This window comes from Theropithecus gelada, unplaced genomic scaffold (assembly GCF_003255815.1).
Source record: "Theropithecus gelada isolate Dixy unplaced genomic scaffold, Tgel_1.0 HiC_scaffold_15966, whole genome shotgun sequence".
NCBI lineage: Eukaryota > Metazoa > Chordata > Mammalia > Primates > Cercopithecidae > Theropithecus > Theropithecus gelada.
Window position 1 is genome coordinate 1 of NW_020257731.1, and position 63,180 is coordinate 63,180.

The window sequence follows — 63,180 nt, forward strand, 5'->3', positions numbered from 1 at the left end:
TATCATTTGTTTCAAGAAAATTTTCAATTTCCTTCTTAATTTCTTTACTAACCAACTGGTCATTCAGGAGCATATTTTTTAATTTCTATGTTTGTAGAATTTCCAAAATTCCTTTTACTACTGATTTCTAGTTTTTTTCCAATGTGGTCAGAAAAGATACATGATATTGTTTCCATTTTTAAAAATGTTTTCAGACTTATTTTGTGGCCTGTCCTTGTTTTGTGGTCTATCCTTGAGGAATGATCCATGTGCTGAGGAGAAGGATGTGTATTCTGTAGCTGTTGGATGAAATGTTCTGTAAGTATCTATTAGGTCCTTTTGATCTATAGTGCAGATTAAGTTTAGTGTTTCTTCATTGATTTTCTGTCTAGATGACCTGTCCACTGCTGAAGGTGGGGTGTTGAAGTGTCAGGCTATTATTGTATTTGGATCTGTCTCTCTCTTTTGCTCTGATAATATTTGCTTTATGTATCTGGGTGCTCCAGTATTGGGTGTATATATATTTATAACTGTTATATACTCTTGCTGAATTAACCCCTTTATCATTATATAATGACCTTCTTTGTCTCTTTTTATAGTTTTTGTCTTGTAATCTATTGTGTCTGATATGACTATTCTTGTTCTTCTATGGTTTCCATTGGCATGGAATATAATTTTCCATCCCTTTGTTTTCAGTCTATATTTGCCTTTACAAGTAAAGTGTGTTTCTTGTAGGTGAAACAGATTCTTAGGGTTTTGTTTTCTTATTCAGTCACTCTTTGTCTTTTGATTGGAGAGTTTAGTCCATTTACATTCAGTGTTATTATTGATACGGACTTACCCCTGCCATTTCGTTATTTGTTTTCTCATCGTTTTGTGGTCTTCTCTTCTTTCCTCTTTGTCTTTCATTGAAGGTGATTTTCTCTGGTGGTGTGTTTTAACTTATTGCTTTTTATTTTTTGCATATCCATTGTATGTTTTTAAACTTGAGTTTACCATGATACTTGCAAATAATATCTTATAAACCATTATTTTAAACTGATGACAACACTGATTGCATAAACAAATAAGCCAAAGGAAAGCTAATAAAAATTCTAAACTTTAACTTCATCTCCCTACTTTTTACCTTTTTGTTATTTCTATTTATATCTTATTGTACTGTCTGTCTCTTCAAAAGTTGTTGTAGTTATTTTTTATTGGTTCATCTTTTTGTCTTCCTACTTATCCTATAAGTAGTTTATATACCATAATTACACTGCTATAATATTCTGTGTTTTTCTGTGTACGTACTATTACCAGTGAATTTTGTACCTTCCAATTCTTTCTTCCTTATTAATGTCCTTTTCTTTCAGATTGAAGAATTTCCTTTAGCATTTATTGTAGGATAGGTCTGGTGTTGATCAAATTTCACAGCTTTTGTTTGTCTGGGAAAGTCTTCTCCTTTAGGTTTGAAGGACATTTTCTCTGGATACACTACTCTCGGGTAAAAGGTTTTTTCCTTCACTTTAAGTGTGTCATGACATGCTCTCCTGGCCTGTTAAGGTTTCAACTGAAAACTCTGCTGCCAGATGTATTAGAGCTCCATTGTATGTTTTTTGTTTCTTTTCTCTTGCTGCTTTTAGGATCCTTTCTTTATCCTTGAACTTTGGGAGTTTGATATTAAATGACTTGAGTTAGCCTTGGGTTAAATCTGCTTGATGTTCTAGAACCTTCTTGTGCTTGAATATTGATATTTTCTCTAGCTTTGAGAGGTTCTCTGTTATACTTTTGAATAAACTTCCTACTGCTATCTCTCTCTCTAACTCCTTGTCTTCAAGCTCACTAATTCTTTCTTCTGCTTGATCAGTTCTGCTATTAAGAGACGGATGCATTCTTCAGTATGTCAGTTGCAGTTTTCAGCTCCAGAATTTCTGCTTGATTCTTTTTAATTATTTCAGTTTATTTGTTAACTTTATCTGATAGGATTACCAATTCGTTTTCTGTGTTATCTTGAATTTCTTTGAGTTTCCTCAGCACAGCTATTTTGAATTATCTGTCTGAAAGGCCACATATCTCTGTCTCTCCAGGATTGGCCCCCTAGTGCCTTATTTAGTTTGTTTGGTGAGGTCATGTTTTCCTGGATGGTCTTGATGCTTGTGGATGTTTGTCAGTGTCTGGGCATTGAAGAGTTAGGTATTTATTGTAGTTTTTGCAGTCCGGGCTTGTTTGTACCCATCCTTCTTGGAAAGGCTTTCCAGGTATTCAAAGGGACTTCAGTGTTGTGATCTAAGTTTCTGGTCACTGCAGCTGTATCTGCACTAGGAGGCACCCCATGCCCAGTAATGCTGAAGCTATTGCAGACTTTTAGAGGTACTACCTTGGTGGTCTTGGATAAAATCCAGAATTCTCAGGATTAGCAGGCAGAAGCTCTTGTTCTCTTCCCTTACTCTCTCCCATATGGAGTCTCTCTCTCTCTCTTTCTCTCTATGTGCTAAGCTGCCTGGAGCTAGGAGTGGGGTGATATAAACACCTCTGTGGCCACCACTACTGGGAATGTGTTGGGTCAGACTTGCAGCTAGCACAGCACTGGGTCTTGCCCAAGGCTCATTGTAACTACTGCCTGGCTACCACCTATGTTTGCTCAAGGTGTAGGGCTCTACAGTCGGCAGGTGGCAAAGCAAACCAGACTTTGGTGACCTTCCCTTCAGGGTGGCAAGATCCCCCAGGTCATAGTCAGGTCCAGAGATGCTGCTGTCCAAGAGCCAGGGCCTGGACTCAGATGCCTTAGAAATCTACCTGATGCTCTATTCTACTGCAGCTGAGCTGGTGCTGAAACTACCAAAGTCCTTCCCACCCTTCCTTCCCCTTTCCCCAGGCAGAGGGGTCTCTCTCCATTTCCACCACTACCACAGGCCCATGGGAGGTACTGCCTGGCTACCGCCAACATCCACTTAAGGCCCAAGAACCCTTCAGTCAGCTTGTGGTGAGTGCTGCCAGGCCTGGGACTCACCCTTCGGGACAACGGGCTCTCTTCCAGCCCATGGCAGGTCCAGAAATGCCATCCAAGAGCCCTGGAATCGGGGACCACAAGAGCCTGCTTGGTGCTCCTCCCCACTGCGGCCACGCTGGTACCTAAGCTGACCTTTGATTCTTATGAAGATGCTTTTTGTGTAGATCCTTATCAAATTTGGTGTTCCTGAAGGGAGGATGAACAGTGGAGGCTTCTGTTTGGTTATCATGCTCTACCTCCTCTCCAACATACAGTTTTTTACAGTAGATCTGAATAATATGTCTTGTCTTTATTACTGATTTTATTGTGCTGATTAAAAATGATAATAATCTTCACAATTATATAATTGTTTTTTATATAAAAGTACCAAGAAGTAAGCATTTGGTCTTCTGGTGTTTCAAGAGATGAAATGGGCCGGGCGCGGTGGCTCACGCCTGTAATCCCAGCACTTTGGGAGGCCGAGACGGGCGGATCACAAGGTCAGGAGATCAAGACCATCCTGGCTAACACGGTGAAACCCCGTCTCTACTAAAAAAATACAAAAAAACTAGCCGGGCGTGGTGGCGGGCGCCTGTAGTCCCGGCTACACGGGAGGCTGAGGCAGGAGAATGGCGTGAACCCCGGGGGCGGAGCTTACAGTGAGTGGAAATCGCGCCACTGCACTCCAGCCTGGGCGACAGAGCGAGACTCTGTCTCAAAAAAGAAAAAAAAAAAAGAGATGAAATGGAAGCCAGATAGTAGATTTTGCTGTATCTCTAGTTATGACCAAATTTATACATGTTATTACTCCAAAAAGTACTAGCAGCAAGTAATGAAATGATTTCATGGCATGTATAAATGGTGTCAAGTCAAATGATAACTCTGAGAACTTAATTAAAGATGATCTGAGGGAAGAAAACAATGCTTTTCTTTTTTTATGGCACATCCACAGGACCACAGTTCACAAGCCACAAAAGTCATTTGAAAAAATGTCTCATGAGACTTGCCCTTCATAGCAGCCTCTCAGTTCCTGGCATTCCACATTATTGGAACAGATACGACATTTTACATTCTTTTTGTTTCATGTGTGTCGGTAGTCCTGCTGTTTGCGTGGTGCTCTAGCATAGCAGGAAGCTTTAGTGAAGCAGCTAAGAGGGCAGGCTCTGGAACTTCTTAGCTGTGCAGTCTTGGGCAAGTCATTTAACTTGGCTCTGTCTCTTCATCATCTATAAGAGCAGTCCCCAGCCTTTTTGGCACCAGGGACTGGTTTCATGGAAGACCATTTTTTCCACAGAACTGGGGGATATGGGGTGGTTTCTGGATGAAATTGTTCTACCTCAGATCATCAGGCATTAGATTCTAATGAGTGCACAACCCAGACCCCTCACATGCTCAGTTTGTAGATTCTACAAAGTAAGAACAGAGGATCCACCTCTTAGAATTGTGCAAATTAAGTTATTTAATTCTTATTAAAATATAGAGCACAGTTTCTAGCACCAAGATAGCATTTAACAAAAGTCAGCTATTATTATAGTAGACAATGAATAACTATTGAGTCAATAAAAAGAATGAGGTCCCTGGTCATGTAAATTGGCATCATCCTTCTTAATCTGGGTTCACATATTAGAGGTAAGTTTAACTTCTGATTTTCTTTAAAACATTTCATTGAAGAATATAGCCTTTTTTTTTTCCAGGTGCTGTCTTCGCAGGTGCCATGACTACAATGGCAAGTGTCAAGCTGTCTACACTTCATCCCATTGTGAATCATCCACTTTACGAAGATGCAGACTTGAGGTTGGCAGCCGATGAGTATTTCACCAAGACTCACTTGGTGACTCCCAATTCTTAGGAATTTGGAACATTTTTATACACACACACACACACACACACACACAAACTCATCCTTATTTTCATGCTGGAAGTTTAAAAAAAATGACAATAACCAGTCCAGAAATGACAATACATACCTGTTGCCTCTGGAGCAAGCAGACCTCTGAAAACTGAAAAATGCAAAAGCCAGTTTTTCCCAAAGTGACAAACGTGTCACATATTTATGATGTGTGTGTGTATTCCAGTAAAACTACTAGGTAGTTGGAACAGGAGATAGGATGGATTTTACTCACAGCCATGGTTTGCCAACCCCTGCTCTACACCACAAGTCCCACTCTGATTTAAGAAATGATTTCTAAATCTTACTGGTGGCTAATGACTAGCCTTTTGTGACAGTTAGAAAAAGTACATGAAAGTTGCTACTATATGTTACCTGCTTTCATGAAAATTTAGAGTATTTTTGTTAGCTGATTATAAGAACTCTAGTTTCCATTGATGTCAAAGTTTTGCTTTCCTTAAATGGCTGGTTTAAAAATTTATTTTGGTTATTCTAGTAGTTGTCAGGGTAATCTTTTTTTAAAGCGATTTTTGGCCTATTGTTAGAGGCAAATGTTTAAATTATTTAAAAGTTTTAGGTCTGCTGTCTAGGAGCCAGGGCTTGGAGTCAGACACCTTAGAAATGCACCTGATGCTCTCTGTTCTACTGTGGTGAACTGGCATGGAAACCACTGTGGTGACTAAGCATATGCTTGAAATTCTAAGCAACATCCAATGCATAAGTGATTGTCAGGATTTTGTAAGAACTCCCACTATGGTCAAATCACCTATTGTACCGTATTTTGGTGACCATCCCCATTTCTCAAGGTTCTGTGGGCCGGGCACGGTGGCTCACGACTGTAATTCCAGCACTTTGGGAGGCCGAGGTGGGTGGATCAGGAGGTCAGGAGATCGAGCTCATCCTGGCTAACACGGTGAAACCCTATCTCTACTAAAAATACAAAAAATGAGCCGGGCGTGGTGTCGGGCGCCTGTAGTTCCAGCTACTCGGAAGGCTAAGGCAGGAGAATGGCGTAACCCGGGAGGCGGAGCTTGCTGTGAGCCAAGATTGTGCCACTGCACTCCAACCTGGGCGACAGAGTGAGACTCTGTCTCAAAAAAAAAAAAAGATTCTGTGAAGGTGCTTTTCCCACCTGTTCTGACACCCTGGATGCCCATTGTCTAAGTGTTCTACTTGATACACTCAATTTCAATTCATGTGTTTGTCAGAGCTTCTTTAGATGAAATTAAGCATTGAAAGATAGGTTTTCACTGCATTCTGTCTCTGTCAGAATATATTCTCTGAAAACTTTGTGAATTATGAGAAGAAAATTTTATATCCTAAGCTGCTCTCTGCTACCCAGTACAACTTCAGACTATTTTATACACTAATGAGCAGTATATGCAAAATTAAATTGCTGTAAGTTTTATTACATTCAAAATATAAGTAGGAATGTAGAAACTGCCATCCCCAAAATAATTGATGCTGTTTTGAGTCATGTATATCAGTGTTCCGTCTAGTAAGTACTGAGATTTCAATTTGCCGGTAAGATTTTTTTAGTCTATTCTATTATTTATTTTAAAATCTTTTAAACTATTGTTTAAATTTAAAGGGCCCGGACAAAAATAGTTTATTCTACATATAGTCGAAAATCTGCCAAAGAAGTAAGAGATAAATTGTTGGAGTTACATGTGAATTATTGTGTTTTAGAAGAGGCATGGTGTGTTGTGAGAACTAAGTGAGTATTAACCCTATGCTATCTGATATGGTATATTTTTAAGCAACAGATGTTTCAGTTTATTACAGTAGTCCTGATTCTTTAAGAATTTTTATTTTAAATTTATTAAAATATCCTGGTATTTCAGTTTAAATTATTTCATCTAGAGAAGTAAAACTATGCTATCAATGAAGAAGAATTTAATTCCAAACATTATAGTATACTTTAATATCCTGATTTTTCAATTTAACATCTTCAACTTAGCTTTTTTCATAATTTTTGAAATATTTATGAAAATTTTTATTAGATATCTGAAATATGGATTTGAATTCACAACAAAGTGAGATATTGGCATTCTGTACTATATAGCTGAATTATATTGGATTTGTAAGACTTAAAAGAAAAGTGACAAAACCCAAAATGACATAAGAAAAACATTCCCAATTAAAATGTTTTAATTTCTGAATTTTGAATCTCTAAAAATCATAAAATTCTAAGATGTGTAATTGATCTTTTGAGGCCTTTGTTTAGGCTCCTAAGCAGAGATATTAGCTCCTGCACATGACAGGAAATTTAGGCACATTAATTGTCTCCTAGAACAGCACATTAGCAATCAGAAGAACAAAACGGGTTCTACAGTCACTTCAATATATCATTTGCAATGTGCAAAAGGTTTCAGAGGTGCAAACTAAAATGAGAGAGTATGACCAATACTCTGAAAAAAGTTAATAGAAACCGATCCAAGTAGGTCCAGATGTTGAATTTAGCAGCCAAAGATTGCAAAGCCACTATTACAAATACATTCAAAGGCTTAAGAAAAATATATTCAACGAATTAAAAGAAAACATGGTATACATGAGTGAAGAGATGTGGAATCTCAGCAGAGAAATAGAAATACTCCAGCCCCCATGGGAATTCTAGAGCTGAAAAGTATAATAAATGAAATGAAAATTATTTAAATGTACTCAACAATTTTGAGATGAAAACAGAACATTTGAACAGAAAATTCAGTGAATTTGAAGATAGATCAAGACAGAATAGTTAATCAAAAGAACAGAACCAAAAATATTGAAAAATAACCAACGTCACAGACCTGTGTAACATTAAGTAGTTCAACACATGCATAATTTTAGCATTAGATATAATGAAAAAAAGAACATGAAGGAAAAAATATTGAAGAAATGTTGGCCAAAAATTTCTCAAGTTTGATGAAAGCTACTAACTTAAAGATCTGCTAAGCTCAACAAATCCAACTGGGTTAAGCCCAAAGAAAACCAAAGCAAGGCACATTATAGTCAAAGTGGTAAAATCAAAGATTAAGAGAAAATCTTAAAGAGAAAAAATGATATGCTATATAAACATCTGACTTATCAACATAAATGGTGGAAATTAACAGACACTGGAATGATAATTCAAAGTGCTGAAGAAGGAAAATCAAGAATTCTATATTTAATGAAAGTATCTTTTTAAAATGGAGGCCAAAAGTACATTTTTCCGATCAACAAAATCTAAGATGATTTGTTGGTAACAGATTTATACTTCAAGATGGACAAGAAGTTCTATCAGCTGATGAGAAATGATGCCAGATGGTAACTCAGATATACAAGAAATACCGAAATACGCTGGAAATGGTAAATATGTGGATATTAATCACTACACATTTTCTTCTCTGAAAATCTTTAGAAGATATTATTTAAGGCAAAGGTGATACCATTATATTTTTTAGTTTATGACAGAAATTAAATATACATGACAGCAGCACAAAAATTGAGTAAATGGAAATGTATGATTTACTAGAAATAACCCAATTTAAATGATAAGTAAATCATGATATGTTGGCCAGGCGCAGTGGCTCATGCCTGTAATCCCAGCACTTTGGGAGTCTGAGGCAGACAGACCACGAGGTCAAGAGATTGAGACCATCCTGGCTAACACGGTGAACCCTGTCTCTACTAAAAATACAAAAAATTAGCCGGGCATGGTAGCGGATGCTTGTAGTCCCAGCTACTTGGGAGGCTGAGGCAGTAGAATGGCGTGAACCCAGGGGGCAAAGCTTGCAGTGAGCCGAGATTGCGCCACTGCACTCCAGCCTGGGCAACACAGCAAGACTCCGTCTCAAAAACAAACAAACAAACAAACAAGTTAAAGATGCTTGTTGTCATCCCTAACAGAAACCACTAAAAAAATAAATAAAACTGGGGGGGGGGGTGGCGGGGAAGATCATAATGGCAAGCCTAGACATGGATGAACCTGGATGCATTAAGTGAAATAAGTCAGCTACAGAAAGATGAATAGTGCATATTTTCACTCATGTGGAAGCTAAAAGAAGTAGCTCATAGAAGTAGAGTAGAATTGTGGTAATTAGAGGCTAGGTGGGAAGGGTAAGGAGGAGGAGAAGATAAGGAGAGGGTGGTTAAGAGATACAAAATTAGAGATAAATAGAAGGAATAAGTTCTAGTGTTCTCTGGCACTGTAGAGTGAATATTAGTTAACAGTAATTTATCGTATATGTCAAGTAAGCCAGAACAGAGGATTCTGAATGTTCCCAGCACAAACAGGTGGTAAATATTTGAGGTGATGGATATCCTAATTACCCTGATTTGATCATTACCCATTGTAATTATGCACTGAAATATCACTCTATACTCCATAAATATGTACAAGTATTACTTGTCAACTAAAAGTAAAAGGGGAAAAAACATAAACATATAACCAACTTAAGACCCAGCAACTGTACTGGGCATTTTTTTGCAGACAGGTGAAAAGTTGTGTTCATACAAAATTCTGTAGAAAAATGTCTATAGCAGCTTTGTTTGTAATAGCCTAAACCTGAAACAACCCAGGTGTTTTTCACAAGATGAATGGTTAAATAATAGTGATCTATTCATACCATGGAATACCGCTCAGCAATAGGATCAGACTATTGATACACTCAAGATCCTGGATGGATCTCCAGAGAATTGTTTGAATGCAGAAAAGACAATACCCAAAGGTTACATACTGTATGATTCCATTTATGTAACTGTCTTCAAATGACAAAATTATAAATGTGGATAATGATTTGTGGTTGCGAGGGGTTAGGGTGGGGTGGGAATGTGGGGGAAGTATAGTATGTGTGGCTATACAAGCGATCTCCAGGGTGATGGAAATGCTCTCTGTCGCCATTCTATCAATGTGAATTATCTGGCTGTGATATTATACAAATGTTCAAGATGTTACCATGGCGGGGGACACTGTCTAAAGACTGTACAAGAGCTACTTGTATTATCTCTCACTTAATGTGGATCTCCAAATGTCTTGAAATAAAGTTTTTTTTTAAAAAAACAAAAGAGCACAATAGCAAGCCTATATCAAACCATATCAGTAATTTCAAAGTGAAAGAGGACTAAATTCTTCCAAACAAAAGGCGGAGATTGGCAAACTGAATATAAGAGCAAAACCTATCTATGGGCTACCTGCAAGAGGTGCATTTTAAATGCAAATATGTATATTGGCTGAAGGAAAAAGAATGGAAAAGATATCATGTGAGTAAACATTAGAAAGCTGAAGTGAAAAATGTATAAATATCAGATAAGATAGATGTTAAGACAAAGAATATTATGGAAATGACTATGTTTTATAATGCAGAATAGTTCAGTACAGGAGAAAGATGTAATAATTTGAGTGCATATGAACTTAAAAGAGAATTTCAAAATATATGAAGCAAAAATTGACAGAACCCAAAAGGCAACAAACAAGATTAAAATGGAATTATAAAAATCACTCAATCCAAAATAAGACAGAAGAAGTGGAAAAGGGAGACAAAGATGGAACAAAGAGAAAACACCGAGATGATAGACTTAAATCTAACCATATCAATTATCACATTAAGTGTAAATGGACTTGTGGTAGGCTGAATAATGAGCCCCCCACGATGGCCATGTCCTAACTCCCAGAAATTGTGAATTACCTTACTCACATGGAAAAAGGAAATTTGCAAATGTGATTAAATTAATGCTCATGAGATGTGGAGATTATCCTTATTATCCAGGTAGGACAGATGTAATCACAAAGTCTTTATAAGGAGGAGGCAAAAGAGTAAGAGATCAAAAAGGTGATGTGATGGTAGAAGCAGAAGTTGGAGTGATATAAGGCCACGAGCCAAGGAATGAGGCCAGCTTCTAGGAGCTGGAAAAGGCAAGGAAGTGGATTTTCTTCTCGAACCTCCTGAAGGATTGGAGTCCTGCCAATACCATGATTTTAGAATTATGAGCTCCAAAATTTGAAAGAGAATAAATACATGTTGCTTTAAGCAACTGTTTATGGTACTTTGCTATAGCAGCAATAGGAAACTAATATAGCTCTAAACACCACAAATGAAAAGCAAGAATTGTCAGATTGCATAGCAAAGCAAGACCCTACTATAGGCTACTTTCAAAAAATTTATTTAAATATAAAGAAACGAAGACGTTAAAAGTTAACAGATAGGAAAGGGACATGTGATGCTACTACTAGTCAGTGAAAGCTGGAGTGGCTGTAATAACATCAAAGTACATTTGAATGTTAAGAATATTATCAAGGTTAAACAAGGATTTTTAAATGAAGGGATTTATATTTCAAGAGGATGTAGCAACCCTGAACATTTATGTACTCAGATAACAGAGCTTCAAATATATGAAGCACAATTGATAGAACTTTAGGAAAAAATAGACACATCTACAGTATAGTTAGAAATTTTAATAGCCGTCTCTAAATAATTTGTAGAATAAAAAGAAATCCAGCAAGAATACAGAAGACTTGAATAACGCCATCAACCATTATGACCTAATTGACATTTATAGTACACACCACCCTAGAACAGCAAAGTAGACATTCAAGCACACACAGACTATTTATCAAAAAAGATCAGTTTCTAGGCCACAAAACAAGTATTGACACATTTAAAATACTTTAGGTCGTGTAAAGTACAATCTCTGACTACAATGAAATTAAATTAGAAATCAGTAACAGAATTCTATATGGAAATTCCCTCAAATGTTTAGAAACTAAGTAATACACTTCCAGATAATCCATGGTCAAGAAGGAACAAAAGGAGGGTGAGTTTCAACGTATTTTGACCTAAGGGAAAATGAGAACACCATCCCGCTATTTGTGGGATGCAGATACAGCAGTAGAGAGATTTGTTTTTATGTTGAATGCCTATAATAGAAAAAGAAGAAAGGCCTCATATCAGTCATTCGGCTTCACCTTAAGGAACTAGAAAAAAAGAACAAGTAAACTCCAAAGTAAGGAGAAGAAAAGAAAGCATAAAGATTAGAATCAAAATCAGTGTGAATTTCCCCCAAAAACAGGGAAAAGTCAATAAAACCAAATACTGATTCTTGAGATTAATAAAATTGATAAATTTTGCCCAAACGAAAAGATTGAAGACAGAAATTACTAATATCAGGAATAAGAAAGATTTTATCACTACAGGCTCTGAAGAATGAAAAGGATAATGAGGGAGTTTTAGGAACAACTTTACTCCACTAAGTAGGACAAAATAGATAAAATGGAGAAGTTCCTTGAAAGATGCAAAACCAAAGCTCACTTAAGACATAGAAAATCTTATATCTATTACCTTATTATGAATGACCTTATATCTATTAATAAAATTATATTTGTAATAAAAAGAATTGTCACAAAACTTTAAGACAGATACCTTCACTGGAAATAATTCCAATTCTACTAACTATTCCAGAAAATTCAAAAGGAGGGATTACTTCCCAGCTGGTTCTGTGTGGTCAGCATTATCCTGAAACCAACATGAGAGAAACATTACAATAAAAGGAAACCAATAAAAATGTATCATGAACATGTATGTGAAATTTGTAAGTACAACTGTAACAAATGGATCCAGCAATATATTAAAGAAAGACAATACATAATGTACCAGTGGAGTTTATCCCAGGAATGCAGAGTTGTCTCACTATTTGAAAACCAATCAAGTGAATTCACCATAGTAACAAACTGAAAAAGAAAGACCGCATCATCCTCTCAGTGCATTCAGGAAAAAGTATTTGACACAATTCAGTATCCATAACTGATTAAAAACTCTCAGGAAACTAGGAGTAGAAGGTAACTTGCTACTAAGAATCTAAGAATATAAAATTTCTAGAAGAAAATATGGAAGAAAATTATTGTAACCTTGGATTAGGCTAAGATTTCTCAGATACAGTAACATCATGATATACAAGAGAACATATTGATAAATAGGATTTCATTAAAACTGTAAACCTCTGCTTTTTTATAAACAGTGTTAAGAATTAAAAGATAAGCCACAGTCTGGGAGAAAATATTTTCAAAGCCTATGTTTGATAAAGGACTTTCTCTAGATGTATAAAGAACTCTCAAAACCCAATAATAAGAAAACAACCCAATTAAAAATGGACAAAATAGGCTGAGCGCAGTGGGTGGCTCATGCCTGTAATCCCAGAATTTTGGGAGGCTCACCTGAGGTCAGGAGTTCGAGATCTGCCAGGCCAACATGACGAAACCCCATCTCTACTAAAAATACAAAAAGCCAGGTGTGATGGTGGGTGCATATAATCCCAGCTACTCGGGAGGCTGAAGCAGGATAATCGCCTGAACCCAGAAGGCAGAGGTTGCAGTGAGCCGAGATTGTGCCATTGCACTCCACTGGGCAACAGAGCAAGATCTTGTGGGGAAAAAAAAAAAAAAGGACGAAAGGACAGATGGAAAATAATCACACACAAAGATGCTTGATGTTACAAGTGATTTGTGAAATGCAAATGCAAATTACAGTGAGATATCGCTAAACACTTAATAAAATAGCTATAATTGAAAAAAAAAAAAAAAAGAAAACCTGATGATGCCAAGTGTTGCTGACACTATGGAGGACTTAGAACTCTCATATACCAGTGGTGCAAAAGTAATACGGTACACCCACTCTGCAAGACAGTTTAGCAATTTTATTAAAAGTTAAACATACAACTACTGTATGTATTAAGATAAAAGAAAGCATATATCCATCCCAGTAATTGTACACAAATGTTCATAGCACCTTATTTTCTGTAATAGCCCCGAACTGGAAACAATCCACTTATTTATCAACAGATGAACGTATAAACACACTACTAGAATATCCAAACAATGTAAATACTACTCACTAATAAAAATGAGCAACATATTGATACAGCAATATGGATGGATCTCAAAATAATTCTACTGAGGACAAGAAGCCAGTCAAAAAAGAAAGCATGCAATAATTAGGATTACAAAAGAGCAGAAGTAAACTTTTGGGAGAGATGGATATGTTCATGATTTTTATTGTGGCTGCTGTTTTACAGGTGTATACACATGTTAATATGTATCCAAGTGGATACTAAATATGTGCAGCTTATTGGGTAATTATTGAGCAATTACACCTTAATACATCTGCTAAAAAAATCTGGCAGATGTTTACCCAGAATATACAAAGAACTCTCACAGTTCAATAAGAAACAACACAAAATTTGGCAAGATATTTGAATAGACATTCTACCTAAGAAGATATTCTGAATCATCCATAACCATACTATAATGATTAAAATTACAAAAACTGATACAACTTAAACTCTCATGCATTTTTGGTGGAAATGGAAAATGGTGCATCTACTCTGGAAAACAGTTTTGAACTTGCTTATAAAGATAAATCCGCACTTAATCATACATAACCATGCAACCCAGCAATTCCACTCCTAAGTGTTTCCCTAAGAGAAATGATAACACATGTCCACAAAAAGCCTTGTCCATGAATGCTTATGGCGGCATTGTGCATGGTCACCAAAAACTCAAAACATCTCAAATGTTCATTAACTTGCAAATGGATAAACAAATTGTGTTCTCTGTATACAATGAAATATTATTTAGCAACAAAAAGGAAGGAACTACTGAACCTCAACAGAAGTTGTAGGAACTACAGCTCAGATATGAATATCAAAAACATGCTATGGTAAAAAAGCCAAAAGTGAAAAGACTAATAATATATTTATATGAAATCCTAGAAAAAGCAAAACTATAGTGCAGAAAGCACAGTAGTTGCCTGAGGCCATGTTTGGGGAAGGAGGTAGATTGCAAAAGGGCACAGGGAACTTGTGGGGGTGATGGAAATTTTCTGTATTATGATTGTGGTAGTGCTCGCACATCTATACATATTTGTCCATACCTGCCAAACTTTACCCATAAAGTAGGTGAATTTTATTGTGTATAACTTATACTTCAATATAGATGTTAAAAAATTAGACATCAGTTTTGCCTGACTCCTTCCCTTTAATGGCTGCCATGCAGGGTTACTCTCCGGGGAGGAACAGTGTCTCGTGTAGCCCAGTCATACAGCCGCCCAAAGTGGGAAAGCACTGAAGAAAACAAATTGCCACGAGAGTCTCCTGTCCCTGCCTTGGATGATTTCATGCTAATCCAAGACAGTTTATGCTAAAAAATATGAAATTCATCAGGAATTCGATTAGGTTTTAAGTTGTCTTATTTTACTACAAATGGGCCTTATGTTTAGATGGTGATGGCACTTGGAGAGTATATTTATGTTTGTTTCATCTTGAAAGTGAGCTTTTAAATGTATATTTATGAATGTATATTGAAGGTTTATTATTAGGATATGTCTTTCATTTGGTAAGATGAGATGTGAAAATGCAACGTACTTAATTTCTATTTTTTAAATTTCTAAACATTGAAATTATGTTTTTTGAAATGACGCTTTAAAATATTTAACTTATTAAATAAATCTGTCTCTGAAAATCTGGATGTTGTGTTATGTATCTATTTTTTCTAGACAGGAATACATTTCTAATATGGATATATATGTCTATCTTTTCTCAGGCCTGGTTGCAGTATGCTTGAAATCTGGGATGTGGAAGACCCTTCCAATGCAGCGAACCCTCCCTTATGTAGCGTCCTGCTCGAAGATGCAAGGCCTTACTTCACCACAGTATTTCAGAATAGTGTGTACAGAGTATTGAAGGTTAACTGAGAAGGAAACTACCCATTACACTATGGTACAATGCCATGTGTCAAAAACAATCACCCTTTGGCTTGTTTACATTAATAAAAATCACAAGCTTTAATAACAGACACTTAAAAATAAGATAAAAATGGATTGAAAGTTTTTCTGATTACTAAAAGGTAAATTACTTTTCTGTTCATTGAATGTCAGCCTTATTAAGCTTGTCATATAAATTATGAAATCATTCATGTCATACTGCATAAACGTTCATTTCAGAGTTTTAAAGTGAAATGTATATAAAAGAACAATGAATTTTAATAAATCAAGGGTACGTAAGTCCTTTTTCATCCAACTAGGTGAATTGCTTCAGATTTTCCCTAGTACCAGAGTGTACCCGCTCAAGCTCTTTGAACCACTTAGGGCAGAAGAATCAAGCTCTGAAACGACATCCTTACGATGCTGATGCTGGTCACAACCTCTTTACCTCTGTGAGGAAATTGTAACAGTGTGTCTTTTAAGGTGTTTTTATTTTACCAGCACTTAAGAAAAATCTTTAATACCTTTTAATGCTTTTTTTTTTATAATTTCAAGTTGAAGTATTTTTAAAAACACCTTGTTTTGTAATGGTTTGACTCTCTTCAGATGTATTTACTCTACTAGATACATATTTGCCACTGGCTAGTTCTCCATCTGAGCTCAAGAGGTTATTCATCTCTCTTTAGATTCCAGTGGTTTTTCTTTTAACATCTAGGTAAAATAGAAATTGCTACAGTATACAGCCAAATTTTGGAGTTAAACATAATCAGAAAAGAAAATCCAGTTAAATTTATCAAGTGAGATTTTCAGATCCTAGATCTTGAATAAAGCAAAGATCTTTTCATCTTGATGGCCCCAAAGCTTGTTGGTCATTGTCTTTATTTCTGGCCACTGTCTTCTTAAAGTAGTATATTTTAAGCCCTCATTTGTTTTTGGTTTTGGATGAGGAAAGTCATGTTCTCTAAGTCCTCTCCCCTAATAAAACCTACCCAACAATAGTGCTCTGAAAAGTGGTAAATAGTTATCTTGAAGATACTCTTGCCAAATGCAAAGATAAACATTCTTTTTGTCTGCTTTATAAATATGAAATATGCCAGATCTATAGTATTTCAATGTGCATCTACTTTAAATGAGTCATCTTGGGGTTTTTATAATTCCCTTATATTCTTGCCCCTCTGTACTTGAAATAACAAAATGCCTTAATTGTATAGATGAGTTCTCTTACAGTAGACAGGCAGTTATATGCAGCAAAACCAATAAAGTTATTTTTCAACTTTCACAGTTGTAAAATATTTTATAACAGGATACAAAACAGCTAAGAAAACATGCCACATTTTATTTATTTTAGCATTTTCAAATAATTTGTTTTTGATGTAAGCACAGGATAAAAAAGAAAGCATCAAAGAGAAGAGACATAACACCTAACATTCATAAAAAATAACAAAGTACATTTTGGATGATGTTTTTACAGGAAATATTTTAAATAAGTTGGTAGAATTTTTAAAATGGTACTCTATTAGCTAATAAAATATTCAGTACAAATATATGTTTGGATTTATGCATTAAAAAACTAATACAATTATTTTCAACTTTTGTATTTGTAAATTATTTTGGTACAGGAGACAAAGCATCTAAGAAAGCATGCCACACATTTTACTTATTTTAGCATTTTCAAATAATTTGTTTCAGTGATGTGTGGGGCAAAAAAGGAAAAGAGACATAACACCTAACATTCATAAAATTAACACATTTCAGATGATGTTACAGTAGCAGAGACTTGGAACTAACCCAAATACCCATCAATGATAGGCTGGATAAAGAAAATGTGTCACATACACACCGTGGAATACTATGCAGCCATAAAAAAGGATGAGTTCATGTTCTTTGCAGGGACATGGACAAAGCCGGAAGTCACTGTTCTCAGCAAACTAACACAAGAGCAGAAAACCAAACACCACATGTTCTCACTCATAAGTGGGAGTTGAACAATGAGAACACATGGACACAGGGGAATATCACACACTAGGGCCTGTTGGTGGTGGGTGTGAGTGGGGGGCAAGGGGAAGGAGAGCATTAGGACAAATACATAATACATGTGGGACTTAAGCCCTAAATGACGGGTTGATAGGTGCAGCAAACCACCATGGCACATGTATACCTATGTAACAAACCTGCATGTTCTGCCCATGTATCCCAGAACTTAAAAGTAAAATAAATTTTAAAAAGTCAGTAGAACTCAACAATAAATGGATGAGCTGTATTAATAAAATGTTCCATACACATAAAATGTTTTCATATATATTTGTTATTTTCATGTACTATCTGTGTTAAGTAACTGTAAAGCCCTTGAAGATCCTGTTTTCTGTCTTTTCTCATCCTTCACAATGCATACATTTTGAAATTGAAATTGTTCTGATATAAAGGGAGAAATCACAGGTTGCTGGGCTTACTAGCTGTGTTTACATTGGCAGTGCTGTTTCTTAGGCATTTAAAAATGATTCTGTGTAGTCTTACACAGAAGGCAATACACTATGATGGAAATAGTGTGAGCTATGCAATGAGACGGATCTAAGTATGAATACTGGTTCCTCCACTAGTTAGGTATATTGCCTACCATCTATTCAAAAGATATTTATTGAGCACTTACTGTATTTCAGGCACCGTGCTAAGGTTGGGTCATGTTGCTTAACTCCATGAGCTTTCTTCACCTGTAAAGCAGAACTCACAGTACCTACTTAGCAGGGTCATTATGAGGATTAGTGAAACAATGTTTTGAAGTACCTGGCACATAAAGGCACTCAACAAACACTAGTTTCTTCTGCACCACCCCCTACAGCTCACTAATAACCATTTCAGTAATATCAAGTTACAGAGTGAGGTTAGCTCATTTCAGAATTCCAAATAGTCTCACCTTTATTTGATGTCATCAAATAGGAGAACTGGGCTGCAGCTCGTTCTTATACAAATTGTTCTACTGAATTCTTGCCTGTATATATTTTTTTATTCTTTTTAAACAGAAGATGTTCACTTAATGCAATGAAGCTTTTTCCATAGTTTCTAGGATCCTATTTTTGCACACTAATCTGAAACTATGGCCAGAAGTGAGGTGCACACAAGCTGCAACAATTCCTTCCATCATCCAGTTGTCAGAAGCTAATGCACAGCTTGACAAATAGTATGTGTCCTACCACTTTGCTGCTGACAGGCACCAAAAATCTGAGTACTTTAATAACAAAATGATGTTTATATTTTTATACATTACATGTGTCTATTATATATGAAGGACAAAATCATAGAAAAATTAGTTTTGAATAAAGCAACATTTTAAAGAAGGGGACAATTATATATATACACACACAGCAAAAATGGCAATAGCTCAAAAGTGGTTAAGATATACAGACAGACACTGCGATGAACATCTTAGCTCATACTTTATGATTTTAAAGTTATAGATTTCATTAAGTTAAATTTCCTTTAAAAAATGGTGGACACCCTTAAAGCCTTCAATGCAGTTAGCCTCAAATTACCTTTGAAAAGGTATGTATAAACCTTTTGGATTGTATGCACCATCAACAGTTAGTGTGTATAACAATGCTTGTTTTACAACACTCTCACTGGGATTAATTAGCCTTGTTAAGAATATATTTTGCTAATTTGTGAGGCCCAACATAGTAGTTGTTATTATTTTCATTTGTATTTAGTCTATGTTCAGAAAAACTCACCATATTCTTTAGAAAGTGTACATCTCTGAAGCTCTATATGGGTTCATATTCTTTAATTCATTGAGTCTCTTCATAAAGGATGGGGATTGAGATAAGGGGAAAGAAAAATCTTTGAAAATTCTTAATATGAGAAATATAAGGAAATTTTCCAAAGGACAGGTATATATATAATTTCGTGTACAAAAGTCAAATTTAAATGGGTCAAGGACTTAAATGAAAGCAAAACTTTTAAAGTCTTAGAAGAAAATAGGGAAATACAGATGAAAACTACATGGTAACATTCACATGTTGGATAAGAATTGGTGAGGACAGGGTGCCACAAGAACTCTCATGAAATTATAGTAGCAGTGTAAATTAGAAAATAAGTTTTTATTACCTAATAGGTTTTAAGGTATGTAGTCTCTGCAATTTATACTTTCACCCTAAAGAAATGTTGGTACAAATATACCAAGGAAACCAATTACAAGAATCTTCATGGAAGCATTATTTGTACCTGAGAAAAAAGGCTGAAAATAACTCAAAGGCCCACCAGCAGAATGGACAAAATGAATACTTCCATACAAAGTAATATTGTAAAAGAGTGAATGTGATCTACAGTCACAAGCATCAGCAGGAACCAATGTCAAATAGACTGTTAAAGATTAAAAACTAAGTCATCAAAGGGGATGTGTGTGCATGTCAATATATACGCCATTTACATATGGCCTAAAAGCAAACAAGACAATATTATAGAAGATACAGTGTGGCAAAATAGCGAAAGCATAGGCATAATTCAAAACAGGCTGGTGATCACTTCTAGGAAAGAATGCAATACAGGAGAAGCCCTGGGTGCTTCAATGTTAATACTCAATTTCTTGGTGTTAAGTATACAAGTGTTCATTTTATACTTCTTTAAAATGTGTGTGTGTATATATATGTATATACTGCTTAATATATATTTATACTCTTTAAAGTAGGGCTTTGATTCCTCATGAGTGGTTCTTAAACCTCATGTTCTCTTTAGGTTGCTCTGGGTGCTTAAATAAGCATCAAGAGTTGTTCTGATGACATGTCCAGCTATTCAAATAAATGTTCAAATTGTAGATTTTATTGTTTCCATTTGTGCAATGTATTTTTTTCCTTCCAACTTCTATTTTAGGTTCAGGAGTACATTTGCAGGTTTGTTATATAGGTAAATTGCATATCATGGGGGTTTGGTGTACAGATTATTTTGTCACCCAGGTAATAAGCATAGTACCTGATAGGCATTTTCTCAGTCCTCCCTCTCCTCCCACCCTCCACCCTCAAGTAGGCCCTGGTGCCTATTATTCCCTTCTTTTTGCCCATGTATGCTCAATGTTTAGCTCCCACTTATAAGGAGTACATACAGTATTTGGTTTTCTGTTCTGTGTTAGTTCACTTAGGATACTGGCCTCCAGCTCCATCCGTGTTGCTGCAGAGGACATGATCTCATTCTTTTTATATGGCTGTATAGTATTCCATGGTATATATGTACCACGTTTTCTTTATCCATTCTGCCATTGATGGGCATTTAGGTTGATTCCATGTCTTTGCTATTGTGAATAATGCTGCAATCAACATATGTGTCTATGTGTTTTTATGGTAGAACAATTTATATTGCTTTGAGTATATATCCAGTAATGGGATTGCTGGGTTGAATGATAGCTCTGTTTTAAATTCTTTGAAAAATCTCCAAACTGCTTTCCACAGTGGCCAAACTTGTTTACATTTCCACCAGCAGTGTATAAGTGTTCTCTTTTCTCCAGAACTTCACCAGCATCTTATTATTATTATTATTATTTTTTACTTTTTCATCATAGCCATTCTGACTGGTGTGAGATGGTATCTTACTACGGTTTTGATTTTCTTTTCTCTAATGATTAGTGATGGTGAACAGTTTTTCATATGCTTGTTGCCTACATGCATGTCTTCTTTTGAGAAGTGTCTGTTCACATCTTTTGCCCATTTTTAATGAGGTTGTTTGTTTTTGCTTGTTGATTTAAGTTCCTTACAGGTGCTGGATATTAGACCTTTGTCAGATGCATAGTTTGCAGGTGTTCTTCCCCCATTCTGTAGGTTGTATGTTTACTCTGTTGATAGTTTCTTTTACTGTGCAGAAGCTCTTTAGTTTTATCGGATCTCATTTTTCAATTTTTGTTTTTGCTGCAATTGCTTTTGGCATCTTCATCATAAAGTCTTTGCCAAGGCCTATGTCCATGGCCTTTCCTGTTTTCTTCTAGGGTTTTTATAGTTTTAAGTTTTACATTCAAGTCTTTCATCCATCTTGAGTTGATTTTTGTATATGGTGTAAGGAAGGAATGGTATAGCGTCTTAAAAATTACCGGATTGTGTTTCATAGGATTCTGAAAAAAAGATGTCATTCATAGAAATTGCATTAAAATTCACATCTCTCAGGATGTGTTTCTTCATCTGTACATAGGTGGTAATACCTACCTCATAGAATTATGAGGATTAAGCAAGGTGTTCCAAGTCAATGTGCATGATTAAGGGCTACACGTGTGATCCATTTTAATACCACCAGACAATAGGCCAACTTTGAATTGGATGTCAATAAAAAAGCTATGATGTATTCATAATCCAAAAGAGCAATAAGATTATTTATATTTGACTTTGAATAATTATTTGAGGAGCTTTTGCAGCTACTGACTTCCTTAGTATGCTTGCCTGAGATTAAAATAGATATTGACTTCCTTATTATGTTTTTCTGAGATTAAAATTCTTTTATATCCTTTGAGCACATATAGATAATGGCCTTTACTTTTAAATTTTTTATCCAAGAGATACATATAACTCATATATAAATATTGAGACTATTCAGATGAAGCTGCAAAGCCAGTTCACGGAATATACTGGATTGAATCATATCCAAGAACCTATGAATTTAAAACACCTCAGCTATTGAAAAGAGCAAGCCTGTTTACACAGCTTCATATAGACCTAAGAAATGCAATGGGGATCATACGAGAGTTATTTCTTTAACAAGGATGGTGTGGCAGCCACAAAAGTACACCACCTCTAGAGTATTCCTCTGAGAACCTGCTGTCCAGCTGCAGGGAGCAGAGTTAACTGACAGCCGTCAACTGCAGCACCATCAGCATCTGCACGGCATTCACGCTGGGTCATATTCTTCCTAGGCAACCCCCAGCCAATGACCAAGCAAGGAAGATATACTAGTCTGTTCTCACATTGCTATAAAGAAATACCCAAGACTGGGTAATTTATAAAGGAAGGAAGTTTAATTGACTCACAGTTCAGCATGGCTGGGGAGGCCTCAGGAAACTTACAATTATGGCAGAAGGTGACGGGGAAGCAAGCCGCCTTCTTCACAAGGTGGCAGGAAGGAGAAATGAACGCAGGAGAAACTACCAAACACAAAATAATCAGCTCTTGTGAGAACTCACTATCACGAGAACAGCATGGGAGAAAACACCCCCATGATTCAATTACATCCACCTGGTATCTCCCTTGACATGTGGGGATTATGGGGATTACAATTCAAGATGAGATTTTGGGTGGGGACAGAGCCAAACCAGATGAGAAGGGTACTGTAGAGCCTGGCTGTTTTGGCCCGATGCTGAACTGCTTCATCAGGCAATCTTTGCTCTAAGCTCCTCATTGAGCAAGCCAAGCCCCGGTCAGCCGTCCTTTGCAGCTGGAGGCTCTCCTGCTTTCTTCCTCTTTCATCGATATCAACGGGCCTCACAGATGAAGGCTTTACCTGCCCAATCCTGCTCCCCGTCCTCTAATAGCTATGACACCTTCCTAGTTTCACCCCTTCACCCATTCCAGTTTTACATAAGTTTTCCTCACTACACAGAGATGGTGCCACCAAGACCATTATTCATTTTACAACCTTACTGGGATCCCCTGACGAAATCCCTCCAGGACTACAGCATAGTAGCCCCTGGCAGAAGAGAGGACCCTGTACCTGTAAGATGCCTGCCCTATCTCACAGATCCAGATCCCTGTCAAATTTTAGAGTTCTAGTATGGAGAAAAGTCCCTTGAGAACAGTAGAGCCTGGATTGAACTCTTAAAATAAGTAGGAGGTAGGCGCCTGTGGTCCCAACTACTCGGGAAGCTGAAGCAGGAGGATCCCTTGAGCCCAGGATGCAGACAGACATGATTGCGCCACTGCACTCCAGTGTGGGCAACAAGGTGAGATTCTGTCTCAAGAAAAAAAAAAAGTGATGGCATGCAAAATGTTCATTTTATGTATACTTAGTGCCATCTGCTGGTTATGAAATATGATAGCATTTGCCATGAAATTAGAAAACGTGTTAAGGTGCTAGTTTGCAAGTTTTAATAGAAAATGCGAGAAAGGAAGAGAACTCAAGGACATGAACTACACCTGTTTTAGTTTTGTTTGAGTTGTGATGATCTCAGTGGCCCCTCTCTCCCTCACTTACCCACTTCTTCTATTTATTCAATCTTTCTCCCTCCTCTGGTGCCTTAAAAGGAACTCCATGCTTTGCATCCCACCTGCTCTCCAGGATCAGGGACTCACCCGACATCACACCTTTTGCTTCAGCAACAATGAACTGCTGGAAATGTCCAGCAACTCTTTTTCCTGCCAGTGCTCACACTGTCCCCTTGCCTGTTAAGGTCTTACCTGTCTTCCTCCTACACCCCTGCCTGTCACCTGCTCAGATGTCCCCTCCTGCCAGCAGCCAGTCCTGACTCCTCTGTGATCTGCTAATGCCACTCCACCTGTCACATAGTTCAATCATTTCAGAATGATCTGTTTTCCTTTGAAGTCTTTTATTGAACTCTGAATTACTTAATAAAAGTGTTTGTATATTATTTATTCCTGTTTTCTAGGAAGTTCCAAACTTCCTGTCTCTAGGAAGTTCCAAACTTTCATTCATCCTCCTGTCTTCGTCTGAGCCTTCCAAATGGTTCCAACCTCTGCCTATTATCCAGTTCCAAAGTTGCTTCCACATTCTCAAGTTATCTTTATAGCAGTACCCCACTACCTCAGTACCAATTCTCTGTATTAGTCCATTTTCACACTGCTATGAAGAATACCACCAGAGACTGAGCATTTATAAAGAAAGGAGGTTTAATTGACTCATAGTTCTGCATGGCTGGGGAGGCCTCAGGAAACTTATAATCATGGTAGAAGGTGAAGGGGAAGCGAGGCACATTTTACATGTAGCAGGCGAGAGAGAGAGAGAGAGTGAGAGAGAAAGAGAGAGAGAGAGAGTCAGGAAGTACCACACTTTAAAACTATCAGACCTCATGAGAACTCACTCACTATCATGAGAATAGCATGGGGGAAACCATCCCCATGATCCAATCACCTTCCACCAGGTTCTTCCCTTGACATCTGAGGATTACAATTCAAGATGAGATTTCAGTGGGGACACAAAGCCAAACCATATCAGAGTCTTCCTCTTAAAATTCACAGAAAGGTCATCTCTAATTGCTCTCTGATGCTTCTTTTGGCAGTACCACTAAAGACATTTCCATCCCAGAGAGTAGATGTGGAGGATGTCAGATTCAAAGATAAAAAATTATTTGTCATTGGTTACAACCACAAAACAATTTACTATAGTTTTAATATTGTGAATATCTGTTCTGATCCCAAGAGATCATCAGTCAAGTAGAGAAAAATGGAACAAACTATTTCTAGAGTGTCTAAAGCATTCATTCTATCATTTTAGTAGATGATATAAATGGCCATCAACATCCAGTCATTTCCTGAATAAGACAAGACATTACAATTTACCTTAGAGTGAAGCTGTTCTCGCAGAATTTACATTGTACAATTTTGCTTTTTCACATGAATAAATTAGGGGCTCAGGAAGTAGAAGGACAAATAAAGCAGAGAACAAGCAGGAAAAATAATTCAGGTAGGACCAGTAATCCACAGAGGATCCCCAAGTTCAGGTGAAAGCATAGAATATATCTGAATGTGAGAGTTGGGCCAAAGATAGACTCATTTAGCCATGGACTCACTGATGTGTGGTCAAAGAAAAATAAGTCTGAAGAGCATTGGAAACTCGGGCAATAGTCACGGAATAAATGGATAGTCAAATACTACTAAAAATAATAATAATAGTCATCATTTACAGGCTTACTGTTTGCTAGACTCTTTATATATTATGTAATTTAATCTTTAGGACAGCTTAGTAAAACTGCTTTGCAGATGAGAAAATTGGGTCTCAGAGATGTCAAGTGCATTGCTTAAGGCCCTCCAACTAGACAGGGGCAAAGCTTGCAATTAAATTTTGGCCTGTCTGATCAATTGATACAATCAAACAAAACCATTGTGCCATGGATGGAAGTCATTAATTTAAGGGGAAGTAGAACTGGACAACTAGAAACTAAGAGATCCAGGAGTTCTCACTGTATATTTTGGACTAGGTGGTAGAGGACATGAAGAACAAGGAATAGCTGGCTGAGAATAAAAGTACTGACCCTCCTGCAAGAGAAAAGTAAGACAGAAACCCTGTAGTTGAAGAACTCAGATTCCAAAGGTTATCTCAAGCATTATTTCAAAAATTGTTGACCAAGCAAATTACTCAGCTCTTCTCATCCAAAACCTTCTCGGGCTTGGCGTAGACCTGGAATCCAGGGCAGGACTGGATTCAGGGATGGGGACCAGTGTCCACCAGTACACACGGTGGAGAGGGGAAGGGAAGCAAGCCAAAAGGCCATTAATTAAACCCAGGAGCTCCTGGTTCCCAGCAGGATCCTGTTCTTTCTCTTCCCACAGTAAGAAGCTAGTGGGGAGATATAGACTCCAGGTGAATCCCTCAGTGACTAGTCTGCTGTAGGACAACTGGGAAAGTGAGAGGATCCTGCATCCTCTTGAGGAAGTGCAGCTTTCTGCTGTCCAGACTCTGGAGTCCCCACTAGATTTGCTCATACACAGGACTTGCACTGGGCAGAAGTCTGTGGCACATGCCTTCGAAGCATTCCATTAGCTAGAATTTAAAATTCTCTGACGGAAATCAGAATCCTGTCTGAAGGCAATTTTGCAACAGTGTGAGGTGTGTGTGAGGCTCCTGAGGGCCATGGAGCTGTTCCAGGCAATTCAATGAATGGAGCGTTCAGCTGGACAGGGCAGGCACTCAATTTAAAACATGCATGTGAATGACTGATGGGACCTCTTGCTCAAACGTCTCGGATGCATTTTGCCAGGCTCTCCAAGTGTGTAAAAGTCTTGGAAAATAACACGAAATTGCCTTGACTGCACTTATAAAATGGCTGAATGTAAATGCCCTTTAAAAATAATAATAATAAAAAACCTAAAGAGCATTTTTAAGGCTTTTGCTTCACAATAGGATGAAAATGATTCGAGGTGGGAGCACAATGATGTCAGTGAAGTGTGGCTCAGCCACGTTTTTCGTAGTTAATGCAGCCAGAGACACAGAGGAAGTCAGAAAACCTATTCTAAAATGATGTCTTAATGCAAAAAGAAAAAGCAGTGATGTGTAAATAGATACTGAGTTGTGTATTCTATTATGCAGCTGAAGGAAATTGAGATCAGAACTGCCATTCTAAGAAAGAGTTGACGCAGATTCTCCATTTCAGGTTCTTTGAGGTGCTTGATAATGTGAGGTTGAATACAAAGACACCTGACTTTCCTGTGCCTTGATTTACCTATCTCTGAAGCAGAGAAAACACAGTGCGGCCACTCCATGATACTCTTGTGTGTAGTGTTTACCTTTCTCAGGCATGAGAAGGCTGCAGTTACACGATGGTTCTCAGATGTGTGGGGTATTTTTATCATACTTGTTTAACAAGACAAGAAAAATGCTATCCCTCATTCCGAGAATATGAAAGTCAATTTTAAAGCAAGGTCCTATATTAAAAAAAAATTATTACGTTCCTTCTATGTGCCAGAATTTGTGCTAGGAGCTCAGAAAGTAGAGAACATTCTCTGTCCTTAAGGAACCTCAAGGAGGAGACAGACATATAAACCAGCAATCACACTAAGTATTGCAGATACTGGTGGCAGTAGTAGTACCTGTTTCCAGAGTGTGAACATAAAAATGGGATACCGGATCAATGTGATTTGTGTGAGGTTGAAGCTACCAATATGCAAATGAGTCCCAAGTAGATGCCAGAAAATGCTTACCTAACAAAGCTGTTACCACCTCTCCCAGTGAAAACAGAAGTCATCCTATAATGTCTCTAAAATTCCCACTATCCAGCATTCTTAAAAGCCCTCCTAAAGAAGGTAGGATAGGAGATGCGAGTCGTACATGGAATTCAATAATTATTTGACGTTAAATATTACTGAGACTGTCATTGCTGGCCAAGATAAAGCCAGCCCTCTATAGTCGGTCTCTCACAGATTGCAGCTAAAAATGAATACAGAAAGCAACTATTTAAGGACTCTGAAAAGTAAACACCAGAAGATAGTTTGAAAATCAAAACTTGAAGAAAAACCAGTATTAGGATGAGAATCCTGAGTTATTTTTGCTTTTTTATCTCACTGCTTTTAAATGAAAGTGGCCCTAATTATGGAACTGAGGAGTAGGAGCAGACATCAAAACTCAGAGAAATCTCCTTCACTGAACCAAACAGATACAGAGACCTCTGTAAGCTGAAAAGTGTAGAACATATTCTAAGGCTCTTTTTTCCCCCTGTTTTCCCCTTTTTTTCTCCTATCTGTAAACTAGGAGCAGTCACAGGCTAGAGCTTCTCTGCAGCAGTTGTGGCATGAGCACCTAAAACACTGAGAAAGCAACCAAACCACTGTCTCTCTGGTCAGAGGATCTTCAAAAGAGTTCCCTATCATCCCAAATGGACGGGGGAAAATTTTTGCTTTCGTTCTCTTTGTCTCTCTAGTCATGTGGAACTGCATAACAGGGTGGTCATTATGGAAAATCAATATTCTTTTTTTTTTTTGAAATGGAGTCTCGCTCTGTCACCCAGGCTGGAGTGCAGTGGCCGCATCTCAGCTCACTGCAAGCTCTGCCTCCCCGGGTTCACGCCATTCTCCTGCCTCAGCCTCCCGAGTAGCTGGGACTACAGGCGCCCGCCACCTCGCCCGGCTAGAAAATCAATATTCTCTAGAGGATTTTAACAGGACTCAGAGTCTCACAACATAATATCAGATTGTCTAGAATACAATCTGAAACTATTTAACATACAAAGAACCAGGAAAATGTGACCAGTAGTCAAGGAGAAAACCATCAACAGGTGCCAACCCACTCCAAAACAACAAAACATATTCTTTTCAAGTACCTATAGAGGACACATTCTGAACCATTAAATAAACCTTAACAATTTTTAAATAATTGAAATCATACCAAATATGTCGACAACATGTACGACCATAAATGGTTAAAGAAAAAAATAAAAAATAAAGGATATCTAGAAAATACCTAAACATTTGGAAGTTAAACAACACAATTTAACCGTGTTAAACAACACAGTTCTAAATAACCCATTGGTTAAATAAGTTTCAAGGGAAATAATATTTTTAAATAAGTAACAATAAAAATACAACTTATAAAAAAATTGTGGAAGTGCTTAGACAGAAGAAAATTATAGCACTAAATGCTCATATCAGAAAAGAAAGTCTCAAATCAATAACTTAAGCTTCTGCAGTGAGACAGTAGAAGAAAAGAACAAATAGCCAGATGCGGTGGTTCACGCCTGTAATCTCAAAACTTTGTGAGGCTGAGGCGGGTGGATCACCTGAGGTCAGGAGTTTGAGACCAGCCTGGCCAATATGGTAAAACCCCTTCTCTACTAAAAATACAAAAAATTAGCTGAGCATGATGGCGGGCACCTGTAATCCCAGCTACTCGGGAGGCTGAGGCAGAAGAATCGCTTGAACCCGGGAGGTGGAGGTTGCAGTGAGCCAAGATCATGCCATTGCACTCCAGCCTAGACACTAAGAACGAAACTCCATAAAACAAACAAACAAACAAAACACAAAGAAAAAAAGAACAAACTAAACCCAAAGCAAACAGAGAAAATGAATTAACAAAAAGAAAAACAAAAATCAATGAAAGTGAAAACAGAAAAACAGTAGACAAAGCTAATGAAAATATCAATAAAATGCATAAATCTCTAGCTAAACTAAGCAAGAAGAGGGGAGAGAGAGAGAGAAAGAGAGAGAGAAGACAAAGGCTATCAATACCAAGAATGGAAGAGTGGATATCACTACAGAACCTAAAGACAAATGACTCTATTACCATAAATTTGGGTTTAAATCAGGGTTAAATCAGGATGGACTAATTCCTTGACAGATACAAACTACCAAACCTTGGTGAAAAAAATTAGATAACTTGATTTATCTCAGCTCTATTAAAGAAATTGAATTTGTAGTTAAAATACTTCAACAAAGAAAATACCACGTCCAGATGGTTTTACTGAGTAATTTTCCCAAATGTTTAAGGAAGAAGTAACCAATCTATATAATCTTTTCTTAAAAATAGAAAAGAAGGAAATACTTCACAACCTATTTTATTAGGCTAGAATTATACCAGCATTAAAACCAGACCAATAACCCTCATGAACACAGGTGAAGTAATTCTGAACAAAATTTTAGTGAATCGGTTCCAGCAATATTTACAAAGGATAATGTACCATGACTAAGTGGGATTTGTCTTGGGAATGTAAGGCTGGTTCAACATTTGAAAGTCAATCAATATAATTAACCATATTAACAGGCTAAGAAGGAAAACCATGATTGCTTCAATAGGTACAGAAAATACATTTGAAATTTTCAATATCTATTCATGATAAAAATTCTCAGCAAACTAATAATGGAAGGAATTTTTTTTTTAACTGATAAAGGGCATGTAGAAAAAACTGTATAGTTAATTTCATACTCAATGGAAAAAGATTGCATTCCCCTAAAATAGGAAACAAGGCCAAGATTTTTGCTCTTACCACTTTTTTATAACATTGTTCTGGAAGGCCTAGCCAGTGCAATAAGGCAAGAAAAAGAAATAAAAGGCATACAGATTGGAAAGGAAGAAATAAAACTTTGTTTATGGGCAATATGATTATGTAGAAAATTCCAAGGAATCTATAAGAAAGCTCTAGAGCTCATAATCATAATTGACTAAAAATATAAATATATAAAAATTAATTTTGGCCAGGAATGATGGCTCACACCTACAATCCTTTCGCTTTGGGAGGCTGAGGCAGGAGGATCACTTGAGGTCAGGAGTTCGAGACCAGCCTGGCTAACATGGTGAAACCCCATCTCTACTAAAAATAGAAAAGATTAGCCAGGCCTGGTGGCACACGCTTGTAATCCCAGATACTCAGGAGGCTGAGGCACGAAAATCACTTGAACCCAGGAGGCAGAGGTTGCAGTGAGCCAAGATCATGCCACTGCACTCCAGCCTGGATGACAGAGCGAGACTCTATCTCAAAACAACAACAAAAAAATGTATTTCCATATACTACCAATAAAAAATTTATATTGAAATTTTACATTATGCCATTTATAATAGCACCATAAAATAAAATATTAAGAGTTAATGTAATATCAGCAGGATCTGTATGTTATAAATCCTGATTTAAAAAAAAAAATCCCAAAGAAGGACCAAATAAATGGGAAGATATACTGTGTTTATGGGATATTCATAAGGTGTCAATTCTCCCCAAATTTATCTATAGGTTCAATGCAATTATAATCAAAATCTCTACAGAATTATTTATACATATTGGCAAGCTGATTCTAAAGTGTACAGGGAAAAGCAAAAGAATGAGAATAGCAAAACAAATTTGAAAAAGAGCAAAGTTAGAAAACTCATACTACTCTATTTCAGGTTACAGTAATCAAGCATGATATTGGCAAAAGGATGAACACCTACGTCAATCAAATAAAATAAAGTCCAGAAACAGACCTATATAAGTATGGTCAACTGAATTTCTAAAAACATACAAAGATAATTCAGTGGAGAAAGGATGGTCTTTTTAACAAAATTAACTCAAAATGAATCATAGAGCTAAGTATAAAATGTAAAACTGTAAACTTTTAAAGGAAAATACAGAAGAAAATTATTACATCCCTAAATTAGGCAAAAAATTCTTATATATATATATTAATAACCCCAAAAACATACTACTTTCAAGAAAAAACTTGGTAAGTTAGAATTCAATAAAAATTAAGAATTCACTTTGCAAATGACATTGTCAAAATAATGCAAAGAAAAGCCACAGACTAGGAAAAAAACCATCTGTGAATTACATATATTATAAAAGACTTGTATCCAGAATATAAAGAGAACTCTAAAATGCAACAATAAAAAACCAAGGAAATTTTTTAAAGAATTAAAAATTTGAACAGACACTTCAGTAAAATATATATGTATAGCAAGTAAGCACATGAAAATACAGTCAACATCATTAGTCATTAGGGAAATACAAACTGAAACCACTACCTGCCAATTAGGGAGGCTAAAGTTTAAACACAATAAGACAGTACAATGTATTAGTGAGATTCAGCCCACTGGAGCATTTGAAAAACAGTTTGGTAGTTTCTTAACAAGAAATTCAAATATACCCTTACTATCTGATCCAGCAATCTCATTTTAAGGTATTTATCAAAAAAAAAAAGAAAGAAAACTTATGTTCATATAACCTTTATGCAAATATAATATAGCAGTTTTATCCATAATCACCCAAAGCTGGAAACAACTTAAATGTCCTTTAACTAGTGAATGCATACAAAACAAATAAGCAAATTCAGCCATAAAAAGGAACAAACTATTGATACATGCAACATGGAAGATTCTCAGATTCATTATGCTAGATTTAAGAAGCTAGGCTCAAAAAGCTGCATATGGTAATCCATTTACACGCTACTCTGGAAAAGGTAAAACTACAGGAACGAAGAACAAATCAGTGGTTGCCAAGAGTTTGGAGTGAGAGAAGTTGCCCCAAATTGGGGGACAGTTAGAAGGAACACTTTGGGGTCATAAAACTTGATTGGGATCCAAAATCATGCAACTATACACTAAAATCAGTGAATATTACCTTATGTAAATTAAAAATTAAGAAATAAAAAAAAGCATACATATCAAAAATAGTTTTTTCTAAGCATTTCACATTTGTAACGTGTTTTAAGTACGTTGTATGCTGTCTCATTCCATCCCCATAACAAATCTATGAAAGAGGTACTTTCATCCCCATGTTAACATGAATAAACCCAGGTTTGGAAAAGTCGAGAAACATACTTACTGTCAGACAGTTAACAAGTGACCGAGCAGGGATGTGAAGCCAGATTCCTCTGACTCCAAGGTCTGAGTTCTTCCTCCTGCACAGCAGTCAATTGGCTAGATCCACATAAACAGCATGCACAAACTCACCACTCACACATACATACCCACAGACACACACCACACAGATGGGATGCAACTCACAATCACATATATGGAATGAGTGATATGCAAATATAACATTGCGTTATTTTTATATTATTCTCATTTTATATAAATCCTACCACGAGGTAGAGTCTGTCTCATTCATTCATTCATTCATCCATCCATCCATCCCTTCCTTTATTCCCTCATTTCCTCAGGAAATAGCTTCCTTTGTGGCAGGTGCTATTCCAGACTCTGGAGATACTGCAGTAAACAAAACAGAATAAACTAAAAAACTCTAAAATGCAACAATAAAAAACAAGGAAATTTTTTAAAGGATCAAAGTTTTGAACAGACCTTTCAACTGAAATATATATGTAGTTAATACACAAAAACAAACAAGTAAATGACAAGTGGGATATTTGGTAGTGACAAGTGCTATGAAGAAACACTAAAGCAAAGTAAGAAGAGTAAGAGGAGGAACTGTTTTAGAGACAGCGACCAGGGAGGCCTCTCTGTGAAGGGGAATTGAAGCAGAGTATGGATGGAAGTGAGGGAAGGAGCATGGGGAAGGTCTGGGAGAAGGTTTTTCCAGGACACAGGAATAACCAGGAGAAGCCCCTGAGGCAGGAGTCGCTTGGCACGTTTGAGGTCCAGCCAGTGTGCTGCTCAGCTGGGGTGAGCTTGCAGGGCTGAGAGTGGGAGGATGCCAGGGAAGTCGTAGAACTTTCCTACTTAGGTGCGTACTTGTAACTGTTCTTCAATTCTCCAGTATAAGTGTATCTCCCTGGTTAATTGCAAATTATTTACAGGACCATGCTTTCTATTTTTTTAAATGAATCTCAGTCTGTACCTGGCACCTCACTGGGCATGGAGCTAATGCCAAATAAAAATGTGATGGTTGATGAGTGCTGTTCATACACATTTCCCAGTGGTTCCACCCCCGGGAGGCAGCTATGTGATCAATAAATAGGATGCTAGGAGAGTGGGAATTTCCAGCAGTGCTTCATATTGTCACCTTCGAGGCCTATAGAGAGTTCTGCTGAGGGCAAGGTCATCCTGATGAGGTTTTTTGTTTTTTGTTTTAATGGTGGCTTTTAGCGTAAATTGGCAGGGATTGATCAGGTGCTTCCTCTGGGCTAATGCTCCCTGGGGATCAGGGATGTGGTGTGCACACTCATCTGAGAAGGTCCAGTAATGGCAAGGCAGTCACCAGGGGACCCATGTCCTCAGAGGACCTGGCCCCTCGGAGAAACTGCAGGTTCACTGGGGGAGATTACCAGGACTTCAGACCTCAGGATGAAGAGACACACTCCAAGAGGGGTTGTGGATAGTTACTACGGTGCCCTAGAAAGGTGCCAGGGTAGTGCATGGGGAAAGCCCCCCGGGGTCCTGGCCAGCTTAGAGGCAATGGGGAGAAGCATGCTGGGCAGACTGTGTGGGGTCCAGTCATGATCAGCCTAGCTCCTGAGGGGCTTTGCGTGGCACAGGTGTGAGGATAAGAGCAAAGATTCCGGTAAGGAACAAAGAGACCGTGAGTCTCTAGGAAGCCTGGACTTTTGATTTAGCCAGACTTGGGTTTGAGGCCTCGCTCCTGCCCAGGGTAGAGTAAGCTCCTGTCACTACCACCACCATTACAGGGAATCCTAGCAAATCTATGAGAGCCAGAATCTAGACACAATGCCTGGCGCTTAGAGCTCAACATATACTTGTCCTTGGATAGCCAATGTCAACTTAAATTTGCTAGAATTGTCACTCTGGGCCAGAAGGAGCTGTGTCCTGGCAATGGTGTCAGGGAGTCACCAGCAGGACCGGGTAGGACCCATGGTTGCCACAGTAGCTAGTGCTGTGAGGAGGATGGAGATGCGGGAGGGCTTGCTCCTATAGGGCAGCACCATGGTGGGGCCACTGAGACTGAGACCAGTGCACAGAGGGCTGGGCCTGGCGGTGGCCCCTTTGCACAGGCAGAAGAGCCTCCCAGAAGAGGACTCAATCTGGGCCCGCCATGGGGGCCCGCTGCTTGTAAGGAACGGAATAGACCACCAGAGGAGAACACTTCCCAGGTGGGGCAGTGCCAGGGCAAGACGCTGGACCCGACAACAAAGCCTTCAGCGGTGAAGACAGCAGAGACTCCAAGCTCCCTGTGAAGGAAGTGACTCACCCCGTCCCCAGCCCAGCTCCTTTCCTAAGGAGGAAAAAGGTGAGAATTCCAAAAAGAAATACTCTGTCAGTAAATTCTAACATGGGAGGTCTCAAGGAGCCCTACTCGGCCCCCGTCCAACAGCCAGTAACTCAAAAAGCTGGCTGCTCAGAGACCACAGCACAGTCTGTTCTTAGGACAGAAGTGCAGATGGGTGGCACACAGGCCATAACCACCAACATGGAGTTGCTGTGCCAGGTGCAGCCAGGGCCTCACTCCCGCACCCCGTGGAGCTGTGACAGCTGGTGGCGAGCATTCTGGTGACAAGTGAGCCATGGGCAGGCTTGCATGGCACAGAGAGCGGGCTTGTTCTTACACACCCGTGAGACACCCTCCAGAAAGTCCCAGAAATACTGGCCTGGAGCTTACAGGTGGAGGAGGTGTGAAGGTCTGCAGGTGCAAATGAGGCCAAGCAGTCAGTGGGATTTAAATTGGTTCTGTTAACCTGACCTCATTCGTATCCTCAGTATGGAGACGCTTTGGGACGATAAAACAAGAATAGTGATGATAGTAACGGCCATTTGTTGAGCACCTATTGCAGGCAGGCACTATGCTTAATACTCTAAACATTTTTTTTTTTTTACTTTTTATCCCAACCCTGAAATAAGAACATTCGAGACAGGAGGAAACTGAGGCTGAGCATTCACGTAAAGCTTGCGGCAGCATCTGGTAGAGGTGTGGGAAAGCACAGTAAATAGGACCCAAATGTTCACAGCAGAAGCAGTCGCTAGCTTCTGACCTGAAGGGGCCCTTCTCTGACCTGCTCGCTGCTCCCTCTGGACTCAGCAGGAGCCTCCACGCTCCAGGAAGGACATGGGGCAAAGCTCTGCTTTTTGACCTAGGCATCTCCTTTTGAGGGAGTGGTGAGTTAGCCAAAGCGGGCATGGAAATGACTGTGAAAATGGAATGGCAGCTGGAAGAAGGTCATGATCCAGGAAAGGGCATGAGGAGGGCAAACTGCAAAAGCCTGAGGCACTGCAGGGATGGGAATGTTGAATGGTATAATGGCACATCAGGGTTTTCATGACTTTGATGCAAGGGGAAAGTGATTTTCACCTCAGACTCAAACTGGAAGTTTTTCTCCCTACCAAAAGGCAGGATGCCAGAGAAACAGACCGTTTCCCGCCTGGGTAAGAGTTCGCTGTTTCTCCAGTGCTCCACTCTGACCTAGCAGGGAGCCAGCAGAGACCATCCCCCAGTCACCTCATCCAGCAGAGGATTTTCCACATGTGCTATGGGCTCTGTTCTGGAATGCATGCATTTGTCCAAAATAGTCACAGAAGAAAAGAAACTCAGAATACATAAGGTTGGAGTGAGGCAAACTTTTTTCTGAATGATTGCATTTAACACATTGAAAGTGGAAGTTTAGCATCCCATCATTTCATTGTATACCCACTTTGGCTGGGGTGGGCTTCAAAGATAGCTAAGCATTCTCTAGCTGTCCAGGATTGCTATGGAGGGCCGAATCTTGTATTACACGGTTGTCTATGTTATGTAAAGTAACTAACATCAGATTCTCCATGCAAGTCTAATTCTCATAAAGAAAACAATATTGCAGATTAGAACTTTGAAGCTGACATTGAAGGAATTGTGTGTCAGTTCTTACAGTCCTTGTTTTTTTTTTTTCATCATGAGAGATGAGGAAAGGAGAACAAACACCAAGTCTGCGTGTGAATTGCAGTGCTATGATAAGCATAGATTGGGCAGTTTCAACTGGCTCTCAAGGCTGTTTAAGATCCAAGTGTGACTAAATGCTGATCACACAAAGCAAGACACATCATTTGAAACAATCACTGGGGGGTATTATTGTGGCATCCCTTTGGGGGAATCCAGAGGCCCAACTTAACCCTCTCTAACTTCCACACACTGAACAACTGAGTACTGAGAGAGGCTCACGGTGAAGAAGAGCACTGGCCCTAAAATATCATTAACATCATTACCCTCCCCCACAAGCCCAGTCAGAGGTGGAAACCCTCAAAACGTAGGTGGAAGTCCATGGACCAACCATGGAATTCTGTTCTGTGCTTAGCTGATGCCATTTCTTCCTCTGTGCTTAGCTGATGCCACTTCCTCTTTTGTCCACTGCATCCATAAAAGAAGCCATTTTGGGTAAGGCCAGAAAGGATGGGAATAAGCTCTTTTTTTTTCTTCTATCCTCCAATTCTCTCATTAACTTGGGGCCAATGGAAACTGGGAGTCACTTATTATGATTCCTCCTGAGACTGCACAGAACACACATGGCATATTCCTCCCAAAGCTGCTAGAAACCTAGTATGGTGTACACTGCTCTGCAAGCAAGACGCCAATGCTGGAGCACAATTTCACTGCACTTTATACTTCAGCTCTTGCCAGAGCAGCCTTAACTCCTCCAGACACAATGTTCATAGTCCAGGTGCAAAAATCAGGTGCTGGAATTCATGTCAGTTAGTTTTCTTTTAAGAGCCAAAGACTCCTTACCAGTGACTTCTCCCTAATCTGTTGCCTGCTACAAACTGGATACTGTAGCAACAGGGAGCTTCTTGGCAGGCAAAAGTAGGGAGTTCACCCACTCCAGCATTGCTGAGCAGAGTGTGCTTCATCATCTTGCCATGGCAATGAAATGTTTCCAGCTATTTCCTTAAGGTTCATTTCCTAAGAACAAACCATGATTCATGGCACTAGGGGAGGTGAATTGAATTAATGCCTAATTGGTAAGTAAAACAATTAAATCTCTTAGTTTTAAAACATATCTGCAAGATTACTCTAAAGTAACTATAGTTTAGAAATGTACAGTGAATACTTTGAAGGTCTAGACTTACACCAATCTGTTTCCTAATCTTTACGAATGTGTATTAGCGTTCTATCAATCAAGATTTGATTCACTTACTTATTCAACAAATGTATTATGCATGTAGTGTGTGCAGCTACTGTCCTAGGCACTGGGGATGCAGTATTACCTTCAAGGAACTTACATCTAATCTATACTTCATATATTCAAAATGGGTGAATCTTTGCTTGACACTATTAATGAGGTCAAGTACAATCACACATATTTTCCAAAGAGTTAGTTTAACCTTTCAGCTGGTCTCCTATTTGTCCTGTCATGCTCTAAACATTGTATTACAGGCGTGCCATACCTTATCCTTCCTGTTAAAGCAGCAGCCTCCCAGCCCCTGTCCACATTCTTGCTGTTATCTCAGCCATACCCATCGCCCACATGTCACAAATTTACTCCCTCATAACATATCTACTTGCACAATGTTCCTGAAATCCTGTTTAAAATCCATCAGTGTTTTGCTCAAGAACCTTCACTAGTTTTTTATTTCTAAATAAAACATTTGCCCTTCTTTAAGGTCCTGAATCTCAAGTCATTTAACTTAATTAAACTTGTTTTCTGTTATTTAATTAATTCATTTAATCACATAATCAATCACTAACCAACAAAGATTTAATAGACACCTATGGTATATCGGGTGACCCTGAGCCACCAAAGGCATTGGTAGCAGATGCTGTGGTGGCCACCCGATTCCTCCTTCAGGTCTGAAGCCCTCCCCACTAAGCATGACAGGGGTGTTGGTGGCTGAGGGCTCTCACCTGAGTCCCTCTTTGGCAATTGCTCTTGGCTGAAGGGAGCTGCCTTCCCAAGGTTACTCCCGCTCATTGGAAGCAGTCAGCACTGATAATAGGTTGATGTGAATGTCAAAGGTTTGAGATCCTTACTGCAACTTGCAATGAGTTTGAAGGGGCATCCTAGCTCCAGAGTTCCCTGTTGGATTGGACTGAAGTTCAACTTCTCTCAGCCCAATTCCACTTTCCTCACTCCATTACAGGCTCAAGAAGCTTACAGTCTAACAAAGAAATCAGACAAATAAGTGGACAAATAAAACAGTGTGGTAAGGCTCACGCCTATAATCCCAACACTTTGGGAGGCCGAGGTGGGCGGATCACCTGAGGTCAGGAGTTCGAGACCAGCATGGCCAACATGGTGAGACCCCGTCTCTACTACAAATACAAAAATTAGCTGAGTGTGGTGGTGCATGCCTGTAATTGCAGCTACTCGGGAGGCCGAGGCAAGAGAATTACTTGAACCTGGGAGGCGGAGGTTGCAGTGAGCCAAGATCGTGCCATTGCACTCCAACCTGGGGGATAAGAGTGAGACTTTGTCTCAAAACAAAACAAAAACAGTGTGGTAAGAGATATGACAGGGGAAGGTCTAGGTTACAGGGGAAGAGGAGAGTTCCTGCAGGAACTGAGCTCTAAGTGAGATGTGCAGACTGAGCCAGAGACATCCAGGAGAACTGGCAGGACCTGGGAAGAAAAGAAGGGTGGCCATCCAAGATAACAATATGTGTGCATGTCCAGGGAAGAGAGGGCATCGGGCGCTGAGGAATGGTGAGAGGCACTGGGGAATGGTGAGGGGCACTGGGGAATGGTGAGGGGCACTGGGGAATGGTGAGGGGCAAGGCTGGAGAAGGGGCAGGAAGAGGGTGTGTGGCATAGATCCTGAAGGCCTAGTTAGCCATGTCGACAGATTTGGAAGTGTTGAATGGTTTTCAAAACAAGGAGTGACAGGATTCGATTTGCATATTGGGAACAGCTCTCTGGAAGATTGATGGGCAGCAAGAGAAGATGCAAAGAGGCCAGTTAGGAGCTGCTGCTGAAGACCATGGGAAAAATGACTGTGGATCATGGCATTGAGGGTGGCAAGCAATGAATTGATTTGAGGACCATTAACGAGACAGAATCAGCAGGATGACTTCCTGGATAAAGGAAAAAGGGGAATGGTAGTGCTACTTGCTGGAGTAAGGAGACTGGAGGAAAAGCAGGCTTGGGCTTTGGGGTTTGAGGTGACTAAAAGATACCTCATCACAAGGAGGAGTCCCTCTTCTGGACACACCCAGCCTCTCTTCCAGGGGATGGTGCTCCCTCTACTAACTAGCTGCTTGGTCATCTCTCCACTCTTCTGGCTGCCTTTCTACAGCCTTAACCATGCCCAAGTGACATGGCTGTTATCTTCATTAGAACTCCCCACTAAACCAGTATCTCCCCAAGGCAACCACCCGATCTCCCTCCTTCCTTCATGCATAGACATCCTTGGCAGAGTCCCTTATACCTGCTATCTCTGCTTCCTCAGAGGCTTCTTGAGTTATTGTGCTTTCCTCAGAAGGATTTTCCAGTCACACTCAAGTTCACAGAAGTCTGGCATCTTCATCTAATATTACACAGAACTGCTCTCACCAAGATGGCTAAAGACCTCCATGTTTCTGGTTCACAAGACACGCCAGTCATTATCATGTCAGCTGACCACTTCCTTCCGTTGGTTTCTCTGACCCACATGCTCCTGGGTTTTGTGATCTCTCTGGCTGCTCTTTTTCAGTCTGCCTTAAAGACACCTCTTGTTCACAAACATTGATGTCCTCTAGAGTTAAAAAACTAGGCTCTTTTTACTTCACACACATCCCCTGGGCAATGTTATTATTGTCTTTTTGTTGAAGATTTCCAAACCTGTATCTGCAGGCCAGCTCTCCTCAGCTCAGACCCACATGCCCACCTGCCCGTTCAGTGCTTACACTGGGGTAAGAAGCAGAATCTTTGGTGAGTCTGAGGGTATGTGGCAGCTCCTTCTGATGGTGCCCGGTTTCTCCACCAAGTAGGAGGCAAGGCCATGTTTAGGGGTGTGGGAGTTGGTGACAGGGTAGCAGGTTTAAGAGACTAGTGGACATTTGCTGTATCTTCTTGGGAGAATGGAACCAGGAGAATGTAGAAGGCAGTATGTAGGATCCAGTTGCTAATGGAAACTATGAATCCATAGGGTTCCTGCCTTCTAAGTTGTGGGATTTCTCCAGCACTCCAGTAAATACCATGAGTGTAGATCAAAAGTTGGATAGTAACATTCTGCCACATGGATGAGACAGAAGGACCATGCAAGGAAAGATCCTGGCAGAGGGAGTTGCAGTGACAGGCCCTGGCATGAAGATAGAAAATAAACAGACTTGGGGGCAGTGGAGGATTGGATGTTTGAATTTTAAAATGCAGAGGCAAAGCCAGATTGGGGTGATGATATGGTGCAAGGCGAGACTGTAAGTGTTGGTCAACGACATGAAGTGGGAGTGCAGGTCCCTGGAGACGAGGATGTCAAGGGGCTGAGAGGCTCAGTATTGGTCATTCCTAGCACTGGAAGGAGCTGGTAGGACTGGGGCCAATGCTAGTGAGGTCAAGGGGGAGCTCATGGGCAGTCTGCAGAGGACACCAGTGACAAAGAGCAGAGATAAAAAGGAGTTCAGAGGAGCTTTCCAGGAGGGAGAAAGAAGGCTTGGGGAGGGAGGGAGTGGAGCTGTGGAAGAATGAACCTGTCATAGGAGAAGGGTCTTCTGGGAAGGGGTGGAAGCTACAGAGAAGAGCCGGGTGTATCACGAACAGATCGCTGACCCCAGGAATCAAAAGGCAAGCTTGAGTAGAGGGAACAGCTTAGGAGTGAGAGGATACATTGTGTGATACATCCAGGTGCCCACCCTACATAATGGAGGTAGGAGACTGACCATACGGTGTCCAACTGAATCGGTCCCAAATCTTCCTGTGTCTGCGGGCAGGTGAGAAGAAGGTTCAGTACTCCGGCAAGGAGTCAACAGAAGCAAGCTGGACGAAAGCAAGTTCTGGCCCAAAGCGGAGGCCAGAGGTAGAATTTTTGCCTCCCGGTGTTCCTAAAGCCACCTTCATTGTAGGGGTAACTAAGTACTCTTGGGGGAGAAGCCTGCTCTGGCCCAGTTAGATTTGCGGAACTCTGAAAGCCGGGCTCCAGATTGGGGTACTCTAGGCATTTCATGTTCCACTCATTAGTTAACTCATTCATTCACTCTTTAATCCATTCGCTTATTCCTAAAATGTACTTTAGTTGTTTCTTCCCTTCCTTCCTCACCTGAAAAGGTTTAAGGTATTCATATTAGCACCAACTATGTGCCAGGCACTGAGCAAGGGTTTTAGAAATATATAGCTCCCTATGATTCCTTTGCCATGTTCCCTTCTATTAAAACAAAATCTAGCCTTCTGGCATGGCCTAGACCAAATTTCACCTACTTCCTGAAAACTAAATCATGTTGGCCACCATCTCTTCCCTTTGGAATTCTTTTAGTACTTATTCTCCGAATCACATATTTTGCTATATAACTACATTTTTTTCTAGCTTATCGTGCCTGTCCAATGAAACTGTAGGCCCTTGGGGACGGGGACTTAGTAAATAAATTTTAAGTGCCTCTAATATCTACTGAAGACATAGTAAGCCCTCAACAACAGGAATTACATTCTAAAGAGACATGCCTCTCTGCAACAGAGTGGTTCTTGATGATGCGCTATAACGAGACCTAATAATGAACTCTGAGTTTCTCAGGATACTCATTGGAGCGTGAACAGTTTAAAGTACAAGGTCAGCTCCAGGAAAGACAGAAGATAAAATGTGAAGAGCAATAGAGTAGCAATTTACATTTGTTCTCACCAGACTAAAAGAATACATTATAATATAGTGTCAAGTTAATGCTGGAGCTTTGGAAAGTAGAATGTTACACAGACATATTTTGTTGCACTCATTTTAGGTTTCCAAGAAGTGTGCTGGAATTATGCAGGTTCCTCTCTTGGTATGAGCAACTGCTTAGCAAGACAAATGTCAGATTCTAGAACTTGACCCCAGGACACTTTTCTAATACAGTGATCAAGTGACCTAGTTTGAGGAAATGACAAATAAATGTCATGGATTTCCCATTCAGCTGTCACTCTATGGGTAGGAGAGCAAGTAGGAGGAAAAGGGGAATATTTAGAAGTTCTAAATGGGGCCTTTAAAATGCCAATGTGGAGACATAGGAAAACCGGTTCCCAACATGGTCTTCCTTTGACCAAATTACTTTTTTCATTGCCCATCTGACAATGTTTCCCTGATTCCTATACCTTATTATCACTAAGCTTTATTTATCCACATCTTGTTTTCTTCTATGATTTTATGTTCTGGCTTTTTATTTTATGCTCCTTTCCTCCTTATAATCTCCTCTATCTCCTTCCCCAGCATTTAAAAGATATATCTTTTTAATTAAACATTTTTATTTCAATGCCCAAAGTGTAACTTGTAGTGAGAGAAAGACTCAGCTTGCACCCCAGGGGCCAGGGCAGCAATTCTTTATAAGTGGTTGCTCTTTCAGGTTCCTGTCCTTAAAAATCTGTCTGCCCTGACCCAGTATTTCTATAGCATCACGCAGGAAGTACCTCTCTGGTGCATCTGGAATTCCCAGAAAAAAAGCACATTAAAGCTGGTAATTTTAATGCTTAATTTCATTATAATCTTAGATCCATTCATAGATCGTCCATGTACAAAATTTTTTTTTAATATGCAGCTTGCAGTGCTTGCAGCTTTCAGTTTGTCAGAGGGTTTTTGTTTTTTAGCATTACACTGCTATGTGTGGCAGGCAACTGGTCTATAGATACAGATAGAAATTAACTGCATTCCCATTCCCTGCTCTTGTGGATCTCGCCATACTAAGGATAAAATGAAATCTGGCATATAATCTTACATGACTGTTCTGGTTTCCATTCCTCCACCCTTTCTGTGTGAAATGCCTCCTTTTTGGGAGGGGGTATGAGGAGTTGCCTACTATTTCATCCAGGCCTAAGGACCCATGAGATGGGCAACATCTGTACAGCATCTGTGGAAAGCAGGGAGCCGTTCAGGCACATCAACTGCCCAGACAGCTGAGAAGCTTGAAGCCCAGCAGACCTGGCTCAAAGATCACGTGGCTGTTCTTGCTCTCCCGCTCAGGGCGGCATTCTCCCCTTGCTATACCTCAACTTGGAATGTCAACCTCAGGATCTGGGAGGACAGAAGTTTGCCACTCTCCTTAAACGGCATCCACTACTTTGAACACTTATTGAGCAACTACCAACACCAGACAATTTGAACATTCACTGAGCAACTACTTGAATATATGTAATTGTTAGATGCTTTACATACATTGTCTTATTTTTTACAAACCTGTTAACTAGATGTTTATGTTACCCCCATTTTAAGAATGAAGAAATCCAGACTCAAAGAGGTATAATACCTTGATCAAGGTTGATATGGGTCAATGCAGTGGCTGCAACCTGGATCGAAATTGATCGTGTTTAAAGAAACAGACAACAAACAAACAAACAAACAAACAAACAAAACCAAAAAACGAATACCCCACACTGCCCCTCTCTGGGATTCTCTGCATGGTTGCCAAGCCAACAAGGGAAACTGACAAGCACTTGCGGAACTGCATTCATTCACTCACTCATTTATTCAACAAGGGTTTTCCTGGTACAACAGTACCAGCTTAAGGGAGGCAGTTCCTGAATTCAGGGTCTGTCACATCAGGAGACACACAGCAATCTAATAGTTCAACTGTTGAACCTCTTTTTCCATGTGTCTTTCTAATCATTAAAAAAAAGCCATCAAGTTATTTGTATTATCTTTTCTTTTCGTTTTTTTTTTTTTTTGAGATGGAGTCTTGCGCTGTCGCCCAGGCCGGAGTGCAGTGGCGCGACCTCGGCTCACTGCAACCTCGGCCTCCCGGATTCAAGCGATTCTTCCGCCTCAGCCTCCCAAGTAGCTGGGACTACAGACACCCGCCACCACACCCGGCTAATTTTTGTATTTTTAGTAGAGACGAGGGTTTCACCATCTTGGCCAGGCTGGTCTTGAACTCCTGGCCTCGTGATCCACCCGCCTCAGCCTTCCAAAGTGTTGGGACTATAGGCATGAGCCACGGCGCCCCGCCAGTTGTTTGTATTATCTTTAATAGACATTGAATTAGCTTTCTTTTAACCGAATAAATTCAACATTAATCCCAGTGCTAACACTGGGTTCAGTTGACACAGTTTCAGAATCCAGGCCTTCTGCATCCCACTTTCAACCATTTTTTAAAAACCTGTGTATAAAAATAGTTGTTCCTTGCTCCAATAAAGAGATTGGAAAATCCACATTCACAAACTAGACAGGGTATGAGGCAATACTAATTAGCATGACAAACACCCTTCCTTTATAAAATAATCCACTGTCTCTTAAAAAGGCTAACAGTGAACGAATACTGGTATTAGTAAAGAAATCACTGGGCAAAGAAACACAAAGAGAAAGAAAGCCAAGTGAAGTTCCGGAAATTACAACAGAGATAAGCAGAACGATGGGCCTTAGTTTACAACATTGGGACTTAAAGACGACTTTTTGGAACAAGCCCACTGGGCACGGCCAGGAAAGGAAATTCCCAGTTGTAATCGATGAGTTTGTAAGACTTTGTGCAAAGAATGCGGGGGTGGAGGAAGAACTGGAATCTACTCGGGTTTCTAAATTTACCCGTTTAATTTACTCATGCACTCTGCTGTGTAAAAGAAAACACATTTTCCACTAAAATCTCCTATTTTATCAACGCAAAATTTTCCTGCTTTCTATTAAGCAACAAGGTTACAGCAAGTGTAACAAACTCAATGTACTTAGTGATGATCTTTCCTGCTCCAGCCAATCCATCCTATCACCTTCAGCCTGGCTCCTACCCTGGTCTTCAGTTTACACTTGTGTCTCAGCCCTTATCAGCTCCCCACGAAATTCCTGGCTGCTATTTTATTTTATTTTATTTTATTTTATTTATTTATTTATTTTTTTGAGACAGAGTCTCGCTCTGCCGCCCAGGCTGGAGTGCAGTGGCCGGATCTCAGCTCACTGCAAGCTCCGCCTCCCGGGTTCCCGCCATTCTCCTGCCTCAGCCTCCCGAGTAGCTGGGACTACAGGCGCCCGCCACCTCGCCCGGCTAGTTTTTTGTATTTTTAAAGGAGAGACGGGGTTTCACCGTGTCAGCCAGGATGGTCTCGATCTCCCGACCTCCTGATCCGCCCGTCTCGGCCTCCCAAAGTGCTGGGATTACAGGCTTGAGCCACCGCGCCCGGCCGGCTACTATTTTAAATCGGGTGCTATTTTAAATCTGTTACTACTTTAAATCGGGTCGCGCCCATTCTTCGTGTCGGTGAGTGAGGGGCTGCGCTTCAAGTTGCGCGACCACACAGTGGGGAGTAAACGGAGACGGTGACTGGATTGCCATCCGCCCGCTTCACAGCGCAGGGCGCACGCACAGCGCCCCTGACTGGCCGCTCCGGGAGCCTTCTCCATGCCCCGACGCGTCTCGCCAGCGCGGGCTCCACACGCAGCCTTAGTAGGCTCCGAAACTTGGATCAGCGCATCGATCCCTGAGAGGGCTCTTCCTTCGGCCCCATCACTCCCACAGTGAAGGGCGGCCGCCTCCGGAAGGCTGTCCGCGCCCGCGTCCTTGCCCGGCCGAGCCCCGCGCGGGCCCCGAAGAGGTGCAGGTAGCCAAGCGGCAGCTAGGTGGGCTCTTCCCGCGCCGGAAGTCCGCGCGTGCGCGCTGGCCGGCCTGGAGGGCGCGTCCGGCGCAGAGGGGCGGCGGGGGCGGGGCCGCGGCCGCTCGCAGGGTGTCCTCTTCCCCGCCCCCCGGCGTTCGGCGGTCGCCGTGACAACCGAAGCGGCTGCAACGGCCGCGGGCTCGCGAGTCCCGCGTTGCCTCCAGGCGGTACTTCCAGGCCGGCAGCAGCTGCCCAGTCTCCGCGATCTCCCCGCCTCCTGGCCCGCTGGGAGGGGCTGACCCGCCCTCCGCCCGCCCGCTGGAGAGTGAGCGGCGCCCGGCCGCCCAGCAAGCCCACCGTTCTCCGGCCGCCGTTCGGGGGCGCGCAGGGAGCGGGCGCGACTATGCCAAGATGGTCTTGCAGACGCAGAACAAGCACCGGGAGGCGGCCCGAAGCCGCCCCAGCAGCCCCGCATCTTGCAGTCGCGGCTGAGTGGGGCGCCGGACGTCGGCGCCGGGGAACCCGGGCCCGAGCGCGCGCCGCCGTCCCCAGGGCGCAAGGGCGCTGCGGGCAGTAAGGGGCCCCGCGCCGAGCCTGTTGCACCGCCCGCTGGGGGCGCCCTCGGGGGGCGCCTGACCGCCCGGCTGCGCTGGGCTCTGGGCCTGCGGCGCGCGGGGCGCGGCCGGACCTGGACCACTCTCCTGTTAGGTGAGCAGCCCGAGCGCAGGCGACGCCGGGACGCGGAACTTTGAGGTGCGGGCCCCCTCCCCTCGCCTTGGTTCCCCTCCTCTGCTTCAGCCCCGTCGAGCCCCGCCGGCCGGACGAGCCAGTTTGCAGCCCTCTCCGACTTTTTCTCTGGGACGTTCTTACCTTCTCCTTCCCCCAACTCCCTGGCTCAGCTCTCCTCGCACGCTTCCCACCCGCGCTCTGCCTGGGCTTTAAAAGAATGGCCCGGGGATCAACAGCTGCCTGGCCTGGCCGTGGGCGGCAGGTCTTCGCTAACGAGACTTGGGCGCTGCTGATTGGCATGACCGGCCGCCTTCCCCGTTATCTCGGCCTCTGACCGCCAGGATGGTTTGCTTTGGCTTGGAAACGATTCCGTGGAGCTCAAAGCAAACGCACGTTCCATGTCCTAGAGAGTTGCTTAAACTTATAATTAAATTTTAGCGCGCTTTTTTCTTCTTGGCCGCAAACGCCGCTGGTGGCGCTTTATTTGTGATTCCCCTCCACAGGTCACTTTCTAGGTTGTGTTGTGTTTGGGGCGCCCGAGCCTTAATCCTCCCTGCTGGCCTGGGAACCTTTAGTGAGGAGGGCCCTCCTCCCCTGCGTCTGCCGTGCACCAAATGGATAATGTGTAATGATGTGCTGAAAAAAATAAAGTTGAAGCATTCGTTATGTTTCGGACTGACTTCAGGTTTCCTTTGTTTCCTGTTTGACATTTCGATAAGGCAAGTTATAGCAGTTTGGATAACAGGCCTAATTTTTATAAGTCAACTAGTGAAATGCCGTAACATTGCTTTTCTATATGCCTCATTGGGCTTTTGATTACTGAACTATTTATTTACTGTTGCTTTATCCCTTAGTATATTTTCAAATTACCTTGGTGACCCAAAGTTCCCTTAGCCAGGAGTTGGAGTCCAGTATAAGTCAAGGAATAGGACACAGCAAATTGGCTTCCCCTGAGATCACAGCCACCACTAAAAGCCACTCAATCATAAAAAGCTAGTCATCTCTGTGTGTATGTTTTTTAATGGGCTCAAGAAGGTTGTTTTTAGGGTAGTTTTTTTTTCCCTATTGCAGATTCAAGCCTAGAAAAACTGAGGTTTTTTTTCCCTAGCAAGTCCCCGCCCCCTCACACTTTTTTTTTTTTTTTTTCTCAGTAGTGAGCTTGAAAAGCTGTCTAGTGTGCAGGTTAGAAAAGCTCACCTTGGGGAGGCAGCACGTTACGGTGGATGAGGCAGAGCTTTCAGATCTAGTACACAGCGGTTCAGTTTGGTTTAAGTTTCAGGTTCCTGCCTTTGTGAGTCTTTCCTTCTCTGCTAGTGGGGGGTTATCACATGGCGAATTTACTCCACAGGGATCCACAGGGATCTGCTAAGGATCATAACTAAAAGGGGTGGGTGATACATGGGAAGATACTTTGTGTTTAGAGCACTTGACACATTGTAGTTGTTGTAATAAAAGCAAATATGTGATGCTGATTTGAGATCTGATGACAGGATGGAGTTGCATTTTTATTGAATGACTAGTATAAACATTAACCACTTTGTAGTAAAATATAGAATAGCATTGCTTCTTCAGGGATGGTACGATAACAAATCTTAGAATAATGATATTTATTGCTATTTTCTGCATATTTTCTTTTTTGATTGCATTTCCTTTGTGTCTTCTTTGGATGGATGCATGACTTATATTTGGATGACTTATCTTTGGATTTAGTAATGCCCATACCTAAATACAGTTTTGTATTAATGTAACAGTATAGCATGTTGCTTGACTTGCCCCTTTGAGCATTGAAAGGAGGTACAGTGAATGTGGTAGACCGTATTCTTGGGTGTACCCTGGACCATGACCATCAGATGTGTGGAAGCTGGATGAAGAGACCTAGGTCTAGAGACTTACTATCCTTGTTAACCCTCTGCATGAGGCCCCAGGGCACCTTGAGAGATGATTCTGCTGAATGATTGGGCCTGGGTTGCTTCTTTCTCTGGCTCTGTACCCTCATAGACTGATGTCAGACCTGTTTCTTCCCCACGATTATGCCCTGCCACAGCATCAAAAAACCACTCAGATCCTGCAGAGAGGAGCAGAGTTTAGACATTTTTGAAAGCTGCCTTATTTCCTGTTTCCTTCCTGCCTCCCAGGATGAGTGAGAGTTGAGCTGACATTATACAGTATTTCAGTGTGGGACTTTAAAATAGCTGTTTGGTTTTCCGCATTGCATTGCATATTCTTTTGTTCATCAAGAGTTCATTTGTAACTGATCAAAAAAAGAACAGTTATAACAACTAAATATTAAGCTAGACAGAAATGGATTCATTTCTATTTAGAAAGTAATTTTGTAACTTGAAGCTCCATGATAGAAACACACATTTTTAAGAGTTAGAAACTGACCGGGGGCTTTCCTCCATAGGTTCTAATCACTGATGAGGAACTCACTGCCTACCAACATGGTCTTTCCACTGTTGGGCAGTGTTAAGCATTGTTGCAAAGTCTGTTTTAATAAATATATGTTTTTCTGATTTGGGGGCATTATTTGCTACTTACTTAGTGGTAACATTTGTAAAGAGGGGTTCTTGACATGTATATTTTTAGAAGTTTCAACCTGATAGCTTCCTCATGCAGAGGCAGCTGTGACATAGTAAGAACCTTAACAATGTTTCCCAAACTTTTTTGACCACAGCCCACATTATAAACAATACAGTTTATATTAAACCTGTTCACGCTTCCAAAATGCAACTCAGTACATATATGCATAAGTCTGTATGTTTGTTGATCTATTTATGTATGCCAGTGCTCCGTCAGGAAACAATGGAGTATTTTCAGAAGTGTGGGCAGGTTTAAAGAACCCACAAAGGATATTGAATCACCACCCAAGCATTGTCACCAACAGGAAGGTGCTACCACCTCTGGGTCTGAAGGGAAAGGGGAGCTTTATCAGAGGCTGCACTCAGTGAGAGCTGTGCTGGGGGAGCGAAGTCACTCCAGAAGAGTGACCTCAAGCACTTTCCCTGCACCCTCTGGTCTCCCTCTAGTGTCTCTCCCTGGCTGAAGCTACTAGAAACCCTTGGGCAAGGGGCACAGCTGAAACACTCTGTAGGGTTAGCCTCTTGGGGCTGAGAACAGGGTAGAGAAGGGAGAAGAATGGATTTGAAGAGGTAAATGGAGACTAACCAGCACTTATATGCATATATTTAAGACAAAAGTTTCATGTCACGATGTATATATTTTTTAATCTGGAGCTGTATCTTTTTATTTATTTATTATTATACTTTAAGTTCTAGGGTACATGTGCACAACGTGCAGGTTTGTTATATATGTATACATGTGCCATGTTGGTGTGCTGCACCCATTAACTCGTCATTTACATTAGGTATATCTCCTAATGCTATCCCTCCCCCCTTCCCCCACTCCATGACAGGCCCCAGTGTGTGATGTTCCCCTTCCTGTGTACAAGTGTTCTCATTGTTCATTTCCCATCTATGAGTGAGAACATGCGGTGTTTGATTTTCTATCCTTGCAATAGTTTGCTCAGAATGATCGTTTCCAGCTTCATCCATGTTCCTGCAAAGGACATGAACTCATCCTTTTTTATGGCTGTATAGTATTCCATGGTGTATATGTGGCACATTTTCTTAATCCAGTCTATCATTGATGAGCATTTGAGTTGGTTCCAAGTCTTTGCTATTGTGAATAGTGCCGCAGTAAACATACATGTGCATGTGTCTTTATAGCAGCATGATTTATAATCCTTTGGGTATATACCCAGTAATGGGATTGCTGGGTCAAATGGTATTTCTAGTTCTAGATCCTTGAAGAATCGCCACACTGTCTTCCACAATGGTTGAACTAGTTTACCCTCCTACTAACAGTGTAAAAGTGTTCCTGTTTCTCCACATCCTCTCCAGCACCTGTTTTTTTCCTGACTTTTTAATGATCGCCATTCTAGCTGGTGTGAGATGGTATCTCATTGTGGTTTTGATTTGCATTTCTCTGATGGCCAGTGATGATGAGCATTTTTTCATGCATGTCATGATATTTAATCCTATAATGTATAGTACATTCTGATTTTCTATTCTTTTTTAAAAAATATTATTTTTAAGCCATCAAATTGATTTCATGATCCCGTGTTATGACCCACAGTTTGAAAACACAGGAACTATTTTCAGGTTCCATAACCTGTTTTAAATTAGTTAGGTGCCTGAGCAAAGCGTTTAGTTTTCTGAGCCTCAGATTTGAACACATATAAAAGGAAAGACCTGGACCAGAACAGGGCTTCTCAGTCTTAGCTGTGTATTAGAGTCACTTGGAAACTTTAATACAGTTTGGTATCCAAGCCAACATCAAACCAGTTAAATCTGAATCTGGGATGGGGAGGGTGGTGGCGGTGGTGGAGGCGGCGGCGGTGGTGGTGGTAAAGGGAAGCATCAGTAGTTTTTAAAAGTTAATGTCCTGCCTCTCTTTGATAGTAGGCGTCTAGCATCAGTGAGCTGATGTTCCTACATGGCAACAATCTGCGAGAACTATGTGAATCTCCCCCCCTCCCCCATGAGGACATGACACAGACAGGCCAGTTTGCCATAGCTTCTCCTGATCTCTACAGTTACCCCAAAACTGGGGCTGTTATTTGCCATTTATCATCTGATTAGGCCGTTATTGTAATTAGAGTTAAGAGAAGAGTGACGTATTTTTTATACCCGTGTCCTTTATGAAAAGAGAAGACAAAAGGGTAGCTGGAGAAGGCTCTGTGTTTCAAGTGAAGATGGCAAGGGTGCTTTTCTTTGTGGTAGTAAAAGATATACCCATTAGACATGCAAACAAAGCATCTGTGGTGAAAGACTCACATGAGATACGATTTACAAAACAGTAAAAAAAGAACCTGAGTATGGAAAAAGTGGATGATAAAAACTACCTTTACCCTGCTTTGCATCAGTCCTGTTTGACTCATTCCCATTACCCACCTGGTTCCTGTGGTCAATGGCAAGGGTACCCCTGCTCTAACCTGGTTCTTTATTGACAAAGCTTTGCAACCTCAGCATTGTGGCATTTTGGGTGGGATAATTTTTTTGTCATGGGGGCTGTCCTGTGCACTGCAGGATTTTAGCAGCTTCTTTGGCTTCCACCTACAAGATACCACTAGTACCTCCCCAGTAGTGACAACGAAAATGTCTCCAGATGCTGGCCATTGTACCCTGGGAGGCAAAATTGCCTCATTTAGGACCACTGCTTTTATTCTCCACAGCTTATAAGAGGCTTGAAGCCCATATGATAGGAAACACTTGTGACTTCTTAGAGGCAGAAGTGGTCAGAAACTGGGTGGACAGAGAGAGTTAAATCTAGCTGTTGGGGAGTAGATGGGGGGAGCAATGTGGTGTGGTGGAGGCAGCATAGCCATTTCAACACTGGCCTGCATTTGAATCCTGTTCCTGCATTCCCTTTGATATTTCTCACCCTTAGTTGGCTCGTCTTTAAAATGGGGATAATAAATGCTTTGTCTGATTATGGTAAAGAATAAATGAGATAATACATGTAAAATAGCACAGTAAGTTCATTCATAGTCAATCATACCATATCATTGAGTGTCTACTAAGCCAGATGCTAGTTGGTGGGGCTAAAATGTAGAAAGAGACTCTGTCACCCCTACCTTCATGGAACTTACATTCTAGAAGGGGGGATGGTAAATAAATGAATATAATTACACATTGTGAGTGACTGCACTGCGGGAAAGAAACAAGCTGAGACAGAAAAAAAATAAAAGGAAATACCCAGTTTAAGTAGGGTCAGGAAAGGCCTCTTAAAGAAGCTGATAGAAAGAAAAGATGTCAGCTGAACAGAAGAAGAGAGAGTATTGTGAATAGCATGTGCTAAACATAGGACAGAGCTTAGCATGTTGAAAGAAGAGGGGGTGGAGGTGCATCAAAGTGAGATGGGCATGGGCCAGATCTTGAAAAGGAGCTTGGGTTTTATTCTCAGTGCAGCAGGAAGCCATTGAGGAATGCTGAACAGGAGGAGAGTGACATGATTAAATTTTCACTTTGAGAAATCTGCTCTTGGGAAAATGGGTGGTTGCACTACAAGGACAAAAGCAGAGAGACCCATGAGGTGGCTGTTCAGGGACCTTGCAAGAGGGTTGCTGGCCTGGATGAAGGCAGTGGCTGTGGAGATGGAGAGAAGTTGGTCAATTTGAGATGTATTTTGGAGGTGAAAATGATAGGACTTATGAATTGGGCTTGGATTGAGGGAAAGGGAAGAGTTATGAATACTTTGTACATTTTTGGCTTCTCTAATTGGGTAAATAATGTGGCATTCACCAAGATAGTGAAGACTGAAGACTAGGGGTATGGATGAGGGAATGGGTTTGAAGGAAAAGGTCAAGAATTTCATCTTGGACATGTTACTTTTGGGACATTTGTGAGATGTCCAAGTAGAAATGCCAATCAGTGGTGGGATATGAGAGAAAAGGTCTGAGTGGAGACATACTACAGGGAGTCATCAGCAAATTGGTTTTCACATTAATGGGAATTGAATTCGTATTCCCATTGAACTTCTATTTCCATGCTTATGGGAACAATAGCATCTTATACTGATAGGGGGCTTACTCTTTGCCAGGCTTTGTTCGAAGTGCTTTAGAAGAACTCATTTAACTGTTAACTCAGTCCTCACCGTGACTCTATGATTACTGTGCTTGTTTTACCACGTGGGGGGAATCTGAGGCACACAGATGTTAAGTAACTTGTCCAAGGTCACCCCTAGAATGTAGAAGGGCCGGGATTTGACCCAGGCAATGTGTTTCCTAAGTTCATGCTATGTTTCATCTCCTCTAGGGGGACAGTACAGCAAAAGCAATGAAGCCCTAGAGTCCAATTCTGAGAAACCCTAACATTTTGTGCTCAATAAATGTTAGTTTTCTTGTTTCTTCCTTCTCCAGGAAAAAGAAGGAAAAGAGGGTCATACTTAGAGATACAGGAACAAGAAGTAGAAAGAGCATATTAGGGGTGGCATAAGGGCCAAGAAAAGCCAAGTAAGCATGAGGCCCAGGGACACAAGCCATCTTGGTGTGCTTGCTGTCAAACAGACACGTAGACCCAACTGAGCACCAACTGTGAGAGTGTGTTTATGTTAATTAACAGAGGTCATGCCAATGGGAATTTGGGATTTTAAAGAATTTCTTTAATGTTTCTAGCCATTTTTTTTCTAAAATAGACTTCTCGCTAACTCTAAAGAATGTTTATAATCACCTAAATATATTTTATTATTAAAAGATACAGTTAGAAGGTTTCTGAATACGTGATGCTCATTACATTCCAAATAACAAATTTGGTGAGTTTAGTTTATATAAATATAAGCATATGTTATCTATTTGTGATTGATTTTTGGCCAATAATATGGCATCAATACTGAGAGCACATACAATTTTATGTACATATGGGTATTTGGATGTTGCTAATATATGAACAGTGGCTGCTTTGCATTGTAAATACTTATCCTATTAGGCTGTATTAATTTCTCTTAGTGAGTGTGTTAGGTATATTAATGTTTCTTAAAGTTCATGCTAATGAGGCACAGTTGTTCCTTCGTATCCCTGAGGGATTGGTTCAAGGACCTCCCTCTGATATCAAAATCTGCAGATGCTCAAGTCCCTAGTATAAAATGGCATAGTATTTGCCTATAATGTACACACATACTCCTGGATACTTTAAATCATCTCTACATTACTTAGAACACCTAATAGAATGTAAATGTTACGTATATATTTGTTATACTGTATTGTTTAGGGAATAATATCTGTGTGTGTTCAGTACAGATGGGTGTTTGCCCCCTACTATTTTCAATCTGAGGTTGGTTGAATCCACGGATGTGGAACTAACAGATATGGAGGACTGACTAAATCTACATTGTCATAGAGACCATAAACCTATGTACATACTTCCAAATGGGGTAGCTTTAGGCTTTATTATTCATATGTTTAATCCTAAATTCCTATTTTGCTAGTTCTTTTGCCATCAGCTTGTACATTAGCCAAACCATTGGGACATTACTCTTCCAGGGGAAGAGGCTGCTAGTTTTATTTAGTTACTATTAGAACCATTTAGTTCTAATGGTTACTAGTCATCAAAGCTAGTAAAAATTACGTCTGTATCTAGGTCCAGATGTTGTTTAATCTCATAAAGGGCAGTCTTGTTTCACAGGGAATATCAGTTCTCCATGGAGGACCTTTCGTAGTTCAATCAAGAATCATTGAATATAAATACATTTAAAAAGCAGAATAATTTATTTTCAGAATACATAAATCTACAACTATTGTAGTATGTTTTTGTGCTTTAATACTGCTTTCTATTTTCTCAGCATTCTCACTATTATTTTTGTCCTGAGGGCTCTTAAATGAATAGCTGTTTCTGTTTTTCTGGTGTCTTTCTCTATATTTGTAGCCGATTGTCAGGTGTGTTTTTCAGCACGATCACTATCACCTAAAGAATGTTTGGATGGCATTTTGTAATTTTAACTTTATTATAGCAGCAAGTGTTAACATAATAGCGTAGCTGTCACCAAGACCACTTACAGAAGTTCTAGCGTGGTTTATTGTACTGATCATGAACGCGTATGATTTTATCTACTAGTTTACAGTAGCACTAATTGTAAACACAGTTTCTAAGTCACTTGACCAGTTACTTTTGAAAACTTGTTATCTAGACAAATTATTAGTTTAGGGAGATTGTTGTAATTGAGAAGAGTGAGGCTTTATCCATAGTTTTAATACTAAAATCTGCCCAAAGTGCTACTACTGTGCCCTTTGGGCAAATACGTTTCCTATTTCCTAACAGTAATTACTACTTTTTATAATATAGCTTTTCAGTCCTGGAGTTGTCAACAGCAGAATCTTTTTCTGCAGTTTTCATATTAATCATAAAGTTCTTATATAATTGTTTTCCACTAAGTTTAAAAAGTTGTTGTTTTTTGAAAATGAGACCTTATTTCTCACTCTTTTCTCATCTTTCATATCCATGGGAATATTATAAAAATGTAGAACTTAAAGGTTACCTCCTAGACTTTTCCTGTTGAGAAAACTAAAGTAGGGCCAGGTGAATGGCCCAGTATCATTATTGAGTTCAGCAGGTGAAGTTTGGGATTGAAGTTGAGGTCTCTTGGCTTTGTTAATTACGTCTGTGTAAAGTTGTAGGTTTCAGATCTAAAGTCTAAGGCATCTGTCAGAGGCACATTAGTGGGAGGTTGACCTCATGTGTCCCAAGACCCTATGGCTCTTTTGGCAAGAGCACTGCTTTGGCTTCTGGTTATTTGGGGGAATCACTCTTTTATATCTTTATGGTCAACCTATCAGTCTCTTTTTTCTTTTTCGTAATTATTTTTGAAAACTAATCTGAATTTTTTTATTGGTTTGTTGGTTTGGCAATGATATAACAACACAGTAAAATAGTAAAAACTATCACAGTTTTCTTAGTCACTTAAATTAAAAGATAATCAAGATTCGTGGTACCCAAGGGAAGCTTGCAATTTGAGGGGAATGCATATCTTACCATTGGAATGGGTTATCAGTTAATGAACTTGTTAAATCTCTTGCTGAATATGATGGGCCTGGGTGTGTGTTGTTTGTGTGTGTGTGGTTCTCTTTTTACTGTAGTGGAGAGATGCAGCTTCTACACTTTTTCCATTAGGTTTACTAAAGTTTTACAGCTTCTCTATGCATGCTCAGAAGCAGATCATATCGTCTTGGTTGTGTATCTAGCTATTTGTTCTTAAAACAGTAAAATACATATTTTTTCAATAAGGAGAAAGTTAATGTATGAAAATTACTAATGTAGATTACTGTTTGATTTTGAAATGTTTGTGTCAGAGTCATCTGAATCAGAGCAACTCCATTTCGAATGGAGGCTGGGTAAAATAAGGCTGAGACCCACCAGGCTGCAATACCAGGAGGTTAGGCATCCTAAGTCATAGGATAAGATGGGAGGTCTGCAAAAGGTACAGGTCACAAAGACCCTGCTGATAAAACAGCATGTGGTACAGAAGCCAGCTGAAACCCACCGAAACCAATATGGCGACAAACGTGATCTCTTGTTCTCACTGCTCATTATACGCTAACTATACTACATGAGCATGCTAAAAGACACTCCCACCAGTGCCATGACAGTTTACAAATGCCATGGCAATGTCAGGAAGTTAGGCTTTATGGTCTAAAAAGGGGAGGAACCCTCAGTTCCAGGAATTGTCCACCCCTTTTCCAGAAAACTCATGAATAATCCACCCCTTGTTTAGCATATAATCAAAAAATAACTATAAGTATCCTTGGTTCGGTAGCCCAAACTGCTCTTCACTCTAGGGAGTAGTCATTCTGTATTCCTTTACTGAATGAACTTGCTTTGGACTCGCCCGGAATTCTTTCTTGCGCAAGGTCTAAGAACCCTGTCTTGGAGTCTGGATCAGGACCCTTTTCTGGTAACATTTGTATTCATATTATGTGAGGATAAGACTTTTAAGGTAAGTTATAATTTATTGTTTTCAAAACACTTATATTGAGTAGTTGTTGTATTAAGTATTGCCTACTTTAATATCTGTACATATATACATGTTTAAAATATGTGAACATTTACTTAGTGTATTTCTCTGTTTAGAAGCCTAATTATATTCCGCTTTGGGATGGTGATATATACTTTCCATGCTCTCCTGTTTTCATATACTGTATTCACTTTAAAATAAATGGTTTTGTCCTTGATTCTTTTGTGATTTCTAAGGCATTTCCTCCTGTGTGCCAGTGCATCCTCTTCGTTGAATGTGCTTAACGTTTTCAAGCCTGAACTTGGAGTCAGAGAAACCCAGTTCTCCTCCAGGCCTAGCTGCATCCCAGTCATGTGCCCCTGAGCCTCATGGGAAAATGTGACCCGTATCTGCCTCAAAGGCACCTCTGGATCATTTTTGCTTAATATGTGAAAGGGCTCTCTAAACTGCAACTGACAAACAGATGTTAGACATTTTCATTGTAATTAAGTTTTCTAATTTTTTCTTAACTGTTGGAAAGCACAGTTTTGCTTAATGCAAAATATATGGAGGAGATTCTGATTAGCTGAAGTTGTCCTTAAAACTATCATCACGTAGACCACTGGTTTCTAGATCTTACTAGGAGCAGTAGTTTCTTCAAATCATGACTGAATTTTATTTTATTTTTATTTATTTATTTATTGAGATGGAGTTTTGCTCTTGTTGCCCAGGCTGGAGTGCAATGGCGCGATTTTGGCTCACTGCAACCTCCATCTTCCAAGTTCAAGTGATTCTCCTGCCTCACCTTCCCAAATGGCTGGGATTATAGACATGTGCCACCATGCCCGACTAATTTTGTAATTTTTTTTTTTTTTTTTTTAACGTAGAGATGGGGTTTCGCCATGTTGGCCAGGATGGTTTCGAACCCTTGACCTCAGGTGATCCACCTGCCTTGGCCTCCCAAAGTGCTGGGATTACAGGCATGAGTCACCAAGCCCGGCCTTTATGACTGAATTTTAAAAGCAATCTTGCTTCTCCCTTCGAAACTCAATATCTCTATTTAATAGAATACATTCCTTCTTTTGCTATTCAAAATAGATTTCTTTCCCTATTCAAAATAGAAAACAAATTAAAACTGCCAAACCTACCAAGGCTTTGTAGTTCGAAGAGCAGGAAAATCAAAATGAAAACAGAAAATTGTCAGAAAATAGCTGTGCAGTCACCTTGGAGGGTACAAAGTCCAGTGTATTGGTGATAATAGCTGTAGGTAGCTACTGAAGGTCGTTAAGTGCTAGGGATGGAGATGACCAAAGAGAAACTCCTCATTTTTATTTTATTTTTTTCTTTTTTTGATACGGAGTTTTGCTCTTGTTGCCCAGGCTGGAGCACAGTGGTGCAATCTCGGCTCACTGCAACCTCCGCCTCCTGGATCCAAGTGATTCTTCTGCCTCAACCTCCTGAGTATTGAGTAGCTGGGATTACAGGCGCCTGCCACCATGCCCAGCTAACTTTTTGTGCGTTTTTAGTAGAGACGGGGTTTCATCATGTTGGCCAGGCTGTCTTGAACTCCCACTTTTTTCCTCCTCCTTCTCTTTATCTTTCCTTTTTTTTTTTTTTTTTTTTTAGAAACAGAGTCTCACTATGTTGCCCAGGCTAGAGCGCAGTGGCTGTTAACAGTCACAGTCATAGCACACTGCTGCAGCCTTGAATTCCGAGGCTCAAGAGATGATGCTGCTTCTGCTTCCCCAGTAATGGATACGACAGGCATGTGCCACTGTACCTGGCTTGGGTTTCATTTGTAAGAGTATTTTCATAGTTTGATTCCTTAGTTAAGAGTTATTTAATCAGAAGCCTGCCATCAGCTGTATCTTGTGATATAAGAAAATTGAATGGTGTCTTTCAGGTTCATCTTAGTATGTTCTTTCTACTTGGACAGATAGCAAGATATTGATTCTCATATGAGACTGATTTTATTTCTAGGTTGTTTTCTCTCTCTTACCTTTTCTTTTTTCTCCTTTACTCGATTCCTTTTAAATTTGTTTAAAAACACAGGTAAGAGTTGTCATAAAATTTCAGGCATTGCAGCAGTATATCAGAAGTGGTAGTTCCTTTTTTTCTCCCACCCCCAATCCTGTACCCCTAAGCTACCATATTTCTTTATTCTGAGTTATCGTTACCTGTTGATTCCATTCCTCTCTCAGTTCTGTTAGCGATAGTTTCCATCTAATGGTTTCTGTCTATTAGCGGATATTAGGCCCTCATATATTTTGTTGAATGAGTGAGTGAATGAAAATGGTGACTGTATGCTTACTTCCCTTATGAGCCGGTCAATCACAATTTTAAACGTAGCCCTGGGGCTTTTCTTAAAGAGCCAGTATTCTTTTTTACACATTTCAGTATTTGAAATGCTTATCTTTGAAATGGCTTTTCTGTAAGATGAACATGTTTATGCTAAAATTCTAATTTAAATTTCTTTTTCTTACAGCTGCTTTTGCCGCAGTGTTGGCACTGGTAAGATTGTTTTTTTCTCCTATGGTATTTTATGCAGATGTTTATAGCTGACTAAAGCTATTTCCCACACATTTAAAGGAATAATTTCAGCATGATTAGTATGAATATATATTACATGTAACACAGTAGTATAAAGAGCTAGTTTAATTGATAAATCAGGGTCAGAATAATTGTTTAATAAAAAAGAGATTCATTATTAAAGAGGCTATATTTGAGACTCCACTCAACATTAATATGTTCATGGTGAGAGAAAGATTAATTTTTTTAATCTTCTAGCTAGAAATACGAATTTCATTAGGTGTTTCTAAAATGGTAACCCAATGACATTTACAGTTTATACTTTTATTGTGCTTCACTTAAAATATTCTGGTTCATTTTAATTTTAAAATCTAATTTGATTTTTTATAGAGGGAAATTTTAGTATAAATGCAATACATACTGAGCGGAAAACAAATGTAGATACTATTGTATTTGAGTTTTATTACAAAATTATCTGCAAGTTAGTCGATACTTTTATTTTTGCTTTTAGCTTACTTTAAAAAATAATGTTTACAGTGTAAGTTTTAACACTGTTGCTTTGTTTTCTTTTTCCAGGAGCCTCTTTGAAAATGACCATCATTTTTCTCACCTCTCAACATTGGAAAGGGAGATGGCTTTTCACACTGAAATGGTTAGTTTTTATTTGGTGTTTCATCATAGTACTTTAGGAATTTAAAAACATTTAAGGTTTTTTATTATGGAAAATTTCAAGATGTTCCAAAGTAGAAAGAGTGGATGCTCTAGCTTCTATAGCTGACAGCCACAGCCGGTTTTCCTTCGTCTACACCCCCACTCACTATGTCTTTTTATTTTTTTGTTTTTATTTATTATTATATATATTTTTTGAGACAAAGTCTCGCTCTGTTGCCCAGGCTGGAATGCAGTGGCGCCATCTCGGCTCACTGCAAGCTCCGCCTCCCGGGTTCACATCATTCTCCTGCCTCAGCCTCCTGAGTAGCTGAGACTACAAGTGCCTGCCACCACGCCCGGCTAATTTTGTTTTTGTATTTTTAGTAGAGACGAGGTTTCACCATGTTAGCCAGGATGGTCTTGATCTCCTGACCTCGTGATCTGCCTGCCTCGGCCTCCCAAAGTGCTGGGATTACAGGCGTGAGCCACCGTGCCCAGCCAACTATCTCTTTTTAAAGGGAATCCTAGACATTGTATCATTTCATGCTTTCATACTTTCATAAGTGTCTCTAAAGATAAGAATTGTTTTAACTGTGACACAAAACCATGGCACGAGACATACTGGAAAATGTTTAATAATATCCTTAATATCATCAAATAGAAATCACTATTTAAATGTCCTGTTTGGCACCTTTAAAAAAAAAAAAGAAAAACAGTTGATGTGTTTGAATAGGATCCAAACGGTGCCTACAGATTGCATGTAGTTGATGTGTATCTTAAGTCTTTTAATATGTGAATTCCTTTACCTGTTTTTGTTTTGTTTTCCTGCCATTCATTTGTTGAGAAATCCAGGCGATTTGTCCTATACCCACAATAATCCACATTCTTCAATTATGTTCCTGTATCCCAAGTTTCCTGAACATTTATGGATCAGAAGATTTGACTTATTTTCTGGCAGGAATACTTCCTAGGCGATGCTGTATACTTCTATTGTGTCAGGCCAAGAGGCACATCGTATCTGGTTGTCTCACTTTCTGTGATGTTGAGATTGATCACTGGCTTCGGGTATTGTGATGCTGATTCCTCCTATAGCCTAGCCATCAGCCTAGGTTAGTTATTTCATTATCCTTCTCAAACTGTGATATCTAGTCTATTATTTTTTTCCCTGCACTTATTAGCTATAATTCTTCTATTAAGAACTTTCACACAATACCTTTTGATTTCTCTCTGAGGTATACTTCATAGAGGAAAGACAGGAAAATGCTTTATTCTTCCTTTTTATTTACCAATTTGCAGAAAAATGAGTAGCTTCCCTAGCATCTTCTAGTAGTGATCAATGGAGTACCTTCTTTTGGAGTATCATTATGACATGATGGATTTTAACATATTTTGTAAACCTTCTTGTGTTTAGCAAGTAAAGCCCTTGCAGTGAGAGACAGGACTAGCTGACTAAGAATCCCTAAGCCTAGCTGGGAAGGTGACCGCATCCACCTTTAAACACGGGGCTTGCAACTTAGCCCACACCCAACCAATCAGAGAACTCACTAAAGTGCTAATTAGGCAAAAACAGGAGGTAAAGGAATAGCCAATCATCTATTGCCTGAGAGCGCAGTGGGAGGGACAAGGATCAGGATATAAACCCAGGCATTCGAGCTGGCAAGGCAACCCTCTTTGGGTCCCTTCCCCTTATATGGGAGCTCTGTTTTCACCCTATTAAATCTTGCAACTGCACTCTTCTGGTCGGTGTTTTGTTACGGCTCAAGCTGAGCTTTCACTCACTTGTCCACTGCAGCTATTGCGACTTCCATCCCTCCGGATCCGGCAGGGTGTCTGCTGTGCTCCTGATCCAGTGAGGCGCCCGTTGCCACTCCCGATTGGGCTAAAGGCTTGCCATTGTTCCTGCATGGCTAAGTGCCTGGGTTTGCCCTAATCGAGCTGAACACTAGTCACTGGGTTCCACGGTTCTCTTCCATGACCCACGGCTTCTAATAGAGCTGTAACACTCACCACGCGGGCCAAGAGTCCATTGCTTGGAATCTGTGAGGCCGAGAACCCCGGGTCAGAGAACATGAGGCTTGCCACCATCTTGGAAGTGGCCTGCCGCCATTTTGGAAGCAGCCTGCCACCATCTTGAGGGCTCTGGGAGCAAGGACCACCCGGTAACAACAGCTCTCCCTGTTTGCCCTTGATATGACCTCACTAGTATCCATAGGTTCCTTACTTTCAGGTACTACAAGGCATTTTCTTCTCAGACCTGGCATTAGCCAGTTTTCCAATGAGCCACCATTCCTGTCAGTGGCAGATGCTCATTGCTACTAGATTGGCCATTGTATTTTGTCCTTTTTACTGAACAGAATTAGGCTACAAAAAATTTTTTTTAAAGAGAAGATAGATCATGAATTTATATTAATTTTTAAAATGGAAACAAGGTTAATTTTTTTAACTTATTTGATATTAATCTTTTAGTTTGAGAATCTTGGTTTCAAATTATTGATTTGTTAGGAATAAAAGTACCAAAGGTATCATTAAAAATATGATTACTGAAAAGAGTTTAAGATTTTCTTGCAGTTCAGTTCTGCACAGAGCAACCCCCAGAACTGGGTCTCAGCCCAGGAGGCCATGTGGGTTCTTGGCTTTGGGCAGGAAGGAATTCAAGAATGCGCCAACAGAGTAAAGTGAAAATGAG

General features: G+C 40.1%; 1 protein-coding gene across 1 annotated transcript; it reads left to right on the plus strand.

Moving 5' to 3' along the window:
• Positions 1-4,644: 4,644 nt before the first annotated feature.
• Positions 4,645-17,137, plus strand: LOC112617248 (probable C-mannosyltransferase DPY19L2). Its single transcript, XM_025373989.1, has 3 exons — positions 4,645-4,741; positions 6,427-6,552; positions 15,385-17,137. The coding sequence occupies exons 1-3, from the start codon at positions 4,662-4,664 to the stop codon at positions 15,533-15,535; spliced, it is 357 nt and encodes a 118-aa protein (XP_025229774.1). The 5' UTR covers positions 4,645-4,661; the 3' UTR covers positions 15,536-17,137.
• The last annotated feature ends 46,043 nt before the right edge of the window (positions 17,138-63,180 follow it).

Bases quoted from the DNA above. Each gene is read 5' to 3' on its own strand.
- LOC112617248 (XM_025373989.1), top strand. From the start codon at position 4,662: ATGACTACAATGGCAAGTGTCAAGCTGTCTACACTTCATCCCATTGTG. The intron at 4,742-6,426 runs GTTGGCAGCCGA...TTAAATTTAAAG, and splicing joins TACGAAGATGCAGACTTGAG to GGCCCGGACAAAAATAGTTT. The intron at 6,553-15,384 runs GTGAGTATTAAC...ATCTTTTCTCAG, and splicing joins TGGTGTGTTGTGAGAACTAA to GCCTGGTTGCAGTATGCTTG.